General features: G+C 40.0%; 2 protein-coding genes across 2 annotated transcripts; one reads left to right on the forward strand and one right to left on the reverse strand.

The window, feature by feature from the left end:
- Window positions 1–9,631: 9,631 nt before the first annotated feature.
- MRPS22 (mitochondrial ribosomal protein S22) lies at window positions 9,632–28,855 on the forward strand. The gene is made up of 8 exons (XM_007188037.2): window positions 9,632–9,818; window positions 16,591–16,754; window positions 17,825–17,989; window positions 19,826–19,969; window positions 20,282–20,365; window positions 21,630–21,775; window positions 27,613–27,721; window positions 28,726–28,855. The coding sequence occupies exons 1-8, from the start codon at window positions 9,647–9,649 to the stop codon at window positions 28,819–28,821; spliced, it is 1,080 nt and encodes a 359-aa protein (XP_007188099.1). The 5' UTR covers window positions 9,632–9,646; the 3' UTR covers window positions 28,822–28,855.
- Window positions 28,856–29,461: 606 nt separating this feature from the next.
- On the reverse strand, window positions 29,462–58,467 carry COPB2 (COPI coat complex subunit beta 2). The gene is made up of 22 exons (XM_007188038.3): window positions 58,350–58,467; window positions 54,074–54,211; window positions 50,451–50,537; window positions 50,122–50,248; window positions 49,105–49,253; window positions 47,103–47,249; window positions 46,314–46,413; window positions 45,523–45,665; window positions 45,089–45,288; window positions 43,663–43,773; window positions 40,527–40,615; window positions 40,330–40,436; window positions 39,119–39,262; window positions 38,343–38,473; window positions 37,865–38,072; window positions 33,964–34,074; window positions 32,661–32,875; window positions 30,829–30,921; window positions 30,560–30,740; window positions 30,305–30,373; window positions 30,081–30,152; window positions 29,462–29,827 (listed from the first exon to the last, which is right to left on the reverse strand). The coding sequence occupies exons 1-22, from the start codon at window positions 58,350–58,352 to the stop codon at window positions 29,732–29,734; spliced, it is 2,721 nt and encodes a 906-aa protein (XP_007188100.1). The 5' UTR covers window positions 58,353–58,467; the 3' UTR covers window positions 29,462–29,731.
- Window positions 58,468–72,089: the final 13,622 nt, after the last annotated feature.

Raw genomic sequence — 72,089 nt, forward strand, 5'->3', positions numbered from 1 at the left:
GCCACCAGGGAGGCCCTGAACATTAGCTTTTTAAAAAATGTATCAAGATTGTTTATCATTGGTAACAAATGCAAAATGTTAGTAACTGGGGTGGAGGTCAGGAGAGAGGGTATATGGGAACTCTCTGTAATTTCTGCTCAGTTTTTTTGTAAACCTAAAACTGCTCTAAAAACTAAAGTATTAAAAATGTAAAGGGTAATTGACTGTTTAAACAAAAATAGTAACCACCCAGTCTGGGGTCTAGAATATATGTATGTAAAATATATGTATATATGTCGATATATATGTGAAAGGTATGATAAAATAGCATAAATACTGGAGGGGAAAAAAACAGAAGTATACTATGGTGTATAATATCACACCAAATGTGTTATAGATATATACTATCCTAAAATAATTACTAAGATAAGAATACAATAAGCCAACAAAGGACATAAAGTGGGTCATGAACAAAAAACAAACACTTTGGGAAAAAGCAGAAAATTAGGGAAAAGAGATCATGAACAGTCTGGACAAATAAAACCTAAACAGGTTTCTGGCTTAGCATGTAAGGAGCTTAGAAGTCATCACTCTATCCTAACAATTAAATGGGTGAACAAACTGAAAATCAGCAGATCTTCTTAGGTCTGTCAGAGAAGTGAGGTCACAGGGCAAACTGCTACTCCCAAATTGGAGAGACAGATAGGTGGATACATAGAATCACAACTTCTGCAGGAACCAGCCCAGAGGTGGGAAAACTTGAACTGTAATTGACAAATTGCTGGAGGCTCAGTGTGGACCAGTATGAAGGTTAAAAACACTTAGGGATATGTCTGACAAAAGATATGATCTGTACGTTGGAAGCTACAAAACATTGCTGAGAGAAAGTAAATAAGATCTACATAAATGGAGAGATAAACCTTGTTCATAGATGAGAAGACTCAATATTTTTAAGATCTAAATTCTCTCCAAATTGATTTATTGGAGAGAATAGGTTTAATTTGACCTGAGATCTTAGGTTTGATCTGAGATATGATATAATCTCAATCAGAATTCCAGGAAGAATTTTTATAGAAATTGAATACCTGATTCTAAATTTTATATGGAAATGCAAAGGACATAAAATAGCCAAAACAACTTTGAAAGAAAAGAGAACAAAATTAGAGAACTAACACTACAAGATTTATCATAAAACCACAGTAACAATCAGCATAGTATTGACATAAAGATATAAAAGTAGATCAACACAATAGAACAGTTTCCAGAAATAGACCCACACATATACAGACAACTGATTTTTGAAAAAGTTGCAAAGACAATTCAGTACAGAAAGGGCAGTCTTTTTTTTTTTTTAATTTTATTTATTTATTTTTCTCTGTGTTGGGTCTTCGTTGCTGTGAGTGGACTTTCTCTAGTTGCGGTGAGCAGGAGCTACTCTTCACGGTGGTGCGCGGGCCTCTCATTGTGGTGGCTTCTCTTGTTGCAGAGCACGGGCTCTAGGAGCGTGGGCTTCAGTAGTTGTGGTGCATGGGCTCAGTAGTTGTGGCCTGCAGGCTCAGTAGTTGTGGCCTGTGGACTCTAGAGCACAGGCTCAGTAGTTGTGGCACACGGGCTTAGTTGCTCTGCGGCATGTGGGATCTTCCCAGACCAGGGCTCGAACCCGTGTCCCCTGCATTGGCAGGTGGACCCCCAAGCACTGCGCCACCAGGGAAGCCCCAAGGACAGTCTTTTAAACAATGATTCTGGAACAATTGGCATATATATGCAAAAATATACTTCAATCCATACCTCATTTTATATATATATATTTTTTTAATTTTTTATTATTTTTTTTTTTTTTGGCCATGCCACATGGCTTGTGGGATTTTAGTTCCCCTACCAGGGATTGAACCCGGACCCCCTGCAGTGGAAGCATAGAGTCCTAACCACTGGACCTCCAGGGAATTCCTTATATTTAAAAAATTAACTCAAAATGACCATAGACGTAAATGTGAAATATAAAACTATGAACCTTCTAGAAGAAAACATAGGAGAAAACCTTTGTGACCTTGGATTAGGCAAAGCATGACCCATAAAAGAACACAGTGATAAATTTAAAATTTCTCTTTAAAAGATATTGTTAAGATGATACAAAGGTAAGCCACAAAGTGGGGGAAAATATTTGCAAATATTTTAATAGAGGACTTGTATCCAGTATATATAAGAATTCCTGAAATTCAATAATAAGAAAACAAATAACTCAACTTTAAAAATAGGCTTAAGACTTGAACAGACAACTAACCAAAGAAGATACATGAATGGCAAATATGCACATTACCATACACACACTACTCTACATAAGATAGATAACCAACAAGGAGCTACTGTATAGCACTCCTCAATATTCTGTGATAACCTGTATGAGAAAAGAATCTGAAAAAGAATGAATATATGTATATGTATAACTGAATCACTTTGTTGTACACCTGAAACTAACACAACATTGTAAATCAACTATATTCCAATAACATTTTACAAAGAGAAATTATGCTCAACATCATTAGTCATTAGGTCATGCAAATTAAAAACCACAATGAGGGCTTCCCTGGTGGCGCAGTGGTTGAGAATCTGCCTGCCGATGCAGGGGACACGGGTTCGAGCCCTGGTCTGGGAAGATCCCACATGCCGCGGAGCAACTAGGCCTGTGAGCCACAGCTACTGAGCCTGCGCGTCTGGAGCCTGTGCTCCGCAACAAGAGAGGCCGCGATAGTGAGAGGCCCGCGCACCGCGATGAATAGTGGCCCCCGCTCGCCACAACTAGAGAAAGCCCTCGCACAGAAACGAAGACCCAACACACCCAAAAATCAATCAATTAATAAATAAATTTATATATTAAAAAAAACCACAATGAGATACCACAACACACCTATGAAAAATGGCTAAAATTAAAAAGACTGATCATATCAAGTGTTGGGAGGATTCTGAGGAAACAGAACTCTCATACACTGCTGGTAAAGATGTAAAATGGTGCAATTACTTTAGAAAACAGTTTGGGAGTTTCTTAAAAAGTTAAATATACACTTGTCGTATGATTCAACCATCCCACCCCTAGATATTTTCCCAAGAGAAATGAAAACATACATTCAAGCTTGTACACAAATGTTCATAGGAGTTTTATTTGTAATAGTCAAAGGCTGGAAACAACCCAAAAGTCCCTCAACAGGTGAATGGATAACAAATTGTGGTACATCCATATAATGGAACATTATTCAGCAATAAAAAAGAATAAACTGACATGACAACATGGATGAAGCTTAAAATAATTATGCTTAGTGAAAAAGCCCCCCAAAATTCATGCTTATGATTATAATCTGAAGATTATAGAACTCTAGAAAATGCACACCAGTCTGCAGGGAAAGAAAGCATGGTTGCCTGGGGGGAGGGGTTCTGCAGGAAGAGTGGGAGGAAGGGATGGGGTGATGGACATGCTCATTATCTTGATTGTGGTGATGGTTATATGGTGTGTACATAGGTTAAAACTTACCAAATCATATGCTTTATATATGTGTAGTTTACTGTATGCCAATTATACCTGAATGAGCCTGTTTGTTTATTTATTAAAAACAACAAGACAACTGCACTGGAAATTGTTAACATCAGGGATATGTGTATTCTCTTCTCATATGTTCCATGGAGGCTATGCCAGGCCTGGGTGTGCAGAAAGTGGCCAAGAACCATTTGATTACTTTCATCTCTACAAGAGGTACCAGCACAGAAAGAAAACTCATTGAGCAGGGATGGTTGTTCATGTCATTTAGTTGATGGGGATATTATTATTCACTGATGTAGCCAAAGTCACAGTGGGTGAGGGGTATTGGTGTGGTCACCCATTTCTCTGGACTTCTAGTTCAAGTTAGTTCATTTCCATCTGAAATGTTTGCAGCCCTGGATGGGTTTTAAAGAGACAGAACGAATGTCACACAGCCAGGGAACAAAATAAGATGAGACAAGAAGGATGATGATGGTGGTGATGAGAGTCATAGTAATAATATTATCTACCACTTGCTGGGCACTGACCATGTGCCAGGGCAGTATCTACTTCATGGCTGTTAACCCTCACCCTGGTCCTATGAGAAAGGTGGTATCATCCCGTCTTGGAGAGGAGGAAGCCAAGGTGGTGAGTAGCAAGGGCTCATATAGCTAATAAATTGTATAGTTAGAATTTGAACCCATATCTGTCTGATTCCAAAGCTCTTACCATTAAACCGCCCCATTCCCAGGCCAGCATAGATGTGTGAACACATGCATGTCCATCTGTGCATACACAGGACCACACACACATACACACACACATTCAACACACATACACATGTGTGCACATATACACACACATTTGAATACACATGCACATTCACACCAATTGACCACCCATACATACACATATGCACAAACACATGTCCCCTGGAGACAAACAAACATGCACATAAACATTTGTGTGACGCACACAGCCAAACACACACTGCATGTGTACCTACACACAGACACACACTTAGGGCATCCTAAGAACATACATGCTGCCCTTTCTGGCTTCCCATTAGTAGTGGCCAGTGCATCCCACCGCCAGCTTCTCCCAGCCCAGGCCCCAGGAATCTTCAGGACAATGCAGTCCTGAGTCTAAAGTGAAATAATGCTCAGGCCCCTGATCTGGGAACTACATGCAAGTCAGGGCAGTCAGATGCATCACATTTTCTCATGAAAGAAATTTCTGATGGGCTTTTTAACCTTTGAAAATACCAGCTCTCAGCCCGAAAGACTTCCTGAGTCCAGATCAAACTGAAAACTAACCTTGTGACAGACCACCCGGTTCTGAGCTGATGGGAATTACTTTCAACCCAGGCCAGCATGTCCCTCAGACAAAATGTTCCACATACCAAACCTGACAGCAGCCAGCTCTGGGGAGTAGGGGAGCCAAGTGTCAGCTATCATAGATCATGTCCACAGTGGCTGTGACATGGGATGATTGCTCTGGGCCTGCATCACAGTGGGGGCATCCGGGATGGCAGGAAGGAGCCGGCCCAAGTGCCTTGGACATTTATGTCCCTGTGCTATAGGGCAGAGAGTCTGCCTGTCATCACAGACAGATGTAGCCTTGGCCTTGGGCAGTTATTTTCTGTTTTGAGTGTTCAGTTTGGGGTAGAATTGTAGTTCAGTAGGTGTTGTCAGAAGAAAAGAGACAGAGTGTCATGTGGAAAATTGGGGATAAGCTGATAATTCCAGGGTTGGAAGAACTGACTCATCCACCCCACCATCTCGTGGTAGATTACAGTCTCCCTGCCTGCTCTCTTTTGGGCCACATTCTGGGCTCAGAAGACAGACTGTATTATTTTCACAAGTCTCAGTGTTTTTCCTACCCCATGAAACACGAGTGAAACAGAGCTTTTCCATCGTAACAGCTGCCAGGGACCACAGAGTTTAGCCTCGTCTCTGCTTTGAATAAATTGGGTGGCCTTGGTCAAAACCCTTAATTCCAGAGCCTCTGCTTATATATAGAAGGTGGGACTATCAGTGCCTGCCTTGTCTACTTCACCAATCTGCCATGAGGACACACAGGGCTAATGAGAAGACTGTGCTCCGAGTGAGCGGGAAGGAATGCCCTGCAGTGCTACAGACCGTCCCACTACTCGGTGGGCTGCTTGGATTCAAGTTCTAGCATCACAGCCACGTGCACAGCCCTGAGCAGCTACTTCAGAATTCTCACTCCTGCAGCTCCCAACACAACCCTACCTTTTCTCAGTCAATGACTTTGCTTTCCATTGCTCAGAGAAGAGAGAGGCCAAGAGGCAGGAAGGCCCTCTGATTCTCTACTCAAAACCTATGCACACTCTACCCATCTTTAACTCCCTGCCTGCTGGTTCAGAGGCCCCTTCCCATCAATGGCCAGCGTCCCCACTTAGAATCTTATTTCCTGATACTTCCTTGGGGACCTCCCCTCATCACGTATCCCTTCTCACTTTACTCTTTCTCTTGCTACTGGTCCCTTCTCAGCTCACAACGGGGCTTTGACCAAGGAACTTATGTCTGTAGGAACCTGTTGGGGATTTGGACCGTGAACAGGAATAGGGGAGAAACACTCTGGGTGAGGACAAAAATGGGGCAGGTGTGGCCCTTGGGAAAGGCTTCAAAGATAAGGTTTTGAAGACTCTATGGAAGTTGCAAGGGTGTTGCTGAAAATTGCAAGGGTTCTTAGATTGTCCAGGCTGTCACCCTTCTCCCTCAGTCCCTGTTCTTTCCATCTCCGTCCCTCTCCCTGACATCTATCCTCATACACTCATCTTGAAGAATTAAAATCCTAGTCCCTTTAGGGAAATAATGAAAAGTTCAGACTTTGTAAAATCGCTGACAGTTGAGTAATTGAAACATCACTTTTGTTTTACAAATAATAGGACTCATTCTTGCTGCACAGAGCTAGGCATCCTTCTCCCAGATTTGACCTGATGAATCGTACCAGTAGATGCAGCCAAGTTGTCTTGGAACTGTCAGTTGGAGGACCAGCTCTCTCCATTTCCCAGGGGTAAATAGAACCCCACCCAGGCCAATCAGCTGCTTTCACCAGAACTTGAATTTGATGGCAAGCCTGTAAAGTCATCCCTCAGAATCCGTGGAGGACTGGTTCTAGGACTTCCTTAAATACCCAAATACAAGGATGCTCAAATCCCTTACATAAAATGGCATAGTATTTGCTTATTACCTACACACATTCTCACTTACACTTTAAATCATCTCTAGATTACTTATAATACCCAATATAATGTAAATGCTATATTAATAGTTGTAAATACAATGTAAATGCTTCGTAAATATTTGCTGGCACATGGCAAATTCAAGTTTTGCTTTTTGGAACTTTCTGGAATTTTGTTTCTTTGAATATTTTCAATCCACAGTTTGAACCCATGGATGCAGAAGTCGTGGATGTGGGGACTTCCCTGGTGTCACAGTGGTTGAGAATCCGCCTGCCAATGCAGGGGACACGGATTCGAGCCCTGGTCCGGGAGGATCCCACGTGCTGCGGAGCAACTAAGCCCGTGAGCCACAATTACTGAGCCTGCGCTCTAGAGCCCGCGATCCACAACTACTGAAGCCCGCGCACCTAGAGCCCGTGCTCCGCAACAAGAGAAGCCACCCAATGAGAAGCCCACACAGTGCAGCGAAGAGTAGCCCCCGCTCGTCACAACTAGAGAAAAGCCCGCATGCAGCAACGAAGACCCAACGCAGCCAAAAAAAAAAAAAGTCGTGGATGTGTAATGTGTGGATTCAAAGGACCAACTGTAGTTGGAACCACGTCATTCTGACAGCAGCCTCCTGGAGAGATTTCTCTTCAGTTCTTGCCTGGAGCTTCCATCCTTCAAGTCCTTCTTGAGGCTTGGCTGTTCGGCTTTCCCTTTCACTCTGTGAGACAGTAAGCATCCTTCCCATCACTTCCATCTCTGTTTTATAGGAAAGATTTCAGTCACTTGTAACCAGAGAATCTTAACTGATAAGCATATACCTCTGTAAAGCTCTCCCTCTGAAGATCTTCAGAAAGCCACCGACTTGGCTACCACATGACCTTCTTGCACCCCCTTTGGAAACACCAGGCATTAGATCCTGAAAGTACTTTATCCTCAGAGTCTGCAAGATAAGTACTATCATCATACCCATTTTTCAGGTGAGAGACTGAGGCTCCGAAAGATGTGGTCATCTGCCAAGGATTAAAGCTGGGACCAGGAAACTTGGTCATCCCATTAGTAAAATTTAGTGTAGCCCAAGAAAAGGAGGTTAACAGATGGAAAGTGGGAGCGTCTCTGGCCAAGATAGCACCTCCCTCCATCTCTCTCTCAGACCTCCTACTCTGCCATTTCTGCTTCTGCTGCATTTTCCTGCCTTTCTCTGTAGACTGGCTTTCTCTGCTCACTCATTAGTGAGCATATTGCTGAAAAAGGCTGCTCCAAACCTAACTCTAAATAGTTACTCACTTCAAGCTTCTACCATCAACTGTAGTTTCTGTGTTTCTTAGTTTGAAATATTGAGATAAAATCTGCTTGGTACCTGGACAGCTGGGGTCAGCTGAAAAATGTCTACCCTCCTGAAAAGATATTTATTTCCTAATCCCTGGAACCTGTGAATGTTATATGGAAACAAGGTCTTTGTAGAAGTGTTAAGGATTTGAAGATGGAGAAATTACCCTGGTTTATCTGGGTGGGCCCTAAATGCAATCATATGTATAACCTTACAGAGTGAGGCAAACAGAGATTGGGCACAGACAGAAGAGAAGGTGATATGAAGCAGAGACTGGAGTGATGCAGCCGTCAACCAAGGAATGTTTGCAGTCACAAGAATCTGGAAGAGACAGATTCTCCCCTACAGCCTCTGAAGGGAGCGCAGCTCTGTCTGCTAATACTTTGACCTCAGTCCAGTACTACTGATTTTAGATTACTGGCATCCAGAACTGCGGGAGAATAAATTTCTGTTGTTTAAAGTAACCAAATTTGTTATGATTTGCTACAGAAGCTACAGGGAACTAATACAGCAGCCAATGGATTCACTTCTCCTGCGTTAGGTGTCCACTCATTGTCCAATCAGTTATATCCAGGGGGATGTTAAATGAACAACCACAGAGGCCTGTCCTCTGGGAAAGTAGTTGGTATATTCTCAGAGAAAGGACATGGCTGGGAGACACTTGCATGCATCCCACTACCACTCCCTGACACCTTTTATCCTATAGGTGTGAGAGGAAGTGTTGGGACACACTGGGCAGCAGTCATGCCTGAATGCAGCACCAAGCCTAGGGCTCTCTCCTTCCCTGCCTGAATAGGGAATGAGTTCATAAACAGAGCTCTTACTGGGCAGTGGGTGAGGTGAGGTTAGAAGATGAGTCTATCTGTCTAGCTAATTCAAACAATCGTTTACTTAACACCCTTCTTTAGCCAGGTGTTGGGATAAGTTAGTACAGGCACCAACCTATAGTCTGGGGGAGGGCAAAACCTGCACATCCTGGACAGCTGGGAAGAACATAACGGGATCCTTTCATTGTTCAGTTAGTCATTTATTCAACAAATGTTTGCTGTGTACATATGTACCGGGCTAGGTGATATTATAATACAGTATATAAAGTCATCGTCTTCATGGCATGAGAAAAATAAGCAAGCAGATAAATGAGCAAAATAATTGAGCACAAATTGAGAAAAGAGCTACAGAAGAGACTTAAGATTCCAAGACAGCAAACCGTGCGTGAGTTGATGGGGAATGGTGGTGGCAATCAGAGCTTGGAATCAGGTGTTATTTGGCGGGGTTAGTGGAGTGGGGGCCCGTCAGAAGTTTGAACGGAGAAGTCGAATAGGCAGTTGGAGTTAAACCTGGGGCTGGGAGAAAAGGTTTGGGCAGGAAATTTGTTATTGAGAGCCATGGAAACGAAGGAAAGGTCTAGGAAAAAGAGCACATAAACACCTTCTAGTTGTGAACAAGCGGTTTACAAGAAACAATCTATTGCTTCATAAGCAGAAATTTATTGTTTTATAAATAGAAATTGCGTAGCTTCCTGCTGCCTCCTCCCTCCTCCCTCTTCCAGACTACATTTCCCAGAATGCCGTAAGAACCGCGCGAGACCCGGAATCGCTCTCAGCCGCTTCCGGCGTAAGTGGCCCGGATAAGTATGGCGACTCTCAGATCGTCTGTGTCGCTGTTCACCTTGCAGGCAGGTTCTCGGGTCACCTGGCGGGTCTGTTTCCGGGCCCGCCCTCGGCCCCGGCCCGGTTCCCTGTTCCAGCCTTTGCCCGGGGTCTGCGGGGCGGGAACGCCATGCCGTGGGCTCGGCTCCGAGGCGGGTAAGTGACCTGCCGGGCGTCCGCTTGGGCGTTCTCCTGGGAGATCGAGAGCCTGCTTCAGGCTGGCGAGACCCACGCGGGGGCCCCAGCTCTTCCCGCAGCGCGACCTTAGACCCAGGCGGCTCTCTCCTGTACCCGCGGGGTCTGTCGTCTACCGCGTTTGTTCATTCGTTCCTTCACTTCAGCGTCAGTGCCTGGGCTCCCCTCTTTGTAAAGCACAGAGCTAGGTTTAGGGGATACGGTGGACTAAGACTGACATGGGTTTTGCCCTGAGCGAGCTCGCGGCCCAGTGGGGAATGGCAGTGCAGTGTGACCCGGACTGTGATAGGGGACGCAGAGAAGAGTGGCACTCAAACTAGCTTGAAAAGGCAAGGAAGGATTCCTGGAAAATATGGCCAGAGCTGAGACCTGGTTAATCGTGCCAGGGAGAAAACAAGAAGCATTCCACGCGGAGGAAACAGCATAAGCAAAATCCAGAAATGAGACTGAACACAGGTAGTTTGGGAACCCACTTTGGAGGTAGGATTGATGAGGCTGGTTATGACTTTGGATGTCAAAGGAGAAATCAGTGTTACTTCTCAAGTTTCTGGCTTGAGCAGTTGAGTGGAGAGTAGTCCCCTTTACACCGAGACAGAGAAGATTAGTTACAGGGCAGTTTTTTAGAGGGGAATGAGAGGAGGAGAAACTGGGGAGAAGAAGCAAGAGTAGATGAGGTGAGGAGATGGGAAGGGAAGCAAAGTTAAACGTCTGTTTTGGACGCATTATATTTGAGGTGCCTTTGAGATTCAAGTGGAGGTGTCGGGTATGCAAGTTACATAAAAATTGAGAAGCACTGGAGTAAAAATGTTAACCGAAGCTGGCGGAATGGGAGGGATTGTCTGAGGGGAGAGTAGTGCTGAGCACTATGGTGTGCCGGGCACTGTAAGAGACCCTGGGTGCCAGAGACCAGTACAAAACAGGACTGTGGCCTTGGGAGAACACAGAGTCTAGTGGGGACACAGTGCAGTAAGCAGATGACCTGAACTTTTTTCCTAAATGCTGTTGAAAGCCATTGGTGAGTTTTAAGTATGGGAGTGATCTTGATTACATTGTTAAGGTAAAAGTTTTTTTCCAGTTTTATTGAGATATATTTGATATACAGCAGTGTGTAACTTTAAAGTGTACAACATAATTTGATTTACATATATCGTGAAATCGTTACCACAGTAAGTTAACGTCCATCTTCTCACAGAGATACAAAAAAAGAAATAAAAAGGTTTTTTTTTTCTTATGATGAGAATTTTTAGGATTTACTCACAACTTTCATGTATACCATACAGCATTCCTAGAATTTATCTTATAACTGAAAGTTTATACCTTTGACCATCTTCATCTTAGAACCGCCCCGCCCCCCCCAGCACCTTGCGCTTCACCGACCCCCCCCCCCCCCACCTCCAGCCTAACCTGGTCTCTTTTTCTATGAGTTTTTGTTGTCGTTGTTTAGATTCCACATATAAATGAGATCGTATAGTATTTGTCTTTCTCTGCCTGACTTACTTATCTTAGTGTAATGCCCTCAAGGTCCATTCATGTTGTCACAAATGGCAGGATTTCCTCCTTTTTTGTGGCTGAAAAATGTGTGTGTGTGTGTGTGTGTATTATTTTACATATTAAATTTTAAACTTCTCTGACAGCCATGATTTTCTACTAGGACGTGATCTTTGGGATGCTTTTCTTCTCACTAATAATATTCTTTCTTAGTAACTGTAAAAACAGGATGCTATAAGGAGTGCCTACTCTAACAGAACCATCTTTTACATGTTTTTAAACTATCTTTCTGGAAAAATTCAGAAGTATCTGTAACAAAATTATATGTTATTCACTATATTTTACATACACGTGTGTATGTGTATGTGTTTATGTGTATATAAAGATGTGAGATATATAAACATATCTCTTGTGTACACATAAACATATACGTATGTATGTAAATATGTATACATATATATGTAAAATACGAATGAGTGGGTATATATCTCACATCTTTATCCATTCGTTTATCAATCGGTACTTAGGTTGTTTCTATGTCTTGGCTGTTGTAAATAATACTGCTATTAACATGGGGATGCAGGTATCTCTTCAACATAGTGTTTTTATTTCCTTCAGATATATTCCCAGAAGTGGAATTGCTGGGCCATATGGTAGTTCTTTTTTTTTTTTAGGAACCTCCATACTGTTTCCATAGTGGCTGTACCAGTTTACATTCCCACCAACAGTGCACAGGGGTTCCTTTTTTCTCCACATCCACACCAGCATTTGTTATCTCTTGTCTTTTTGATGATAGCCATTCTAACAAGTATGAGATGATATCTCATTGTGGTTTTAATTTGCATTTCTTTAATGACTAGTGATGTTGAGTACTTTACATGTACCTTTCATACATCTTCTTTGGAGAAATGTCTGTTCAGGTCCTTTGCCCATTTTTTAGCTGGATTATTTGGTTTTTTGACATTGAGTTGTATGAATTCTTTATATATTTTGGATATTAATTCCTCATCAGATATATGGTTTTCAAATATTTTTTTGCATTTTGTACATTGTCTTTTCATTTGTTGGTTGTTTCTTTTGCTGTGCAGCAGCTTTTTAGTTTGATGTAGTCCCACTTGTTTATTTTTAATCTTGCTGCTTGTGCTTTAGGTGTCGTATACAAAAAATCACTGCCAAGACCAATGTCGAGAAGCTGTTTTCCTGTGTTTTCTTCTGGGAGTTTTATGGTTTCTGGTCTTACATTTAAGTCTGTAATTCACTTCGAGTTAATTTTTGTGAATGGTGTAAGCTAGGGGTCTAGTTTCATTCTTTTACATGTGAATATCCAGTTTTCCCAGCACCGTTTATTGAAGAGACTGTCTTTTCTCCTTTGAGTATTCTTGGTTCCTTTGTCAAATATTAGTTGGCTCTATATGCATGAGTTCATTTATGCGCTCTCAATTCTGTTCCCTTGGTCTATGTGTCTGTTTTTATGCCAATACCGTACTGTTCTGATTGTATAGCGGGAAATCAGGAAGGGTGACGCCTCCTGCTTTGCTGTTCTTTCTCAGGATTACTTTGGCTATTCAGGGTCTCTTGTGGCTCCATACAAACTTTAGGCTTGCTTTTTCTGCCTCTGTAAAAAGACGCCACTGGACCCTCGATAGGGATCGCGTTGAATCTGTAGATGGCGTTGGGTGGTATGGACATTGTAACAATATTAATTCTTCGAATCCATGAACACAGGATACCTTTCCATTTATGTGTGTCTTCTTTGATTTCTTTTCAGCAGTGTTTTGTGGTTTTCAGTATAGCAATCTTTCACCTCCTTGGTTAAATTTATAACTAAATATTGTATTGTTTTTGATGCTTTCTTTTTCAGATAATTTGTTGTTAGTGTACAGAAATGGTATTGGTTTTTGTATATTGATTTTGTGTCTTGCAACTTTACTGAATTTGTTGATTAGATCTAACAGTTTATTGATGGAGTCTTTAGGATATTTTTATAGATAAAATCATGTCATCTGCAAATAGAGACAGTTTCCTTTTCAATTCTGTTGCATTTTATTTCTTTTTCTTGTCTGAGTACTCTGGCTAGAACTTCCAGTACTGTGTTGAATAGGAGTGATGAGATTGGACAGCCCTGTCTTGTTCCTGATCTTGGAGGAGAGGCTTTCAGCCTTTCACCATTGAGTAGATTGTGAGCTGTGGGTTTGTCACATATGGCCTTTATTATGTTGATGTGTGATCCTTTTGTACCTAATTTGTTAGAAGTTTTAATCATGAATTTTGTCAAATGCTTTTTCTGCATCTGTCAAAGTAATCATGTTTTTTTCCTTTCATTCTATGAATATTGATTGATTGACCTGAGTATGTTGAATCGTCTTTGCAGCCCAAGAAATAAATCCCATTTGATCATGGTGAATGCTGAATCAGTTTGCTAGTATTTTATTGAGAATGTTTGGCCTGTAGTTATTTATTTATTTATTTATTTATTTATTTATTTATTTATTTATTGTTGGGTCTTTGTTGCTGTGCGCGGGCTTTCTCTAGTTGCAGCGAGCAGGGGCTACTTTTCGTTGTGGTGCGCGGGCTTCTCATTGTGGTGGCTTCTCTTGTTGCGGAGCCTGAGCTCTAGGCTCATGAGCTTCAGTAGTTGCAGCATGTGGGCTCGGTAGTCGCAATGCGCAGGCCCTGGAGCACAGGCTCAGTAGTTGTGGTGCACGGGCTTAGTTGCTTCGTGACTTGTGGGATCTTCCTGGACCAGGGCTCGAACCCACATCCCCTGCATTGGCAGGCGGATTCTTAACCACTGCACCACCAGGGAAGTCCTGGCCTGTAGTTTTCTGTTAGTATCCTTTATTGGCTTTGGTATCAGGTTAATGCTGGCCTCATAAAATGAGTTTGGGAGTGTTCCTTCCTCTTCGATTTTTTGGAAGAGTTTGAGAAGGATGGGCATTAATTCTTTAAATGTTTGGTAAAATTCATCTGTGAAGCCATCTGGTCCTGGGCTTTTCTTCATTGGGAGAATTTTTTATTACTGATTCAGTCTTCTTACTAGTAATTGGTCTGTTTTGATTTTCTATTTCTTCCTGATTTAGTCTTGGTAGATTGTATGTTTCTAAGAATTTTTCCATTTCTTCTAGGTTGTCCAGTTTGTTGGCATATAGTTGTTCATACCTCTTAGGATCCTTTGAAATTCTGTACTATCAGTTGTAATGTGTTTTTCAGTTAAAATTTTGTTAGTTTGGGTCCTCTTTTTTCCTTGGTCTAGCTAAAGGTTTGTCAATTATGCTTATCTTTTCAATGAACCGACTCTTTGTTAATCATTTTTGTTGTTTGAATTAACATTTTTAAGAGATGACTCTGATTGTTCTGTGGAGAACGGTCGGAATGGAGGCAGGGGGATAGGTTAGGAGGCTAAGGCAAGAGATAGGATGGCCTTGACTAGAGTAGTGGCAGTGGGAAATGGAGGATTAAAGACTGATTTATGAGGTGTAACAGGCAGTATGTTTTGTGTCAGTATCCTCTTTTGTAAAATGGGGATAATCATAGTATTTGTGGGGTTATTAGGAGGATTAAATGTGCCAAGTATGTAAAGTAGTTGGTACCGGCACATAATAAATATCTAACAAGTGTCAGCTGTTAACATTACTCCTGCTGTTGGCTAGATGTGGAGGGTAAAGGAGAAGTCAAGAATGACTGTAGGGGGCTTCCCTGGTGGCGCATTGGTTGAGAATCTGCCTGCTAATGCAGGGGACACGGGTTCGAGCCCCGGTCTGGGAAGATCCCACATGCCGCGGAGCAACTGGGCCCGTGAGCCACAACTACTGAGCCTGCGCGTCTGGAGCCTGTGCTCCGCAACAAGAGAGGCCGCGATAGTGAGAGGCCCGCGCACCGCGATGAAGAGTGGCCCCCCGCTTGCCACAACTAGAGAAAGCCCTCGCACAGAAACGAAGACCCAACACAGCCATAAATAAATAAATAAATAAATAAATAAAATTTAAAATAAAAGTACCCCTGAAACTTTTATATAGGTGGGTTGACATGTGAAGGACATAAGAAATGAATCTAATTCGGTGTAAAAATAAAAAAAAAAAAAAGAATGACTGTAGGCTTCTGGCCCACGTGACCTGTTGGATGGTGCTAAGGATAATAGGAAAAGCAGGTTTGTGACAGGAGAGAAGTTATGGGTTCTGCTTTGGCAGTATTGAACTGCATGTGAGATATCCATTGGGTAGTTGGATGGAAGATGATCTTGGCTGGAGATTCAGATTTTAGAGTCTCCAGCATATAGAAGTAATTATAGGAGATTAGGAGATCATCCATCAAGAATGTGGGAAGGGAGAAAAGAAGAATATAGTTCAGAATCCTGAGAGACACCAGGACACCAGCATTTATAGGACTAGCAGAGGAAGAGGTGATTGGGAAGGAATGGCTTTTTTTTTCCTAATGGAAATGGAGGTTGGGCAAAGGGATAGTCAAGCTGCATAAGGCAGAGCTGAGATCTGAGTCTCCTCCTCTTCTGTCCAGCTTTCTTCCATGATGCCACATGACCTCTTCAGTATCATGTCCAGTGACCCAGGCCTCTTTTTCCTAGCTGGATCCCCTCAGCCTAGAATTTCCTTCCTTTTTTTCTCTGCTCTATTCAGGCCCCTGGGAGGCCTTTTTTGACCCTACCATGCCCTTCTCTGCTCCCAGGCTATGTTTAGTTTCTGCCTCTGTAATCACACAACCCCCTGTACCTTCCTTGTATGTAGCACTTGCTCTAAGGAGTGTAATGGAAGAGTGGAATTGATCTAGGCTCTAGCATCAGATAAACTTTGGTTTAAATCCTGGCTCTATCATTTAATAGCTAGTTGTCTTTAGGAAGACTCCAATATCCGATATCCTCATCTACAAAACTGGGATATCAGTATTTTGTGGGTTGTTGTAAGCATTCCTGAAAATGTATGTAATGCGTGGCATATAGGAGACAACTCTGTAGATGGTAGTAACCATGATTGTTATTAATGTTGCATTAGCTACTTTTTTCATGTTGCTTTCTTCACTAGACTTTGAGTGCCTTTTTGGCAGAAACTGTATCTGTATCATAGTGAATGCTCAGTAATTTTAAATGAATGAATGAAGGAATCTTGTAGGTATTAGTATTATGCATACTGAGGTAGACCTTGTGTTAATAATTTTTTTGGTTGACGTTTCCATTTAGAGGTCTTGTTGGTTTGTCATTTTTGACATCTTATTTACTAAAAATTCATTTTAACAGAATCTGGTAGCTCAAAGATCAAGAAACCTACCTTTATGGATGAGGAAGTCCAAAGCATACTCATCAAGATGACAGGCTTAGATTTGCGGAAGATTTTTAAGCCAGCTATACAACAAGTGAAGCCACCAACTTATAAGCTAATGACCCAAGCACAGTTGGAAGAGGTATGTGAATGTAAGAATATTGGTATAATACCTTTCTTTAAAGGATTAAACAAGATTTCCAGGACCCCTTCAGATGTTGGTAGCTGCTCTTCCACAGGTGCTAGTGAGGGGGGTTGCAGGCACAGAACCGAGAAAAGAGATGTGAGCAGGCAGGCAGAGAGGAGCAGGGGTATGGCCGGAATTAGGCAGACTGGGCATGTGGGTCAGGCCTGGCTGTGCAGCAGAGCCGCCTGTGCTCCAGAACCAGCTTGATCAGCCTCCCTTTGTGCTGCCTGTTCCAGCTTCCTTCCTACAGGAACATTTGTTGTGAGTACTTTGAGGCTGAGGCTTTGGTGAGATTATGAGATCCTTCTGAACAGCATCCAGCTCCAGCCAAGGGTCCTCCTGGAGTCGTGGGTATTGAGTGCTCTGTGGAAAATGCTTTGATGTATGAATATGTGAAGAGCAATAGCTCTTCTTTCTAATTCAAAAATAATTAAGAGTCATAGCAAAAAATTCAAATACCCAATAGCACATCACACGAAGGGCCCCTTTCACCTCTCAGAGGTGACCACCGCTAATAGTATGGCATGGGGCGGTGTGCTCAGTGGTTAAGGGCATGGGCTCTGGAGTTAAGTGGCCTGGGTTCAAATCCTAGTGCTGCAGCTTCTTAGCAATTTACTTAACATTTGTGTGCCTCTATTTTCTCTCTCTTAACAGTAGCCCTTAGCTCATAAGGTAGTTGTGGGCATTAAATGAGCCAAATATAATACAAAATATTGAAACACATAGTAAGCACCCAGTAAGTGAAACCCTTTGGCCTATTTCAGGCAGCTTTTGTGGCCTGGCTCTGTCTTAGAGCGTCCCTTTGCTGTTTTGAGAATGGTTAAGCCTGTAGCTAGTGCTCTCAGCCACACCGCAGAGGCGAAGACCAGGGCCCAGGAGCCCAAGTTTGGCTTTTTACTCACTTATTCATGGCTACAGCTTCTTCTCTTTGCAGTCTAGCATTTTTCATTAGTATCTGCTTTTGTCAGGTGATCCTTTTGGTCTGTAACCTTGCGGCTTTCCCAAGAAATATTTTATTTCATTAGGCTACAAGACAGGCAGTCGAGGCGGCTAAAGTCCGATTAAAAATGCCACCAGTTCTGGAAGAGCGAGCACCAATAAATGACGTGTTAGCTGAAGATAAGATTTTGGAAGGAACAGAAACAGCCAAATACGTGTTTACTGATATATCATATAGCATACCACACCGGGTAAGTATATGTCTAATTGCAAAATGATTTTTATTTGAAATACTGTGTAGAGATGGGCCTGAGGGACGAGGGTCAACATCGTGTGACCCAGCTGTCTCTGAATCTTCCAAACCAGAATTTCTGTGACTGAGTGAGACCTGGCAGATACAGCATAAAGAAGAAAAATGCAAACCAGCACCACATCATCATGTCACCATTTCCTTACAGATTATGGACACAGTATTTCCAGATTGACTGCAGAAAAAGAGACAGGTGTGCTGAGACAGAACAAGACAGAAACCTACCCTCAAACCACAAATAGGAAAATATCTTCAAGGCAATAGGAGAAGGGAGATTCTTTCTGCTCAAGTTAGACTGATTTCCTTAGCTGAAGCTTTTTAAGGTGGAAATTCTTGCTGATGCCCAAAAAACTCAGACTTCCTGAAGGATTTTCACTGTTCAGAATTTGCAGTAAAAATGGCAGGCTTCCCCAGATAATTTTCAGGCACCACTTCATCTGTTGTAGTTTTTACTGTCTAGCTCCTCTTCCTCTGATTGCCAGTTCCAAAAGAACACTCTGGCACTTATAAAATATATTAGTTGTTGTTTGAGCCTTTTCAAGTAAAGAGTAAAAGAGTAATTTACAGTTCAGCCCACAAAATGCAGTAGAATATTGCATAGTGATAGGGCTGGGAGAAGGGCCACCCTGTACTAATCTTTTTATCATGTGATTTTGGTTAGAAGACATGATTTGAGCAATGTCCATGTCTGTACATCAATCACCTGTATATCTGACATAATGAACAGGGATCAGAGTTTCATTTTTAATTAGAATTTTTGCTTTTATGTTTGAAGTGCTGTGCAGGCTGGCTGTGGGAGCGTTCTATAACCTGAGAGGGAGAAAGGAACTTGGAATTCAAATTACCAAAATCCTTTTGAGGAATAACTGTGTTACTTTGCCATCTGCTATTTTTTTTTCTATTTGCAGTGCTTGATGAAAGTTTTAATTATATTATCCTCAGAACTCATTCAGAGACTCTTACATCTCTGAAGAGTTGAGAGTCAGTACCATCTGGTTAATTTAAACATTAATCAGATGTGTCTCATTTATCTGCTATGTGCAAAGCTCTGTGTAAGTCACTCTGGGTGTTGCAAAGAATTGTAATCCACAGTTCCTGACCTTTTCCAGTTCTGTAACAATATTAACAATATCTGAGAGGTGTGAAGAATCCTGCACGTGATAAATTGCCAGTTGGGTGTACACACAGTGGGTGGAATTCAGTGGAGGAAGCAGTCCTGTGGCCTGGGATTTGGCAGGCGGACCAGCCAGTCTCTGAGACTTTTGTCTCCAGTGTGAGGCATCACAGAGGTGTGGAATTAAGACTCCACACCTTTGGGTTTGTTCCTTCAATCCCTGGGACTTTAAACATAAATCATAAAGTAGTAAAGTCTGTCTGTGTGAGACTTTAGGATGGGGAAATGAAATAATTCAGAAAGGTTTTATAGCACTTCTTTCTTCTGAAATGGATTTAGATGAATCTCAGGTCACCTTTTTTTAGTTGAACCGTTTTATGTATTGAACCCACTTGAGGGCTATAGATCACATTTAGTACATACTTTCATTTAGGTTTCTGATTATCAGAGGCACGGCAGTGATTGGTGAAGGGAGTATCAAATCTCACCAGGTCTTTGAGGCTTACGATTATCATTGAAATCATACAGATGATTGCATTTTATGTTTCCTGGTTGCATTTTATATTGTTGATTGCAAGTTATTCTTATAATGGTGCTTAGTGGGACACTGGAACTAAAAATAAGTCCTCACGAACTCATCCTTGATTATGTTTTCTATTTCAGGAGCGTTTTATTGTCGTCAGAGAACCAAGTGGCACACTACGCAAAGCCTCTTGGGAAGAAAGGGACCGGATGATTCAAATTTATTTCCCAAAAGAAGGTCGTAGAATTTTAACACCAGTAATTTTCAAGGAAGAAAATCTTCAGGTAAGGTGATTTTTGTTTCATAGAGGTAGTGCTGATGGTTTCTTTGTTGAACGGTTGGCTCTGGTGCTGCTGGGCATTTTGCTTTGATAAACAGACATTTCTAATGATAAGGAGGGTTATTTATCTTGTAATTGGCTTAGCTAGGATTTGAATCCAGGTGGGACAGTTCCGAAGCCTGTGTTGTTTCTGCATCCCTCTTGCTGGGCACAGATGTGGCCTGTGTGTGGATGGGCAGGCCCAGCATGGCGTCAGGACAGGTGTTGCACGCTCATGTTCTTCTCAGCTAATTCCAACTCTGCTGTGTTGGTTTAGACCATGTACAGCCAGGACCGGCATGTTGATGTCCTCAATCTCTGCGTTGCCCAGTTTGAGCCAGATTCTGCTGAATATATCAAAGTGAGTATATTTTACAGTTTCTAAAGTATGGGCTTAAGTATGATTACGAGTATGATTTTTTAATCCAGCACAATGAGTTAGGTTATAAGCTTTGATACAGGGGGAAGAGAAGGGAAATGCCTGAACACCTGTCAAGTGCCTGATGTACACCAGATAGATATTTTCATCCTCACAACAACCCTTGACTGAAGGATGAGAGAACTTAAGCTTGGAGAGTTAAGTAACTTGTTGAAAGTTGCATAGCTAGTCAGTGGCAGAGATAAGACCCAAACCTGACGGCAAAGACTATTCTTTTTTCAGTTTGTCACACAGGAAACAGTTGTTCACTGAAATTTGCCAAAATGCAGTGTATGTATCTTACAGTTCAGTTTAATAATCATGTAGTACGTGCCACGTATAAGGTCTTATTGTGGAGGTATAGGTTATGGCATGAACTAGGATAGGGAGCCCTGTCGAAGTCCAGAATGATTGTGGGGAAGAGTGCTCGTTAAGCACACAGAGAATTACCACTGTAGGTCTAAGATGTTAGGTGCTGAGAGAAGGTTACAACGTGCTCTCAGGCGTCACAGGGTTCTTGAAGAGGGTTCTAGAAGGGCAGGGAACATTATGGCTGGTGGAGTTGGGTGAGGAGAGGTGTTTCAGGTAGAGGGGAAAGTATGAACAACAGGCAGGAAACAAAGTATACTTGAGAAATGGCCAGTCATCTGGTTTGCTTGTACATGCAGTGTATATGTAGGGGAGTGGTTCAAGATTAAGCTAGAAAGGTAGATGGGGCCATATCACAGGTGACCTCAGATGCTAGGCTGACGAATCTGGACTTCAGTCAGCAGCCTTTTGAACACAAGAATGCCCTCATCAAAGTCCTCATTTAGGAAGATCACTGTAAAAGAACTGAAGGAACATTAGTTAATAAGTTGGAATGGGGTAGTTGATTGGATAGGGGAAAAAGGGAGTGGCGGCCCATTATTTCCAGTGGTCCATATATATATATGTAATAGGAGCTTCATAAATAGTGCGAGGCTGCTGAAGAGTAATTGATCTGGCTATAAATATTTGGCAGACTTGTTCCAGGCCCTATATACTTCTACAGTGGAGGGCTGGTCTAAATCATATCTTCTGGTTAGTGATAGTGGAGGCCGGTATAAGTAGACCTCGTTTACTGATACTTTCTTGGGCAGCTCACATGCTAGTAGATGTATACTGGTAATGCTGCTCACTTCTATTTATTTTCATATTTCTGAAAAGTTGCATTTTATGTGGATAGATTCATCATCAGACCTACGAAGATATAGATAAATATGGAAAGTATGACCTTTTACGTTCAACAAGACACTTCGGTGGAATGGCTTGGTATTTTGTAAATAAGAAAAAGATTGATGGTTTACTGATTGACCAGATTCAGAGAGATTTGTAAGTATGATCTTAGTAAGTAAAGAAATTCTTATTACCATTAAACTTGTATTTAATGTTATTTTTCCAGTGATAACAATGTACTGTCCAGTGATAGATTTCACTTACCGCAGTTTATTTATGGGTTTGTTTTTCCAGTATAACCCAGTTTTCTCAGTCTTTGCTTCTGTGTTCTGTAAACAGGGCTGGATTCTTTGAAAGAGTAAATGGCTTTGGATCTGTACTGTATACCCTGGATATTGACTTATCCCTGGCCTTACTGGTGCTCCCGGATACCAGTGAACTTTCCATATACTCAAGGGGGATTAAATAGGAAATGTAAAGAAGTAGACATAAACTCTGATGGGTGCTTTTCAGTAAAAGTCATCATTTAATTTATGAAAATACTCTTGGCTTTTGATCCTCCTTGTTTTTGCAAGATTTTTAAGGCATTAAAAAGGTTACAGGTTTTTTTCAAAGTTGCATGAAACAAAGAATGTCTGTTGTATTTTAGCATGCAAGTGGTGTGCACCCAGGCTTCTAGCTAAAATAATACTTTACAACTTGTGATGAACTGAGGAGAAGATTGTTTTCGAGTATCTTTCCATTGGTTGAGTTAGAGAAAGGCCAAAATAACAAGGAAAAGAAACCAACATGGCTGTAGTAAGAAAGTCACCAGAGAGCTTAGTGATTATTGCCATCTTGAATGTAAGGAGTTTTGACTCAGACTATCCTCCGCGTAATCTGAACCGTTCACACAAAGGTAGGGCATTTGGAACTAGAAGGTTCCATATTGTCTAAGAAATACAGCCCATATGGAAACAGTGTCATTTCTCTTAGAAACATCATTCCTAATGGTAAGTGATTTCCAGGCTAGCCCTCTTCTCCGGTGTATGTAGTGTAATACAATTCAGAGGGCAAAAATATACCTTCATCCCACATAAGCAGGAGGCTGCTGGTGGTCATGAGGATGCTCAAAAATGACTTGCCTTTAGGTGCATTAGCAGTGACATCTCCTGTGAATGAATTTTCTTATAAAGCTTCTCAAATGTCAATATTCTGAAATTATTTTATTATAAAAAGAATTTAACATTTTTTATAAGAAGTTAGAGCAACACAGAAATGTACTTCTGGACTTCCCTGGTGGCGCAGTGGTTAAGAATCCGCCTGCCAATGCAGGGGACACGGGTTCTATCCCTGGTCCAGGAAGATCCCACATGCCGAGGAGCAACTAAGCCCGTGCGTCACAAACCTGCGCTCTAGAGCCCGTAAGCCACAACTACTGAGCCCGCATGCCACAACTACTGAAGCCCACGCGCCTGGAGCCCTGTGCTCTGCAACGAGAAGCCACCGCAGTAAGCCCGCGCACCGCTGTGAAGAGTAGCCCCTGCTCACCCCAACTAGAGAAAGCCCATGCGCAGCAATGAAGACCCAATGCAGCCAAAAAGAAAGAAATTAAAAAAAAAAAAATTCTTTGAAAATTAAAGTTCTTTATCGAGGAGTACTAATAAGTAATATTATAGTAATACTCATCACACGTACGCTTTACCTCTGAAGCAGTTGATTCGCATACTGGGAGGGAATTTTGAGTTCCCTGAATTTCCTGATCTGCATAAGTAAAACTTCCTATGGGAATGCTGAACAGGACAGTTTGCTGCAAATCCCAGGCTAAACAGTAGAGGGTGCATGTCCTCAGTGAATGGAGCCCAGGCCAGAATTGAGATTCTGCACATTTCAAACTGAAGTTCCACTGTTGGTTTTGAATTGAGATGCCTTTAAAATCTTTACATGTAAATTTATTTTTTTTTAATTTCAAATATGGGCTGGGTGTGAAGCTAAATTATTCTGTGAGACACAGGCATTTTACCGTAGCATGAACGTAAAGAAGCCCTAAGCATGACTAAGATATAGAAACCCATTTAAGCCCTTTATGGGTTCACATGGTTATGCTCTAAAGAGAATTACTGTTATCTTTTGTTGTCACGTTTATTGGACTATTAGATTACAACAAACACAACAGATTTATACTGAACATTTAAAAAATATTTTTCCTCTGGAAAGTTTTAGTTTCTGACCTCTGGCTTCTCAGTTCTACCAAGAGATGGCCTTTAGGGTGGATGGGCCTTGGAATGAGCCCAGAGCATCTCTCAGAGGTCACCATGTCTTAAGAAATTCTTTACCCCACTCTAGAACGGTTTTTTTTGTTTTCCTTTAACATCTTTATTGGAGTATAATTGCTTTACAATGTTGTGTTTGTTAGTTTCTGCTGTATAACAAAGTGAATCAGCTATATGCGTACATATATCCCTATATCCCCTCCCTGTGACATCAGCCTCCCACCCTCCTTATCCCACCCCTCTAAGGTGGTTGCAAAGCACCCAGCTGATCTCCCTGTGCTATGCAGCTGCTTCCCACTAGCTAGCTATTTTACATTTGGTAGTGTATATATGTCCATGCCACTCTCTCACTTCATCCCAGCTTAACCTTCCCCTTCCCCGTGTCCTCACAAGTCCATTCTCCACGTCTGTGTCTTTATTCCTGTCCTGCCCCTAGGTTCTTGAGAACCATTTTTTTTTTTTTTTAGATTCCATATACATACGTGTTAGCATACAGTATTTGTTTTTCTCTTTCTGACTTATTTCACTCTGTATGACTGACTCTAAGTCCGTCCACCTAACTACAAATAACTCAATTTCGTTTCTTTTTATGGCTAATATTACATTGTATATATGTGCCACATCTTCTTTATCCATTTGTCTGTCGATGGACACTTAGATTGCTTCCATGTCCTGGCTATTGTAAATAGAGCTGTGATGAACATTGTGGTACATGACTTCTATTGAATTATGGTTTTCTCAGGGTATATGCCCAGTAGTGGGATTGCTGGGTCATATGGTAGTTCTATTTTTAGTTTTTTAAGGCACCTCCATACTGTTCTCCATAGTGGCTGTATCAATTTACATTCCCACCAACAGTGCAAGAGGGTTCCCTTTTCTCAACACCTTCTCCTGCATTTATTGTTTGTAGGTTTTTTGATGCTGGCCATTCTGACCGGTGTGAGGTGATAGCTCATTGTAGTTTTGATTTGCATTTCTCTAATGATTAGTGACGTTGAGCATCTTTTCATGTCTGTTGAAATCTGTATATCTTCTTTGGAGAAATGCATATGTAGGTCTTCTGCCCATTTTTGGATTGGGTTGTTTGTTGTTTTGATATTGAGGTGCATGAGCTTCTTGTATATTTTGGAGATTAATCCTTTGTCAGTTGCTTCATTTGCAAATATTTTCTCCCATTCTGAGAGTTGTCTTTTCATCTTGTTTATGGTTTCCTTTGCTGTGCAAAAGCTTTTAAGTTTAATTAGGTCCCATTCATTTATTTTTGTTTGAATTTCCATTTCTCTAGGAGGTGGGTCAAAAAAGATGTTGCTTTATGTCAGAATGTTCTGCCTATGTTTTCCTCTAAGAGTTTTATAGTGTCTGGACTTACTTTTAGGTCTTTAATCCATTTTGAGTTTATTTTTGTATACGGTGTTAGGGAGTGTTCTAATTTCATTCTTCTACATGTAGCTGTCCAGTTTTCCCAGCACCACTTACTGAAGAGGCTGTCTTCTCCATTGTATATTCTTGCCTCCTTTATCAAAGATAAGGTGACCATATGTGCGTGGGTTTATCTCTGGGCTTTCTATCCTGTTCCATTGATCTATATTTCTGTTTTTGTGCCAGTACCATACTGTCTTGATTACTGTAGCTTTGTAGTAGTCTAAAGTCCGGGAGCCTGATTCCTCTAGCTCCATTTTTCTTTCTCAAGATTGCTTTGGCTATTCTGGGTCTTTTGTGTTTCCATACAAATTGTGAAATTTTTTGTTCTAGTTCTGTGAAAAATGCCAGTGGTAGTTTGATAGGGATTGCATTGAATCTGTAGATTGCTTTGGGTAGTATAGTCATTTTCACAATGTTGATTCTTCCAATCCAAGAACATGGTATATCTCTCCATCTGTTTGTATCATCTTTAATTTCTTTCATCAGTGTCTTACAGTTTTCTGCATACAGGTCTTTTGTCTCCTTAGGTAGGTTTCTATTTTATTCTTTCTGTTGCAGTGGTAAATGGGAGTGTTTCCTTAATTTCTCTCAGATTTTTCATCATTAGCATATAGGAATGCAAGAGATTTCTGTGCATTAATTTTGTATCCTGCTACTCTACCAAACTCCTTGATTAGCTCTAGTAGTTTTCTGGTAGCATCTTTAGGATTCTCTATGTATAGTATCATATATCATCTGCAAACAGTGACAGTTTTACTTTTCTGATTTGGATTCCTTTTCTTTCTTTTTCTTCTCTGACTGCTGTGGCTAAAACTTCCAACCTATGTTTAATAATAGTGGTGAGAGTGGGCAACCTTGTCTTGTTCCTGATCTTAGAGGAAATGGTTTCATTTTCTCACCACTGAGAAAGATGTTGGCTGTGGGTTTGTCATATATGGCCTTTATTATGTTGAGGTAGGTTTCCTCTATGCCTACTTTCTGGAGAGTTTTTATCATAAATGGGTGTTGAATTTTATCAAAAGCTTTTTCTGCATCTATTGAGATTATCATATGGTTTTTACCCTTCAGTTTGTTAATATGGTGTATCACTTTGATTGATATGCGTATATTGAAGAATCCTTGCATTCCTGGTATACACCCCACTTGATCATGGTGTATGATCCTTTTAATGTGCTGTTGGATCTGTTTGCTAGTATTTTGTTGAGGATTTTTGCATTTGTGTTCATCAGAGATAATTGGCCTGTAGTTTTCTTTTTTTGTGACATCTTTGTCTGGTCTTGGTATTGGGGTGATGGTGGCCTCATAGAATGAGTTTGGGAGTGTTCCTCCCTCTGCTATATTTTGGAAGAGTTTGAGAAGGATAGGTGTTAGCTCTTCTCTAAATGTTTGATAGAATTCGCCTGTGAAGCCATTAGAAGGGTTATTTTTGTATACCCTCTCAGCTTTGAGGTGGCAAACGGTAGGAAGGTATTGACTATGTGAGAGCACAGAGATTAGTTTGGGGAAGGCTAGGTAAGTTTTAAGGTTGATAAAAATTGTTTATAGGTTTCACAAAAGATAAGTACAAACTGTGAGAATTGAGCTTTTGTTATGGCTTCATCTTGTGTGACACTAGATAGGTTGCTGAGGTAGAACCTGACTTTCCTTTTGTTTGGTATGTATAATTTCAAATTTGCTTCCCTAGGATGCTGATTTTTAACTGATGGGTTCCTGTGAATACAGGAGGCCTAGGAGTCTTTCCTTGGATTGCTAAAATGCCTCATACAGAGGCATCTGTCCGCTAATTCAGTCTCAATGAAAATTCGTTAGCAGATGTCACTGCTAATGCACCTAAAAGCAAGTGGCATTGAGCAATCCCCATGACCACCAGCCTCTGGCTTATGTAGGATGAAGGTACAGTCACACCATCTGAGTTGGATTATGTTATCTGCTGATGACGTGGGCTGGCTTGGAAATCATCTACTATTAGAATGCTGTTTCTACAAGAAATGATGTTCTGCTTCCAAAAAGGATACAGGCACATTTAGAATATATCCACTGTCATAAATTGGGCCCTGCCTGTATTGACTCCTGCCCTACCTAGCTCAGAGTTGGTATGAAGCCTAGATTAGCCAGTATTCCTGAAAGTGCCTTTGAAAATATGAAACTGAAGGCCGTAAAAAATTTTTTCTGGCCCAAGGAAAGTTTGAAATGTAATTTAAAGTGTGGCACATTTTATAGGACTGTGAAGCAAAAGAAGGAAAACAGTACAAACAAAAATTAAAAATTAAAAAAGAAGAAAACAATAAACCCTTTTAACAGTAAACCCTTTCCCTCTAGAGTCGATGATGCCACCAGCTTGGTCCAGCTCTATCACATCCTCCATCCAGATGGCCAGTCAGCTCAAGAGGCCAAAGAGCAGGCTGCTGAGGGATTACATTTAGTTAAGGTAAAGGGACTTTTTTCACATTAGCTACTGTGTGGTGACTTGAGTTGGAAGGAAGTTTTAAGTGGATCATATTTAATGGTAACTAAACAGATTTGTGGCTTTGAACCAGAGTGATCAGAGCTCCCATATTTCTTTAGCCTGGACAGTAGAAACAGAGCTGCTGCTAGAGTCCAAGAAGTTCAGACAGTGGGGCAGTAGCCCCCTTGTTTTTTGCAGTACTGGCAACTAAGTGGTCAGGTTGCCAGCAGGGCGTGGTGGAGGACCACTGGGTAGTACACGTCCCCAGTGCAGCTTCCTGTCCTCCAGTTCGGTCACATTCCTGTTCAGGTGTCCAGAAGCTGGGAGGGTAGTGCTTGTATAATACCAAGCCTTAGTTGCACTATCATTTTGGAATTGCATACCTCTCAAAACTATGGGCTAACATAGATGTCTCTGTAAATGTTGAGAGATGATTTTTTTCAGGAAGGAAGACCATTGTATAATTTTCATCTCTAGATTCTAATGCTCAGGATAGACATGTATTTGTGGATCTGGCTTCTATCCCAGTATTACTTCATGCATACTTCAAAGCAGTTATAAAGCTTACTAAGGATAAAAACAACGAGTGATGATGCCATCATAGGTGGGGTAGAAAAAAAACCATTCTTTCTTTAAAGTGAAAAATCAGTTTACTAACTCTCATCCTCCAGATTTCTCTTGAACCTAATGGTTTTTATTTTGATCCAGCAATGTCAGGTTTCTTAATTTTTTTCTGAAAGATAGCATCCATATTTGGATACCCCTGGTGTTTAGAATTAGTATTGCTTTAACTGTGATACTGTTTTCTGTCCATGTAGTATGCTTATTGTTTGGTAATCAGAAAAATACTGGAAATGTGGAAGGCTTTTTAAACTGGGACTTTCCTTTGCTACTACAGAAATGTTTGTTTGTTAGTGATGTCTCAAAACTAAAAACTTTATCAATAGTATATGCTCTATTATTTTCAAACTTTTTTTTTTAAACAGGTCTTTGCAGAAACAGAAGCACAGAAAGGAGCATATATAGAATTAACACTGCAAGCTTATCAAGAAGCATTCATTAGCAATTCTGCAGCTTCCTAAGATATTTTTTAAATAAATTTCATTTTACTAAATACTGGCTAGTTTTCTCTGTTAATACTGAGCGGTTTAAAAATGTCAAAATTGGGAGTTCCCTATAAAATTACTTCTTTTGTTTTTTAAATTCCAAATAGTGCCTCTATTAGAAATACAAAGAAAAACTTGTTACTTGGCTCACTTTCCTAGGCTACGAGGGGATAACTGAGAAGTACATCTTAGTGCCTGGTTATGAATTTTTCTAATCATGTCAGATGAGTACAGTGTAACAAGAAAGGAAAAAAAAAAGTACTATGCCTCTCTCTGCGTTACCAAATGGGCCAGTCGGTAATTTAACTAGAGCCCAGCTTAATGAGGTCAGAGGAGCTGGGGTTTCAGACCCTGATTCCAGAAACGGGTACCCACCAGACAGTCAGGGCAAGGCATAAGAAAGCTACATAGAGAGGAATAACGCCGTGAGGTCAAGGAAAATGGTTTAGCACAGATATTCAGTTCTAAGAAAAATTTGATTGATGGTATTTGAAAATAGTTATTCAAAGAAAAGAGAATGTGGGCTGATCCCTAGCTGAGGTGTAGTTTTGGCTCAGCCTTCTAAAACTAGAATCCTGTTTTCATTATGCAGAAAGGAAACTTTGAAGTATCTTCATTAATTCAAAAGATTTTATGAGGTATGGTCTTAATGACAGTATGAAAAAAATCAAAGCCCACAGCAGTCTTACTTAACAAGGAAACATTGTGATTTAGATGCTGCACATAAACTCCTCTGAAGATGAGGGCATTGTGCTCCCAGTGGGCCACAGCATCTACATATAAAAATCTAAGGAGTTTCTCAGAGTCCAAAGCACTGTGGTCAGGGTGACGATCAATACCTGTCCATAATAATGATCTGTTTAGTTGAGTAAATGGGAAACATTATTCAGTCATCCAAAATATCTTCATCCAGGTTGATATCTGTTGTGTCAATATCTTCTAATTCCAAATTATCCAAATCTACTTCCAGTTCAAGTAAACTCTGCAAAGAAAAGGAAGAGGGTGAGTTATATAGTACTGTGTTAAAGCAAAGTTATTAAAGAAAAGTTATCTGTGATTCATGATGCAAAGGGAACTAAAACAACAGTCAAAAGGGGGCATCTTCTCATTTCAAAACCCCTGCTCTGAAACTGATTACATCACTTAAAATGCAGAGGCCTGCACATCCTGCAGACGTTCGCGGGGAGGGAGGGTGAGGCTGGGGTCCAATAGGAAGTTGGGTATGATGTCCGTACCTTTTCCTCTTTGTTGTCTGTGGCGGGGGCCACAATAACAGGAGTAGGAGAAGCAGGTTTCCCATCAAGTTCCTGAAAACCCAAGTAGAAACACACATAAAAACAAAGGAATCTGTTCAGGAATTTGAAATTTTTCCCGAAGGGAAGGCAGATCAGGATTAGGAAGTGGGAAATAGTACTTAAAATCAACAAATCTCAACCAAACTTTCTCATGTCTGACTGACCTGCTGAGATGCAGCTCTTGAGGGCTGCAAGCCTTTTGCCTCTTCCATAACATTTCTTTCTTCATTTGGCTATCAGAGAATAAAGCAATGATGAAATGAAATATTCTGAAAGCATAATTCATCTATAAACTTGGCCTAAATCCCAGATACTAGCTCTTAATCGAACCATAATGTATGTGGTGCAGTTCAAAACCTTAAGTCGTGAATGCCTTTCCACCCCGTAGTCACACGGGATGAGGCACCCCAGGCACTCACCGTGACAAGTGGGTATTGTTTGGCCGGCCACAGGTCAGCATGTGTTTCCTTCACCCATTCTTCTACAACGAAGGCTTCTTTTAATCCAGGAAAAAGGTTTTCATATTCTGTTGGATCAGCAAGGGATTCTGCTGCTTTCTGATTGACTTTTGAGAGATTTTCTCTCCAGAGTTTCACCACCCTATTACAGATATCATAGAACCATTGGGAGACTGTTAAGGGCTCTGTTTTTATCTCAAACATTTCTTCCTAAAATGAAAAGTCTGTACCTTGAAACCTGACTGGGTAAGTAAGTCCGTGCCAGGAAGGCAGCTTCTGGCAGTCGTCCAGTTCTAATCAAGAGCTCCAGGCAAGCTTCAAGCCTAAAGATTAAAAAGGAGAGGCACTGTTACCAAGAATAAACGCGATAATAATGGCACTTACCACATTAAAGAAATGTGGGTTTCGTGCTGGCAAGTCAGCACTCCCTCTCCAACTCTCACACATACACCTCTTTTCTGTCACTGAGCCACTAACTTGCCATCACCAGTGTGTTACATAACGGACTCCAGGAGTGTGAGAGATTTTTCAATCTCCTTAACTTCCCTAAGAAGAATCTAAAGGGGCTTTTTAAAACAAGGTAGCTTAGATGAGCACATTTAAGGGCTTCAGAATATGAAGAGCAGAAACTCGGTTTCACAAGTATAGTTTTGAGGGCAGCATCTCTAACACGGACTATGCTGGACAATCCAGTGGTGCCCAGTAGGAAAATATCCAGGTGTCCATTTTCTTTTTTTAATTTTAACTTTTTCCTGGGTAAGTTTGATAAAGTGGATAACGTGCTTTAGAACTCAGAATTTTTTGGATTTTAAAAAGGTAATAAATACCTTTTGGATTTTAGAAAGTACATATACATTACATAATACCCTCAGCATCAGAGTCACAAACATCAGTATTCTGCTATAACACATGAATACTAAATGCAATAAAAACAAACCAAGTGGCATAAAAGCAACTAATAATAATACTTAAGCGTTTAGGCCAGGTTTTGCCACCAAATAGTCTCAGAATGTTTTTGGGTTTTTGAGTTATTGATAAGAAACAGTGGACCTATTCTTACAGGTATATAAATTTACGCATACATATGTTATAAAACACACATTCAAAGTTTTTATGATTAAGTGTGAGGTTTAAAAAGTATGTAGGGCAAAGTTAATGAATACTTTTGTGTTTTATTTCATATGGTCAACTAATGAAATGATCTGATACACACTAACTGCTAGACTTTTTAATACATGACATTTTTATGCTTTATAGTTGAAATCAAATCTAAAAGTAACTGGCATCCTCATCCACCTTATTTTTGTTGTAAGCAGATCAGAATTATTCAACTTCGGTAAAATCACCTGCCGCTCAGGTACCAAATGAAACAAGCAGCCCAACAGCCTCCTGCCTTCATTAAATAAAATACCTTAGCCACTAAGTGGCAGGGCTGTTGAGAAAGGGGTTAACATTTCTCCCAGTTGAGCCTCCCTGAGCAGCTCACTTTGCTCAGACATTTATTTTTTTTTTTTTTAATTTTTTTTTAATTTTTATTTATTTATTTATTTTTAATTTATGGCTATGTTGGGTCTTCGTTTCTGTGCGAGGGCTTTCACTAGTTGTGGCAAGTGGGGGCCACTCTTCATCGCTGTGCGCGGGCCTCTCTCGCGCGCGGCCTCTCCCGTTGCGGAGCACAGGCTCCAGACGCGCAGGCTCAGTAATTGTGGCTCACGGGCCCAGCCGCTCCGCAGCATGTGGGATCCTCCCAGACCAGGGCTCGAACCCGTGTTCCCTGCATTAGCAGGCAGATTCTCAACCACTGCGCCACCAGGGAAGCCCTGCTCAGACATTTAGACCAAACGTGGTAAGAGCATCCTTTGCTGAAGAGCATCCTTTGAGTTCTTCCAAAGCAGCACTGTCCTCCTGCTGCTCCCATCAGCAGCACCGCTTGGCCAGGCATCAGCACTCGCTCCAGGGCTCCTTCTTCATGTTCCTCTCCAAAGACCACCCTTGAAGTCAGTGCAGAAGTCAGTACTTTATTACTGTGCCCACCTCTTTTAGACCTCGGGTTAATACTTACTTGCCCTGTAAAAAGTAGCTCATGAATGCCACATTATTCTTGCCGTCTCTCTCCGCACCCTCTGCTAGCTTGTTCACCATAGTAGCATTTCCAGAGGCAGTGGCCAAAAGCAACAGACCCCCATAATCCTGTGCATGGTGCAGGCACTCCTGGGCTAGGCCAAACTGGCATTTACTAATGGCAAGTTCAGCAAGTTGTTTCCACTTCTGTTCTGACTGTAAGAAAAGAGATTCCACATTAAAATATCTTTTAAATAAACATTTGAATTTCCAACATCAACATTATTCTGTTAGTCTGAATATCATTGTACTAACAATTTTATATTTTCTATAATTATAAAATACATATTTTATGTATACTGAGCTGTGCTTTTTCTATAATTATAAAATACATATTTTATGTATACTGAGCTGTGCTTGTTAAGTAGGTTCTATCTAAATAAGAACGGAATGACAAAATGTATAATGAGGAAATTGAAATTATTCACATACATAAAATTAATTCAAACACAAATCAAATTTAATGCTGCATGTGAATAATCATCAGCCCATTATATTTTTATTTTGTAATTACATAGTGAAACTAAAACTAACGAGTTTTAAGGTAATTAGACTATTTTAAGGAACGATTTAATACCACTTTTTGAAAGCAGAAAAAACTTTTTATGTCCTTAAATATTTAATAATAAATATTATTTCTGTCATTTGTAGCTTCTCAGAAATCAAATAAAATGCTGCTCATTTGGATGATCTTAACATAGCTAAAATTTATTTAGTACATCTGAAATGAATTTACCAGTAAATGCTAGACTTAAACCACAACTGGGAGCCCTCAATATACAAAATATACAACGATCCATAAAAATGTCATTAAACTGTCTCAAAATGTCAGAACCCTTCTTTAAAACCAACGTCTTCCTCACTAGTTTGGGATATTGGCAAATTACTGCTGTGTCTGCATTCTTTTAGAGTTCCAGACTCCTTTATCTACTATCTTCGAGCTTTCCTTCTCTTCCAAAACAGATCTCATGTAAGATTAAAAAAAACCACTTTTTTTTAAGTTAGAATGCTAAGAATATATATTAATAAGAATATAATAATACATATCTCCAATATAATCCATTTAATTTATGCAAAGATAAACGTAATTCATTTTTTAAGAAGACCAAAGAAAGGCAACAACCTCGCCAAAATGAGTCACTAATTTGCATTTCAGAAAACTTTAAAACACAACTTATAGTAGACACATATAAGTACCTACTGACCCTTTCATCAGTTACAAAAAATCATAAATTAGTACATACCTCTGCTTCCACTGCTAATTGGTATGCAATTTTTAGTTCTCCAAGCTGAAGAGCAAGTTCAAAGCGATGCTCAGGGTCTGTGGATACCGTAAGAGCTTGCTGCTTGAAGCCCTAAACAGATAAAATATGTGTGTTTATGTACAGAAAAACCTGTGTGTGTGTAGTCTACATATACAGTGCACACACGTGGCAAACAATCCATTGCTCTCTCAAACTAAATACACTGCTGACATTGGAAGCCCCATTACTTAAATCAAACAAAGTAACAAATAAAAAATACTCTTCAATTAGAAGACAGAAAAATTAAGGAGCTGTTAAATTAACTGGTAAAAAACAGGGCAGACAAAATTCAGTCACACAACGTCTACTGTTTTCTAAGCAGTGGAAGCTGACCAATGCTTGATAAACTCAAGTAAAACAACAACCACTAAAATTTAGAAATGTAAAAGTAAACAAATGTCAAAAAGAAAAGGATTTTGGAAAGTTGACTGAACAAGAGCCACTTCAAAAAGAGAAAGACAGGCACAGTGGTGTAAACCTAGCTGTCCGTAATCTCCTGAGCTGGGCCTCAGAGATCTAGTCCAGTGCCTCAGAGGAAAGGAAGTCGAATGTAAAACCTTCCAATTTTCTATCATCTGCAGGTCATTTAGCAAACATTTTCCTTTCAGGTCCTGATACTGATCTGGTGTCTTTACCTATGCCTTTACTGTTGGTCGCATGTCCATTTTACTCATCAGCAAGTATTCCAGAGCACGTAAGTCTAAAACTGCCTTCCCATGCTCCAATCATCAGCAACAAGCTTTTAAACCAACTACCGTAATTACTATATTAGCTTCTCCCTCAAGACAAACAGGGCTGATGGGGTCTGCCCTATGGGCAAGTTCTTCAGCTCCAGGGATGTGGTATATGAGACAAAAAGCTCAGGCTGCAGAAGACTTCCTCAGACCGAGAGTGAATGCTCTGTTAGGGGGTGGTCAGGATGGAGAAGCTGGACAGCTGTCTGAGTTCTGTCTGGGTAGATATTCAGCATTGCTGTATCACTGTGTTTAAAATAACTTCCCAGACTATACAAGCTGCCCCTCCCTCCATTTCTCCCAGGAGTACAATGTAACAAGGCATTCTGAATAATCTGCATTACTCCCTTTCTTCCCTAGCACTGCTGTAGACAATATAAAATCCAAGAGTGGAGGATGGAAGATCTATAGAACTAGTCGGATACAGGTGAGGGCAAAGCAGATGAAATGAGGTGGGCTATATACACTTACTTTTGCTTTCCTGCAAATCCCCACTGAAATGACACTTAGGGGGTTCTTTTTTAAAAGCATAACTCCCAAGGACACACAGAAAGGCAGCAGAGACATTAGTAACAATTTTGGAAGCTCGAAAGCTGGTGGAGAAGTACAAACATTCAAGTTAAAACACTAGAGAAGACTAATCCCTAAATCAGGAGTGAAGACAGCATAGAAACAACCTGATTCACACCTCAGAATCCCCAGAGGTGTCTCGTGAAGGGTAGTGTTAAAACCAGCAAATAAACAAAACTGCCTGAAAGTCTACATAAGAAGCAGTTAGATACCCCAAGTCCCCACTCCTCTCCCCGCCCCGACCTCTCGACACACACAGAAGACAGGAATCTTGTTCTTTGGAGAGGGTAAACTAGAGGGTCTCCAGTCCGAGGGATCCCTGCACACCCAGAAGGAGTGCTGAGTGGCAAAAGGAAAACAGGAGATTGTAAGAATGGATGTTGAGACTAAATATTTGAAATACTAAATACTGAGACACCAAGCCATACTCTGCTCAGCCCACAGAAGGATGGTGATTGGGGAGCTTCTCTGTAAACTAACCAGCCAAAGGGGTAAGACTTAAAAATACTAAAATGTCAATGAGGGCCATATGCCAGCCTGAACAGTGCCTGGTACAATATTAAGTGCTCATTAAATTCACTAATTGAATAAATGAAGTGTCATTAAATTCATTAGAGGAAGATACTGACATTGATTGAGGCTCCCCAAACAAAAGGCCTAGCCACATCACATATTTTTAGTCCAGCCAATAAATTCACCCATAAACTCAGATCTTTTGACCTGCTTCTTAGACCTCCACTCTTAAATGAGTGCCCAAAGATCATGAGATACCTGAGGAAAATCTTTAAAAGGAAAGACAGAGATCAAAATGAACCAATAACAGCAATCTGAAGAAAGCATACCACATAAGGGGAAAAGAAAACTCAACAACAAAAACCATCATTCATACCCTTACAGAGGGTATGAAGAGAAACTTTGATCCATAAACAAGATTTAGAAAGTCCAAGAATAACAAAATGAGAAAACCAGTGCAAGAGGTCCAACATCTGAATAACAGTTGCACAGAGAGAATACAGAAAACAAAGGAAGGAAATCAACAGAGAAATTATTCAAGAAAATCTCTCAAAAATGAAGGAATGAAGTTTCCAATTAAGAGAGCTCATCTAATACCCAGAAGAATGAACGATAACTGACCCCTACACAAAGGCCCACCATCATGATAACATCACAGAACAACAGGGACAAGATCCAAAAAACTTCCAAAGAGAAAAAAACAGATCAGGTACCAAGAATCAGGCATATAAATGGCTTTAGACCTCAACAACTAGAAGCTAGAAGGCAGAAGGCAAAATAGAATTTCCTCTTCAATATTCTGAGAGAAAATCATTCTCCAACCTAGAATTCTATATCCAGTTAAATGGCCAGATATGTTTTAAGGTAGAACAATGGCACTTTCAGATAATCGAGGCCACAAAAAAATTTACCTGCTATTAATAAATAACCCTTTTCTCAGGAAACTACTGAAGGACATACCCCAGCAAAAGGAGGGAGTAAACCAGGAAAGAAGATAGGGAATATAGGAAACAACAGATCCAACTCAAGAGAGCCAAAGGGAAGCCCCAACACGATGGTGAGGGGATATCCATGATGAGGGCAGAAACCACTTCAGCCTGAAGCAGACTGAACATACGGAAAGGAGATTTCAAGGAAATCTGGAGAACCACTGGAGTAGGGAGAATAACCCGAAGTACATAGAAAAATAAGCAAAGTTTAAAAAAACAGAAACAATTATTAACTCCAGGGAAAACAACTGCAAGAAGAGAAAGCTATTGCTATAATATATCACATGGCTCAGCTGTGAACAGTGTTTACACAGCCACAGTAATATAAACAATGAATACCAATTTAATCAAAATTTTGATGTAACTATATTGGGAGGTTAAGGAATAGGAAAGTGGCATTATGTGGTAGAAGCAGGGGGAGTGAAAGAAAGATAAATTCCTCATCTTGTATAGAGTGGAAAGTCCCAAGAAATGCCTAAAGCTGAGAAATAGCAATATAAGCATGTTAGATATGTGGAAATAAATGCCAACAGAGTCAGCTAAAAGAATTACAAGTGATTACCGCTAGGCAGTAGAAATGAGAGAGAGAAGGGAGGGCTGTTTTCTTCCTAAGCCTTGCAAAACGTTGTACTTTGTGCACATATAACTTTGAATATATACTAAAAATTGCTACATTAAGGAAAAGGCTTATCAGTAACGGTAAATTTTATGTATATTTTACAAAGAGAGAGAGAGAGAAGCCAGCTAGGATAGAGAAAAATGCAGCATAGAAATGAAAATACTGATAGAACGGAAAAGAAGTCTACAAAAAGGGAAGACTAATAATCACCTCCAACATTTAAAGGGGATGCGAAGGGCAATGAGAAAGGAGAAGGAGTGTAACAAGTGACTTAAATTTACAAGAGAAATTCCATTGCCATAAGGAAATCAGTGGTAGTTAAGAAATAAAGTTCTTCAAATTCGTATTAACATTCTTTCAAACTGCTGGTTTTCAAAAACACACACAAAACAAACAACCCACCCCCACCCCCTTACCTGCTTTTCCAAAAAGTGAGCAACTCTGGTCCTCTGCTCTTTCGGAATGGTCGGAAGGACCTTATCAGCCATGCTGAAGTCTCTCCGCATGACAGCTGTCTGGTATTCCAGCACTGAAACCAGCAGGGAGTAGCTAACAATGTTGAGTTCCTTATCCCCCAGATAAAGCCTGTTGTCTTTAGGAATATAGCCCAGGAGATACATCGTCCTGTAAGAGAAACGGAAACTAATTTAGAACTAAGCCCAAATCAGTACATACACACACTCTCTCTCTCTTGCAGTCACTCACTCACTCTGCCTCTTGCTCAAAATCTTTCCATTTGATTGATGCAATTTTGGTTAGCAATTGCCACCTATTAAAACACTGAAAAATCAGGCCTATCATTGTTAAAAGCCAGCAATTGGTTTTGTTTATGTTTAAAAAGTATGCTTTTAAATTTAGGATGCTAAAGACAAAAGCAAAACGATACTCAGCTACCTGTCCAAGTGGGCAATGGTGACTATTTCTCCTCCGACATAATAATTTAATCTGTTCACAGAACTTGTGTAAATGAAGCAGTCGCCTACCCACAGCCCTGTTTTCACAATTTCCTGAATCTCACCAAGAACCTGCAGGAAAAAATAAAGTCTATTATTATCTTATTCAGCAATAGGAATCCTGTCAATGACAAAAAACTGAATATAATTAGGGGTGATACGTAGAATAAGAAATGCAAAGAAAGAATCCTATTTCAAGAAAGAAAATCTTTCCTTGGAATTTCTACTTTCTTCACTTAAGAACAGATTCCTGGATGAGTATCTGTACTGTAAAATCTCACTGTTGCGTCAAAGCTGTAATCTAAGAATGTGCTGATCTATACTCCTAACATACATGAGACTGGCATAATAAGTATTTCAAAAAGTCTTCCAAGACACCTCCACAATGGATGATTTATCTTTACATTTGAGAGCTCATTTTAAATAACTCTGGCTAAACTGTATTAAGACCAAAACACCTTCTAATTTCCTTATTGAAAGATAATCAAAGTTAGTCTAAAGGTTTCCTAAAAACAAAGCACAAATTTCTTTTGAACAAATACTTTCAGACCCTGATCTCTGAGCCAAGATTTTAATTTTCACATTTTACCGTAACTCCTTAAATGCTTATTAGTTTCCCCAAACCTATTTTATAGTAAAATGTTACAATGAGTGAAGTTCTGCTCTAAGAATATAAATCATTTAAAAACAAAGCTAAAGTTGTGCTGATGCAATTACTTCAAAGCCATCTTCAACGCCATCTTCAGTAACTCCCTCATGTGTTTCCTGTGCAGCCAAAACTTTTTCCGACAGATATTTAAGGATAAAAAATGACTCTTCAGTGGCAATACAGACTAGCTCTCCAGAGTCAGACCAGAAAATCTGCAACATGACAAACAAAAACACAGATAAATGATTTCGGATTTCTTAGTGGGTATGACAAACTGCATACACTTTGTTTCCTACAAGATTTATCCTCCTACATTAAGATACTAAGTATACACTTAACAATTTTGTCATGTATATATACACATATTTGGGAGGGTGGACAGGGCACTACTGTTCTATTTACAGAAATGGAAAGACCTAAGGGAGGCAGCAAGGAGCGCTGGCAGTAAGTGCCAGGGGTGCTGAGATTCAGAGGAGCACTAGCCTATTCCCTATTGCTCTAGAACAGTGTTTCTCACTTTTTTTTTTTTCCCATTATGACCCCCACCCCAAACCTTTTTTAGGCATTTTTTTCCCAATCACCTTCCCCTGAAGTTTTAATATCACAGATACTATATGTCTATACATATATTAATACATAAACATATACATACGGTACACAAACACATAATGTGTATAAACATATGTGCATCTATGCTTTATAGATAAAGAGAGTACAGTTTGTCATCAATTGGTTTCAGGAACCAATTTCTTCCCCCTAGGGGACGACGTCCCCCTGCTGAGAATGCATGCTCTAGAAAACAGAACCAGGACCCTGGGGAGGTGGATTTGTCTCCACAGATAATTTCCTGACAGTTAAAGCTGTCAAAGAAGCAGGCAGATCTAAAGGCTGAAAACTTTGTCACTGGAGAACGGCTACCTAAATTTTAAACAGCCATTATCAGGTAAAGTACGAAAAGGCTTTCTGAACTGAGTGGGAGACCTGCAGGCCCTTCCAGGTCAAGAACTCCCTGGCTACTTATCTTCAAAGCATTAAAGCCATTTAAAATATGAACAGCACTTGGCATTTGTATAACTTTTTATACTTTTCAAAAAGCCCAACATCTACTGCCTCACTCAAATACCACGACTCTCCTTTTCTAAGCAATCCTGAGGTACATGGCACTGTGTCCAGCACAGTGGAACAGGGACAGCAGGGTACAAGGATGTTTCTTGGCCTCAGGGACTCAGAGCTTGTCACAAAGATGTACACTCCAAAAACAGCAATGGAGGGAGCTCACGTGTTTGGGCTGAATTTCAATTCTGCGTATGAGTTCTGTATTGTCCCAGTCATAGAAAGCTAAGCCATTTACAGATCTGACTCCCAGTAAGAAGCCTCCATAGATACCTAAAAAGAACAAAAAAAATTTTAGATCTTTAGATGTTTTTGAGCCATTATAAAGCTTCTAAAATTGTATCATATATAAACAGCACTCACTTTCAGCTCCAAAATCTGGTTTAAATGATTTTTTTTCCTTAAAGTTCTTAAATATCTTTACAACACTGTTGCTCTCTCTTATTGCATATCTGGGGGGGAAAAAAAGGAAAGCAAACATAGCATATTATGTATATACTAAACTGCAATTCCACCAAATGTTACAAATATCTTCAAATATATTTGAGTAGTGAATTATGCAAAAATATAAAATTAATAGTTGAAAATTCACTAATATATTTTTTCCTGAGAGATCAGTGAACTGCTTACAGTTGGACAAATAATGAATGGGTTTCACAAGGTCTATTACACAAATTACTAGGGCTTACAAACTATTTTAGAAACTGAAAAGATCCAAATGTTCCTCAATAGGTGAATAACTAAACCAACTGTGGTCTGTTCATAAAATGGAATACTACTCTGCAAAAAAGGGAACCAATTACCCATCCATGCAACGACATGGATAAATCTCAAAAACATTATGCTGAGCAAAACAAGCCAGACCTAAGAGTGCATACCACACAACTCCACTGACATGAAACCCTAAAGAAGACAAATCTAATCTACTGGGGAGTAGGGGCTGGGTGCTGACTGTTAAGGGACACAAGGGGATTGTTTTTGAGATGATAGAAATGTTCTATATATCTTGACTGTGCTGGTGGTTACAGATTATATCCATTTGTCCAAATTCACTGAAATATACACGTAAAACAGTGAATTTTATTTCGTATAAATTATACCTCAATAAAAGTAACTTAAAAAATAAAAACTTTTATTATATGTGGCTCATTAGTCAGCCATGTTTGGCAACAACTTAATAAATCATATATACTCAGGCCTCTGCCTTGAAAAGGGGCTGTGGTTGGATACTCGGGAGTATATGAGGAAGTGATCTGACAAGTGCTTTGCTCAAGACAGGAAAGATGCTGAACAGGGTCTGGGCTGGATAAAGCTGAAAAGAGGAAACTATCAAAACGGAGGGAGAGGTATGTTGAGAGAGGTAAGGCGACTCATGAACCATAATTTTGCTTAAGATGGTAACAAAGTACCTTTTAGTATATGGAACTGTGCATGAATGAGTTTATTTAGGAAATTTATGAAAAGATCTTACCTCTCAGTGACCTTTTTGTTAAAAAATAAAAAGCATGCATCTTACTATGCAACACTGAGGCTTAAATTACCCACTGCTGGCAGAAGAGGCAACACAAAAATATGGGGAAAACAAAACTAAGAAAACTGTAAAGATGTAATTCAGTGTCTGAAAAAAACGTAAGCCCCGAAGTTTATTACATGCACCAAACAGGAATCAAAATGGAACCGGTCAGTGACTATAATAATTGAGACGTAAATTTTTCCTGTTTTTAATGAGACTATTTTATGAACATTTTGAATTCAGACAGAATTTGTTTTGTTAAGAATGGGACGTGAGTAAAGAAATACTTTTATTTGAATTATGCAGCTAAATGTGGTTTTCCCCCTTTTTTCCACTTTATTTAGAGATGTATAAAATTTGAGGATGCTTAAAGTTTATGCAAGGAATGAACAGACTTAATTAGGTATAAGTTCCTAAAAGGCATTCTGTAAGCCCATTACAGTTTTGAGGAAACAGGTTCCTCTGTGTTGTTCTGTTTCATTTTCAAATTAGGATCCCAAGTCCTTGATTTGGATTCTCAAGGAGGGTGATGATATATTTAAATAAAATTAAATGGATCCTAAGATTGTAAAATAATAATAATAATAATAGGAGGTAACATTACAGAAAATGAGTTTTTTTTTAAACATCTTTATTGGAGTATAATTGCTTTACAATGTTGTGTTAGTTTCTGCTTTATAACAAAGGGAATCAGCTATATGCATACGTATATCTCCCTATCCCCTCCCTCTTGCATTTCCCTCCCACCCTCCTTATCCCACCCCTTTAGGTGGTTGCAAAGCACCGAGATGATCTCCCTGTGCTATGCAGCTGCTTCCCACTAGCTAACTATTTTACATTTGGTAGTGTAAGTCCATGCCACTGTCTCACTTCATCCCAGCTTACCCTTCCCCCTCCCCGTGTCCTCAAGTCCACTCTCTATATCTGCGTCTTTATTCCTGTCCTGCCCCTAGGTTCATCAGAACCTTTTTTTTTTTTTTTAAAGATTCCATATATATGTGTTAGCATATGGTATTTGTTTTTCTCTTTCTGACTTACTTCACTCTGTATGACAGACTCTAGGTCCATCCACTACAAATAACTCAATTTCATTTCTTTTTCTGGCTGAGTAATATTCCATTGTATATATGTGCCACATCTTCTTCATCCATTCATCTGTCGATGGACACTTAGGTTGCTTCCATGTCCTGGCTATTGTAAACAGACCTGCAATGGCAGGGCAGGAATAAAGACGCAGACGCAGAGAACTGACTTGAGGACACGGTGGGGAGGGGAAGCTGGGATGAAGTGAGTGAGTAGCACTGACATATATACACTACCAAATGTAAAATGGATGGCTAGTGGGAAGCTGCTGCATAGCACAGGGATTCAGTTTGATGCTTTGTGACCACCTAGAGGGGTGGGACAGGGAGGGTGAGAGGGAGGCTCAAGAGGGAGGGGATATGGAGATATATGTATACATATAGCTGATTCACCTTGTTGTACAGTAGAAACCAACACACATTGTAAATCAGTTATACTCCCATAAAGGTATTAAAAAAAAAAAGATTCATTGAGGTTTTCATCAAGATTACATCAGAATCTAGCATCTCTCCTCAGTAGCTCAGAAAAGGGCAGCAGCAGTTCAGGATGCCAGGTCCTGGGGAGGGCCTGCCACGGTCTTGATTTGAGGGCCTACTTTGCCTTCAGCCCATAAATACCAGGCCCTGCCATGGGCTCCACCAAGGAAATAGGTGCGGGTCCCCGGTTTAATGTGATTATTATATCAGATTGAGTGAGCCAGCTCAATACTGAACACAGAAAAGGCAGAGGCAGCTCAGGCTGCATAGCTGCCCCTGACCAATCTTCCAGCACAGCTCTGGTGAGAACTGTTCTTTAACATGGTGAAGCACAGCCTACACTGAGCCTTGCAAACCTCTTTAATACAGCTGCACAAACACCCATTGGCAATCAGGGCAAGCTGGATATGACACAGCCAAAACTTACTCTGAAGAATCGTGGGCCCACGCAAACTCCTGGGCAGACCCAAAGCTCTTGTTTCTCAGTGCCATTGCTGTGTAGATGATATATTCGCCATCACCACACACCACAACAAACCTAGAAATTACAGAACCCAGGGAGGGAAGTACAGAGGACCAATGACATGTAAAAGTTAAGAAACAACGATTCATCTTTATGGTAAAATATTTCTAATAACAAACGTTATTTCAGTTGACTGTTACAAATGAACCTATTATCTTTTAAAGTTATATATTTCTCTGAATACGGAGCTAGACATAAATATTCCACCCAACAAATCAAAAGCAGATTATGAAGAGGGGGTTACTGCTGAAAATGTTACTGCAGTGGCCTCTCTTATAAACAAAGGGTCAGGAAGATGAGAGGGTGGAGGCACACAGGGGAAGATTCCCCTAATCTGACGAGCATTTGTTGAGCACCAAGATGCCTGGCAGTTTGCTCATTACATTTACACCATAGGAAGGCACTATCTTGTTGCAAGGCTGTCTTCATTTTAAAGCTGATCATTCAAATGAATAAAGATATCTTACCCCAGTTTTTAATGACTGTTAAATTTATCAAAATAAACAGGATATTTTAACATTTAAATATAAGAAAAAAAGAATGTCGCATAGTCAAAATTTTCTCAATAGACATATTGGCTGTTATTAGATGGCCAAAGGTGAAGTGTAAAACTTAAGCAAGAAACGTTTTATGATATTAAGGGGAAAAAATGCAATGCGTTCTTAATCTTCATAAAATTTTATTATAAGTAATTATGGATACCATTTACTGAACTAGGCAGCATACTTGGTTTATATACTCTGTCTTTTTTAATACTCAGGACAGCATTATAAAATGCCCAGATCTATTGTAAAATAATTTTTTAAACTCACAGGTTTAAACTTATTGACTAGAAACTCTCCTCTCACAAGATGTTCAGTGCTTTACAAATCTTAAGGGAGAAACAGAGCTGATGATTCAAATTACAGAGAAGAAGCAGAATTATTAGCAGTCCCAAAATTTTTTCAAAAGACAAAGACCTCACAACTCTTCTTCTTAAGAGCAATGAGTCAGCAAGTATTTAGAGAGCACCCACTAAGTCTCAGGATAAGACATGATTCTAGGCCTTGAAGGAGCGTAAGGACATATACCAACACATTTGAAATAAAGAGTCAACACAAAACTATTCAACTGTTCAAAACTGCGTGGTGGGATAAGGCCAGGAAGGCAACTATGCTTCACGTTGCATGCCAACCCCATCAGCTGGCATGGCTGCCTGCTGCTGTGCTGAGGATTGTGAGGCCACGGCAAAAGCTCAATGAGGAATGCCCACCAAAGGGCAGGGGTGGGATATGCTGTGGATATGCAAACATACACAGAAGCCCAGAGAGAGAGTTTGGTGGTGGCTTACCGCCCATTAGGATTGTGCTGGATAGTCTGAGGGTATATTTCACAACTGCCCATATCCTTCACTGCCAGTGGCAATCTTTCTCCATCTTTAATTTCAGCATCTCCCATTGCTTTCAGGTTGGCCTGCTGGACTTCTGAATGTTTGGCCCAAATTATCTTTCCATTGGCATCCATGGACATGGCAGGTTCCTCCCGACCAAGCTGGAGGAATGACAAATGACTCTTAGCAACGAAAAGGAAAACAAACTAAAACCACGACAAAATAAACATTTTCTATTTTCATTTAATGGAGGGCTCCTTTCTTCCACTTTAAATCTCCGGTGCTTAATCTCTTGAGCTTAATGACAGAAGTGGCAGTTTAACAAAACTGGTGACTTGGAAGATAACTGCTTCCCCTATGTCCATCTATTCAGAGACAGTGTAATGAGAGATTACCTTCACAATGATGCTCCCCTCATCATAGCCCAAAGCAACGTTGTTGGACCCTCGCAGGCTGGCCACACACCATACCCTCTCCATGCCATAATTCAATGTGCTCTCAAGGCGATAGGTGCTTGAATGCCAAATACGCACGGTTCCTGAAAAGAACCATGTGAATATGCCCTTTTGATTTGAACATCCAAGAATGAACTGTCAGGTGAACCAGCCACATGGAAGTCTTTATATTCAAACAGAACACACTTCCTGGCAGCTTAATTTCTTGATCTATAGTCTGTGATTTTATATAGCAACATTAATAAATAATAGAAAATTTATAAGAAACTAAAACTAAGAAATGTGATCTTAAGTGTGAAATAATGACAGGATTCCTGGGTGCAGTGCCCACTATGTGCCAGATGCTTTCTATACGTGATTTCTTCACATCCTTTCACTGTAATCCTATGAGGCAGATATATCTATTCCCATTTCATAATGTACCCAAACCACACATCTATGAAGTGGCTGAGGCTGAATTTGACCCCGGAGTTTTAGACTCCAAAGCACAGGCTTTTTCAGCTTTTCTCTAGCACTTCTGGGTGTCCTCTTATTTAAGTAACAGAGTCAAAACACATTAGAATGATGCTGATAATAATGTCCCTTTACTCTTTTATAGCTTAAGTAGTCTACTCTAATAAAAATATCAAAATCCTTTGAAACTTCCAATGAAAATGCAGGGCACTAGCCAGCTTAAATATCCACTTAGTAATGATATTAAACACAGGAATAAATATTCATTTCTAACTTACCATCTTCTGAACCTGTGATGATAATTGGCAGCTCAGGATGAAAACTGGCACAAGACACATTTTGGGCGTGTCCCTCCAGTGTCTGTACACATGTTTTATTCTGTAATCAGTACACAGAAAACACTTTTATTAGTGGCAAACAATAACTCATCCTTAATTTTCCCAGTGCACAGATACATAATAAATAAGAGTGGTTATGACATCTAAACAGTATTCAATAGAGATTTCTGAAATAGAACCATCTTACCGTGTACACATTTTCTCTAATTATTTGATAGTACAGGCAAATGTAAACGTAACTATCACATTTAAAGAAGAAAACACAACACACCCCCGAAAGATGTGGTCTTCATCTAAGTATCATTCCCTCAAATTCCTAGGATAATGTCTTTAATATTTTTATCCTGTATTTAAACACAAATTTGAGTATCTCAGTACAACTGGTTTCTAGGCCTCATTTTATTAACTGTTTATTGAAATTTTGATGTGAGAAACAAAAAAATAAAAATTTAACATACTCTTGGAGATAAAAAGTGTAGTAACATACCTAGGTTTACAAGAGTCTTTGTGGCAAAATGATTGTACCGTGGTGATGTCCTGACATTTATTCATTTGTCTGCTAGTTTTCAAATATAAATGAAAGTCTGAGACCACAGTTTAGGTGCAAATTCTGATGGCTTAAGTTATTATGCTATAAACAGAGTTCAACAACCCAAGTTTTAACTGTCCTGGAAGAAACAGTAAGAAGCATATCTAACCTATGGCAAGTAAGCTATGAAAAACCTGTACCTGATAGTCCCATATCTTCACAAGACGGTCATCTGCACCTGAAATGAGGTACGGTTTGTCGCCCCCACTGTAGTAATCAATGCAGTTCACGCCTTTTTCATGTCCCTCCAGAGTGAAGTTTGGTGACGAGGAGCCCAGCTGCCACACCTTCAGAGAGCAACAGCATCTGCCAGTCAACATGGGGCCTTGCTTCTCAGAAGGCCGCTCCACCACACCTGACAGGTCATATAAGTGCCAAAGCCAGGAGAGGCGCTCAAGGATGCTCATTTTTTCACCCACTTGTTTTTGTTTTTTCTCACTTTCCTTGAATTTCCAGGGGGCAGAATCACTATAGCATTCTCTGAAAAATGCCAATTTCCAGGCTTTATCCCTAGAGATTATGATTCAGTGGATCTACAATGAAGCCCAGGAATCTAGATTTTTTTAACAGACACCCCAGGTGTCTTGACTTTGAGAAACACTGCTTTAAGGGCAGGAAATGACTTCACGAGAGATTTAATATAAAGCTAATGAAAGTGGACTTAGTAGGACGTATTAAAAGGAGAAAACTACTGCTTAGTCGAAAAATTAAAAGTATGGAAAAGTAGTCAAATATTACTACAGCACTGGTATTGAGCTTTACCTTTACAAATATTTATTTTGTATGCCTACTACGTGGGAGGCCCTGTGGGGAGTATAAAGATGTGTAAACAAACTTTACTAGAGCCAAAGATAAGACAATTTTTGTCTTCAAGATATACCTAATTTAGTGAAGAAAGTTTAAAACTAATTTCAAAGTTTCAACCTATGTCAAAAGCAAGGACAATCCAGTGAAAGGAAAAAAAATAAAGTAAGCCGAAGTCCTAAGATATTCAACATATAGCATTTAATAATAAATTGTCAGACAAACAGCATATAACATTTTATAAAAGTTAAAGGAAAACTAATAAAAATGTTATATAGATGTAAGCCTATACATGCAAGCAAAAGTTTATATAATGTATATTTTAAATCTACGCATATAGAAATATTTTAAATATTACAGTGGGAAAAGGAATGTATTTACACTCACTGCAACATGTATTAAGCATCTAGTATAGGTAAGGCACTGTGCTGCCTGCTAACGTGTGTCTGTTTGGGGGAGGGGGTAACACACAGTTCCTGCCCCAAACATCAACATTTCAGGGATAAAAACTTCCGGAGACACGTTCATTATTATTCAACATGAAGGCCATAATAGAGGCAAAAAGTGATGGAAGGAACGGGATGAAAATGACTGGCTCTGTCTAGAGGTGAAATGAATGTCTGAAGAGAGCTTCTCAGAGTAAATAACTGTGCTAATAAGCCTTGAAAGATGAGTAATTCTCCAGAGGAAAAGAAATCAAAATGGCAGAATAAAGAATACTGCAGGCAGAAGGACCAGCTGAATTAGGTAAGGTTCTGTGAACATTCAGGGCTTCTCTAGAAAATGGTGAGTAGACCAGGGTTACTGGAGATATCGCATAACATTAGCTAAGGCTAGTCTTGGAAACCCTTGTATTCCACACCAAGGCATTTGGACTTTATCCTTAGACTGGGAACTGACAAGATGGAATCCATGTTTTAGAAAGATAACTGGAAGCAGTATGGAGAAATGAAGTAAGAAAAAGAATGGAGGCAGATGACATTTAAATATAAAACAGATTAATAATCAGCAGAAGTCAACAACAAATATACTAAAGGAGAGGAAACAGTGACCTAGAGAAGATACAGGCATTTTCTTATTCTGGGTGTGCAGAGCTTACACCATATTGCTTCCACATGGAAAAACACTCCTTCATTAAGAGCACTGAGCTGCCACACTGTTTTTCTCAACAGAATATGCCCTTCTGGATCAAAAGGAGAAGTCCTATTTTGCTTCAAAATGAACTTTTGAGAGAAACTTCTCAGACAGGAATAACTTTCTGGGCAGCCAGTAGTAAAATACCTGACACAACTATATTTCACCAACAATCATAACTGACACCAACAGTGGACATCCTACCTTGATAGTCCTGTCCAAAGAAGCGCTGGCGAACTGATTGTTATCTTTGGGGTTGATCACAATCTGCATAACATAATGGGTGTGTCCTTCAAACACTTGTGAGCAAGACCATTTTTTATCCCAGTCCCAGAGTTTAATAAGCATGTCATCTAGACCAAAAGAAAGTCTCCAGTTAGTTGCAATTTCTATTTCTTTCATTCAGAACTAAGGTGCAGTCTCTGTGCCTTTTAAGGCAGCAAACCTAACACAAATCATATATTCCATGACTTAAAGAAACAGAATCGGAATTGAACAGATTTTTCAAAATGCTTATTTATTCTAAGAATAAATTTAACTCTCTAAAGAGTGGAGATGAAAGAGAGATTACTAATAGCAAATATATAAATTTCATGGAAAAAAATTTAAGACAGACTCAATGGGCTTTACAGAATGATGAAAGAGTAACAAGTTTGATTAGAGTCTAAGTATGAATGAATAATGATGGCAATGACTATTTCAGAAATAAGCATTTCTCTTTTAATACAAGATTGGTTAAAAAAAAAAAGTTTTGAGTTACTTCTCAATCTCTAAATTAAAAATGTTTCAAAGAGCTATTACCAGTTCAGTGCAACTGGTTTTAAATGCCTTCCAAAAGCTCCACTGTTTTATACATAATACCAAGGAGCAAACTAGTCTGAGTATAAAGATAAAATTGACTAGGGTATATGGCAATCTGCCAAAAACTCACTCAATCAGCATGTAAATTAGCTTTCTGTTCAGCAGACGTTTCAGCATCTAGACCTTCAGGTCTTCCCTGACGGGAATTGGAGCAACTGCTATACAAATCCTAAGTAGAGCTGATACTCATTAAAATACAAAAGTAAGCAGCACTGATAGCACGTTAATGGATTTAAATAGTTTAAAGGCTGCTTGGAATTAGAACTCTGCTTGTAACAGCAGTAAAAGAATTGCATGTCTCACTGAATGAAAATGAATTACTCAAAGAGACTCACATGACCAAAAGGGGTCATCTCTTACCGCTGCTAGTTAGAATGAAAGGCTGGGTTGGATGAACAGCAATACAGCGAATGTAGTCTGAATGAGCTTCAAACATATGAACTCTCTCCAGAGTGTTGTAGTTGAACACTCTAATCTGCATGTCATCCTAGAAATGGAAAGTTTAACACCATTGTTACTATTATGAAGTAAATTGCACAAAAAAGTATATTATAGGCTCAGGGTATAAAGCCCAGGTTCCAAAACAATGCACTAATTAACAAAACAAAGCAAGAGTCAAAGCTCTTCGACTTGCCGCCAAAGCACCCGACAGGTTCAGAGATAGGTTAGAAGTGCAAGGAATTACTTACCGCCCCTGTCACAGCCCAATTCTTCCTCGCAACAAACTTGGCAGCTCGAACAGGAAGATCACATACTTCAAATGTTTTCACCAGTGTCTTAAAAATTTCACAAGAATATACACTTTGAGTCATGAGATAACTGAAAAATCTATCCTGTTATATTTAAAACATCCGATTTTTTAGATCACTACTAATCACAAAATGTTCTCAGGCTAAAATATAAAAGTGCAACAGTCAAATGAAAAAAATAGACCAAAGATCTTTTCTTTAACAGATTCAAAGTGCAAGTACTTATAAATGATAAAAGAAAGCAAATGTCAAGAAGATGAAGTTCCCCATCCTCTGTGCTCCAGCCCTTCCCTACTTCTCTAGCTTCATCCTTGGCTACTCCCAGTGCCTTACCTTTGCTCATGTTCCCTCCGCCTGAAAACCCACCCAGAGGACCTTATACTCCACTTTCACAACATAGCACCTTCAGAATTACGTGTGTATTGTCAATCTTTCCTGCTAAGCCCCCTGAGGGCAGGAATCTTGTTCACCACTGTATACCTAGAGCCTAGAACAGCGGCTGAAAAACAATGAATGTGTAATAAGTATTTGTTGAATGAATTAGTCCCTAGTTTTCTTCTTTTAAAAATTAAACCCATAAACTCATAAAATAAACTTATAAACAAGATATAATTCTTTTGTACACTTCAGCAATATGCTTCCATACAGATGCCATTTCCTTTTAGTGAAGTACGAGCACACAGTGATTTAGATGTCCCTTAAAGCTGCTCAGAAAAGAATTATATACACAGGATAAAGGTGGAAAACTAGGAGACCCTGCTAGAAAGAGCAGGGATGAATGCATCTCTTTGTCCTCCCACTTTGAAGCCTTGTTCTTTAAAATTCTGCAAATCACACTATCACTTTTCAATTTCTCTCTCTGTACGAGAGAATAATGAAAAGAGCATATTCTGATTGATTAACCATGTGCACCAAATTTAAAAATAGGGACTGGTTCATAAGAACTGTTGAGCCCACTCTGGCTTCCTGAGCAAGACTTCAAAGATTCTTCAGTCAAAGGCTGAATAAGTGGGGACATAAGCTCCAACCTGCACAACCACTACCAGCTGACAGTGATACAGACACTGCAAACAGGTAGAACATGCAACCTATAAGATGACAGACAAATCCACGAAAGCTCGTGAGGAGCCAACAAATTCAGGGATCTGCTGAGCAATAAAAAATAAAGCAGCTACAGAACTAACAGTCATGTTTCAGGTCCACGTTAAGTGCTGTGGCTGATACAAATGACCTAAGGGATGGTCTTCCCATTCCATAAGCTAAACAAGCTAAACAGGAGGAAACGCTACACACTCAACATGTAAACCACCAGCGAAATGTAAGAAAATAAAGAAACACTTGTATGGTGCCTTATAGGTCTCGTACACAATTTTATCAATTTGATTTAATCCTTCTGACAATCCTGCGAAGTAAAGAAGGCAACATATCATCTTCATTTAGGTAAGTAAACCGAGCCTCAACGTGGTTCAAAGGCTTGCCCACATCATTTAATTAGCAGGGAAACTATGCAGCAGTTCCCCACTAGCTAACTATTTTACATTTGGTAGTGTATATATGTCCATGCTACTCTCTCACTTCGTCCAGCTTACCCTTCCCCCTCCCCATGTCCTTAATCCATTCTCCATATCTGTGTCTTTATTCCTGCCCTGCCACTAGGTTCATCAGTACCAATTTTTTAGCTTCCATATATATATGCGTTAGCATACGGTATTTGTTTTTCTCTTTCTGACTTACTTCACTCTATACGACAGACTCTAGGTCCATCCACCTCACTACAGATAACTCAGTTTCATTCCTTTTCATGACTGAGAAATATTCCATTGTATATATAACATACTGATTTTTTAACTGCTGCACCCATCACCTCAAAGAGTATAATATCTCCTTATTTGAAATTCAAGTACATTTGAATTTACTTCCAAAAACCATTTTGGCTCTTTCAAGAATTTTGCTCTCAATACACGAGTGGCAAGTAACTTCTGTTGGTGATAAAAAGAGGAGGAAAAGCAGGGAGAACCAAAAACAGGTCAACCATTCAACAAAAACTTACTGAGTATCTACTATGAGCCTGTCTGCCAGGTACCCACTTGGAATAACAATGGGAATTAACACTAGGATAATCCCTGTCCTCAGAGAACCTCCATTTTTGAAGGAAAGAAGGAAATTAAACAAAAAATTACCAATGAGATTAATTATGAAAGGGGAAGTAGATGGCCCTGCAGAAGGGCACAGAAGGGTACAAAAAGAAAAACGAAGCAAAGTAGATGACCCAGATAAAGCAGAGTTATGTTACAGTAAAGCCTGGAGAACGATAAGGAAAGTACACCCGGGCTTTAGAGCACAACTATAGTGAAATGACAGAGCTGAGAAATGGTTAAATGGAGCTGACAGAGGGGACTCCAGGGAGCATTAGGAAGCACGGTGTGGGTGGAGCAGGTACCAGTATATCTGCTAAGCATAAAATCTGAAAGGTTTTAAACACATGGAGAGAGTAGATCCTCCCCCCCACCCCACCCACACAAAAGCAGTTAACAAGCATACTCTCCGCATCAAGGCAAAAGGAATTCACAAGATAAAGATCTGAAGTCACAGGACAGAAATTCTGAATTAGTGATATACTGTTAAAAGGAAAGTTTATTATTCACTAGTTCAACAAATAATTAATGAGCACTTACTGTGTGTCAGGTAATGTCATAGGCACTGGGATACAGCAGAGAACAAAGTGTTAATGTGAATAAAATGTCACTGGTGGGACTTGGCTGAGTGTGTAGTCCTTACTGTTTCATTAGAGTGATATAAACTGTAAGGGTGTTTTTAGGTTTACTCCTGAACTTGGTTCCCCAAGGCCTATTTTTGCCATCTTAAGTCCCTCAAATGTGAATTTTATCTGGATTTTAAGAACTTAATCTTGGATGTTGGGGATAATTACTGTATAAATAGACTCAAAACTGTATGGTATGTTCTGTACTTTAAAAGAAAAAGATTAAGGATGGCCAACAAAGACCGGAAAAGGTAAGGCAAACTAAGCTGACCTATTATTTACTCAGATGAAAGCATTTAAGGCAGATAATCTGTAAAAGGCACATTCTCATGTGTAATGAAAAGCTGACTACAAATCTCTCTCTGATATAATCTATAATTTGTATGGCTGACTGAAAGTTACCTGCATCGTGCATTACAGTGAGCACTTGGGGAAAATTTAATAAAAGTAAAAATCCCATTAAGATTGTTAGAATACTCACTGAATGGAAAATTAAGTACCATTAAATACTTTCGTCTAGAGCAAGTGATCTTATATTGGTGTCAGTTTCCTTAATTTCAAAGTAGAGCTAATACTACCTATCTCAGAACTTAACACTTAAATATTGGATATAATGAGCCCAGAACAGTTTCTCCCACAAGCTCTACCCTCATAAATGTTAGTTTATCTTTATTAAAAATACTTTGTACCAATTTATTTAAGAAAGCAGTACGCATATACTACTAAACTCTGTTATATTTCTTCTCTTTCATTATAAACAGATTAAGATAGTATTTCTAATAAAGTCTTTAAAAATTCCTACCTGTGTTTCATGATTCCAAACGCACACACTACCATTGTAAAGACTCGCCAACATCCACGGCTCTGTAGGATGCAAATCCACACTCTTAACTCGATCAGATCGAGCAGTTAGCTTTCTCTTGATATCGAGTCGCAGAGGCTAAGGACAAACATAAAAAACAAACAAACATTAAATTGCTATGCCAAATAAAACATGCCTGAGATCTTACCTAAAAACAGTGCATTAACATGTTACAATTCAGTTGTTACTGTGCTTAAATTACAGACACAGTTTGAAGTCTAAAGCACCTATTCACTCATATATACAAAAAATATGAGTATTTAAAAATTTTTAATTTGTAGCAGCACTTGTCAAACTTTTTGGTCTTAGGACACCTTTACAGTCTTAATTTTTGAGGACACTAAAAAGCTTCTTTTTAGGTAGATTATATTTATTAATATTTACCATGTTAAAAATTAACACTGAGACGTTAAAATATTTGTGTATTAATTCATTTTCAAAAATGAACTAAACCCATTACATATTAACGTAAGTAAGATATTGTTATGAAAACTAACTATAGTTTCAAAAGAAATTTAGTGAGAAGAGTAGCAATGTTTCACATTTTTGCAAAACTCTAAATTCTGACTTAATAGAAGACAGTTGTTTTCACATATCTGCTTCAGCCGTCAATATGTTGTGATATATTGTTTTGGTTGATGTATATGAAAAAAAACCCAAAAAAACAAAACACAAAAACCTGGCTCACAGATACTGAGAACAGATTGGTAACTCCCAGAGGTGGAGTGTGGAAGGGGGAGAAATGGGTGAAGGGGGTCAAAGGGTACAAACTTCCAGTTATAAAATAAGTAGGTCATGGAGATGTAACGTACAGCACAGTAGTTAATAATACAGTGTTGCATATTTGACAGTTGCTAAGAGAGTAGATCATAAACGTTTTCATTGCAAGAAAAAACACATTTTTGTAACTATGTATGGTGACAGGTGTTTAGACTTATTGTGGTGATTGTTTCACAATATACACAAATATCAAATCATTATATTGGACACCTAAAACTAATATAATGTCATATGTCAATTATATCTCAATTATTTTTTTAAAAAATTGAGTTCTTCAGAGAAAAGTATTAGATTTATTTTGGCAATATTATTAGTAAATGCTAGGCAATGTAATGTGGGATCAGTAGGGGTTATATCCATGTCCATGAAGGGCTTTGGAGCCAAATGGGAATGTTTATAATGTTTTAATGTATTTAAGTTACAAGAACCAAACTGAAATTACAATTTTAAACCGAAGCTAAAATACTTTCTCGAGTCATAAAATACTAATAGTTTAAAACAGCCTTTTTCAACCTGGATTCCTCATCTAAACCACAGAAAGACAATGATCTGAATAACTACTTTCTCAATTCTCCCAAGGATACCTTTCTAGGAGAAAAGTTAATTCATTATATACAATGATGGCTTAGGGCAGTAGTCTTAATTCTCTCTTGGAAGCAGATCTGAAGAAGATTGATTTAAAATGTTTCTCCTTCAACAGGTTTTACACACAACCTAAAAGTTTATTTGGCAAGTTGAGTTATCATCAAATTTTTATTTTTGTGATCTTCCGTGATGATCATGAATGGGACAGAAATTTAATGTTACGTTTCTACACAAATGAAGACTGCTAGATAATTTCCGCAGAGGTAATTTCCTGAGACAAAGCAAACACCTCACAAGGCTTTTATTCATCGTTTTGGATCTCTATCAAATCTGGGTCACTGACTGCTTCGAACCTTGTTCTGACTTCTATACAGGCCTCCCTCACTTTTGGCAACAACTTATACCTCTTACTTTCCTTTAAAAGATCCGAGTTCTCTGGCTCTTCTCTACAATAGCCACAAAAATGTTTCCACCATGGAGATGCTTCTCCATCTCAAACTTGCTACTTTCAAACCATCATCTTCACATACCTTGCTGAAGCAGGACCTCTTTCTTCACCCATTTCTGAATTTTGTCCCATTAATTATCATCACAAATGTTAACTCTTTTTTTCTGGTCTCTTCAGAGTCAGCAAACATGATGTGTCTATTACATGCCAGGAACCACGGTGGAGGCTTTTTCCTCTAGTAAATGAGGAAACTGTACACTTATAAACTCTGTATATTTTACCATTAAAAATGTTTTAAATGCTTTATTACTGAGTAAAAGTGATGCTTCAGGAAGGTGGTCCAGGGGACTGAGCAACCCCAGTATAACTCTACGTACCCCCAATGCACAATCTCAGTTTAAAAAGCACAGTCAAGAGCTCCTGCTGTATTTCTCCCAAGATTTTAGTGCCTACTTTGAATGAGACATTGTACTAGGCACCGTGGAATACCAAAATGAGTAAGGTACTCATACTGCAGCCTTAACTCTAAAATGTCTCCTTATATCTCCCAAAAGCTGGATGCATTTAGGACTCAGCTTAAATGCTACTGCCACTACTATGATCTTTCAGATTACCCTACCAGAAGTATCCTTTCCTATGGGATCCTACAGGTTTTAATTTTAACATTTAACATTTGTGCACATGTCTGTTTTTGCTTTCTAGAGTAGATGCTCCTTAAGGGCAGGGTCACTGCTTATTCATGTGTTTATCTCCACAGCATCTTATATATTCGGGTATAGGGGTTTAAGTACAGACAGTATAATCGAGGTCTAAAGAAGGATGACGGACTCAAACTTCAGTTCCACTACTCATTTCAAACGTACAACAGTGGGTAAGTTTACTTAACTTTTCTCAGGTTTGAGAAATGTAAAACCATTGACTATTATCTACCGTTAGTATAATGGGAATTAAATTCAGTGTTAAACAGTTAGTACAGTGCCTGGCCTATTGTAACCACTCCATAAGCATTTATAACTCACTCTCCCGGCTGTTGTGAGAATTAGGAGGCAAATGTTTAGCAAAATCCATGGCACATAGTGAACACTCTATGGTAAATGAGTGAAAAAATAAATTCACATTTTGTAGTTATATAAAAGATTTTAAATGTGTTAAAGAATGAAATATGTAATTATAAAAATACTCTTAAACATTGCAAAAGAAAATTAAATTAGGCAGATGCAAGGGCTGTTTCCAAAAATGTCCAGTGCACAGCACACTCCAGAGTGGGTCGTTGGTAATACGAGGTGGCATAATTAAGTGACTTGAGTATTGTTCAGAGGCTCTTAACCTGGGGACCCAAGAAAGTTCATGGATGAGGATTGGGGGGGGGACGGTATCTGTGAGTGAACCTACTAAAATTTTAATGCAATGCCGTGTTTCTCTATGCACTTTTCTGGAAGTATCCATAATGTTCACAAGTTTCCCCAGGGAATCAACTTCTGTTGTAGTTAAAACTCTGCAGCAATGAGCCTTAAACTAACTTGATTTTAAGTTTTTATTTATTTTTTTCCTTTAACTGCAAGGTGAGGAACTTGGACCTATTAATCCCTACGGTCTTCAAGCTCCAAAATCCTTGAACCTGTGCTTCCTAACAAGTGAAAAAAAATTGGAAAATGTTTAAATACAAAATATTGAATTTCTTACATCTTTTTGGAAAGAAATTCTCACACTATCGTACTGTTTTTCTTACTATTATAACTCTTTTTGTGCAAAAGTATTTTAGAGCATATTTGGGGGTGATAATAAAAAATGCTGTCATGACTGTCATTCTTATCAGCCGCTATATTTGCAAATGCAGAAAAGCACGCCAACCAGTTTTATAAACAACTCCCCAACTCTTCGTTTCTCCCTAGAAACTTAAGCTGGGGTCCCAAAGCATCTGAAATTCCACTCTTGACTATGCATTTATTTACTTTTTTGGGGGGAGGGGGACTTGCCTGTTTAAGTTCGTAGTTTGCGGTCAGCACATACTATACCAGAACAAGCCCAACACGAGTGCAAAATCAGCTGTCGCCGTTTTAAAGGCACAATGAGGCAGTTTCGTCAAAGCCTTCTACGGAGTTCAACGTTTTCGGTCTCTTCTATTTCCCTACACCAAGGATCCCGCTGCAGACCGCAGGACCTCTGGCAAACGCCGTAAGCACCGGAGGAGTCAGGGACCCCTCAATTCCAGGGACTGCCTCCTCAAACCACCCACCGCCTCTTCCCTCCCAGAGTTCAAACTGGACCAGGACCCCGCAAGGCCTGAGGCGGCGGCCCCAGCGGGAGCCCAGGCCGCTGCTGACTACGGTCCTCAGGCCAGGAGCCCCAGGAATTGGCCTTGGCCGCAGGGGCCCCACTCCCTCCTGCAGGGCCTGGACCTACCATGGCTCCGTTGGTCCGAGCCCGGGCGCCTTCACTCGCTGCAGACGAAGCAGTCCGGGAGAGACCCACCGACTCGCTGACCGGCCGACTGCTTGACGTGGAACTTCCGGGAGGAGTTCTCGCGATAGAACTAGAGGCCAGGGCCCGAGCGCCTGCGCAAACGCGGCGCAGGGCTGACGTTTTCCAAGCCCCGCCCCAATTTCCAAGGCAACAAGGCCTCCTAAATGGCCTCGAGCCCACCTGGCGCTGCTGGGGAAGGGGGGGTGTGGCCTCCACTACCCGCTGCAGTGTCCTGGGGCTGCTGAGCGTGTACGAGAATCAGAAAACCGCGAGTTAAATGAGATGAGAAAAAGCGAAATGCTTCATCCGAATGCTAACGTCCGTTGAAACTCCCCTATAGTGGAGTTGTGTCGCAGGGGCTGAGAAGCGCTGTGAGGCTTCCTCTGATTCTGGCTCTGAGGAGAGGGCGGGGAAGAGAAGGGAAGGCGAAGCTAGGCTCTAAGCCCACTGTACCCTGGTGGGCCTGAGAACGAGGCCCAGAGAGTCCTCTCCGGGGCCTGCTCGGGGCCCTGATTGAGGCTGGAAAGATGTAGGCCGGTTTCTGGGCTGAGCTTCAGGCATCGGTGGTCGGAGGGCTGCGAAGAGCCTTCAGCTCTGGAGCTCCCCAGGAGATGGGAGTATCCGACCCTGCAGGATCTCCTTCTATTGAGCGTCCACCGCGTTGTTCATTCATTTATAACTATTTATTGATCTTCGGCTGTGTGCCAGAATACTTTCCTCTCAAATCTTCACATCGAATCTGAATTATCTCCATTTTACTGATAAAGAAACTAAGGCTCAAAGAAGTTAAGGGTCCCCGCCAAGGCCACACAGTCAATGGTAGAGTCAGGATTTGATACCAGACTGATAAGTCCTCCAAGTCCTGTGCTCTTTCTATTACACCAAAGTATATCTTCATTAAGGTAGTTGAACTCCAGAATAAGGACCTGAGCCATAGTGGTTACAAAGTAGAGTGCTAGAGCTTTCGCCTACCCGCACCCTCTTCCCGCCTTTTTATTTTTATTTTTTAATTTTGTTTATTTTTGGCTGCGTTGGGTCTTCGTTGCTGCCCGCGGGCTTTCTCTAGTTGCGGCGAGCGGGGGCTACTCTTCGTTGCGATGCACGGGCTTCTCACTGTGGCGGCTTCTCTTGTTGTGGAGCACGGGCTGTAGGCATGCGGGCTTCAGTAGTTGTGGCATGCAGGCTCAGTAGTTGTGGCACACGGGCTTAGTTGCTCCGCAGCATGTGGGATCTTCCCGGACCAGGGCTCGAACCTGTGTCCCCTGCATTGGCAGGCGGATCCTTAATCACTGCGCCACCAGGGAAATCCCTTCCCGCTTTTTAAAATAAATTTATTTTAAAATTTTATTTTATTTTTTAAACACTGTGGGCCAAGTAACACTTGCCCTTTTGCTACATATAAACGTGTATCTCAGGCCTGAGAGTAGCCTTGGGGATTTTTTAGACCTCTAGATTATCAGAAAGGAAGAAAAAAAAGAAGTGTGTGAGTGTGTGTGTGTGTGTGTGTGTGTGTGTGTGGAAAGTAATATTCAGAGGGAGACATATGTACTCTGCATCAGGTAATTTGCCTTTAGCAGGAGCTTTGTCGCCAATGTGACCTCTTTGTGGGTCTTAGTTTTCCTCATCTTAAAAAAAAAAAATCTTTGTACACCGCTAGGCACCCAAGATGCTGAGCCCTGAAGTATCACACTCACTTTGACTATATATTTTCTCATTTTTTCCCATGGCAGTTAACCAACATTAAGTTCTGGAGTTGTGCATTATAAATTCATTCTTCTTTCAGATATTACATAATGAATTTGTACTGTATCCAAAGCACTATATTAGGTGCTGCCTGAAGATTATACCTATAAAACTTCAGTCTTGGATTTGGGTTGAAAGAAATTTCACTTTAAAGAAATAAGATTCTCAAATATGAACTAATACATAAAATAACATTAAATATATGTGTGTATATTTCTGTGTGTTCAACTGTGGGTTTAAAATAAAATCTTTTGTTTACTCTTCAGTTTAGAGAAGACTAGAAGGTAGAAAAATAACTCTGGGAAAGAAAAGAAATATGGACAAACTTAGCAAATTGGGAAAGGGTTTCCCAAGAGTTTGAGTGCAATTGATCAACAGATCTTAAAGTCTTACCTGGTCAGTTTCTAGGATGACTGTTTCAACCCTGCCTTTTTGCTGCTGCTGGGAGAATTCCAAGTGGAAGTTCAGCCAGCAGTGTCTCTGTCAGTACTCTACATACACCCTTCCCTCCCTATTCTATTCCCACCCTTTCATGAAAAGTTGAGGAAGTGAAAATAATTCCTTGAGGAAAAGTCTAGTTGGTATTTTTAAAATATATACATGTCGGGGGCTTCCCTGGTGGCGCAGGGGTTGAGAATCTGCTTGCCAATGCAGGGGACACGGGTTCGAGCCCTGGTCTGGGAAGATCCCACATGCCGCGGAGCAACTAGGCCCGTGAGCCACAATTACTGAGCCTGCGCGTCTGGAGCCTGTGCTCCGCAACAAGAGAGGCCGCGATAGTGAGAGGTCCGCGCACCGCGATGAAGAGTGGCCCCCGCTCGCCGCAACTAGAGGAAGCCCTCGCACAGAAACGAAGACCCAATACAGCCAAAAATTAATTAATTAATTAATTAATTAATTAATTAATTTTAAAAAAATATATATATATACATGTCTCATCACTTAGCAAAGCGGTGAGTAGGAGAATGAATAAGAACCTAGTTTCTCCCTTCAAAAGGGTTACAATTTATAAGAAGTACCACTAAAATACTCGGGATAAAATATCCAGCTGGGGAGATAATTTTCATAAAGGAGGCAGAATTTGAGGTGGACCTTTGGACCACAAAAATCCAGTTTGTTTGGAAAATGGTATTCATTTAGAATGGCAGTGAGGGAGAAGGCTGGAAAGGAAGGATGGGGCTAAAATCTGAAAAGTTACTTAAATAGGGAGGAATTGGGCTTTGATTCAGTAAGCACTTGGGAACAATTAAACCAGAAAAAAAAAACGTGTTCATATATGCACTCTATAAGATTTATCTTTTGTTGATGCATATGAAGAAATGGATTGGAACAGTGAGATACTGTACAAGTTTGGAGGAAGTGGGTGTGGAAATAATAATATTGAATAGATTTCATTGAGTGCCCAATTTTGTACCCAGCATTGAAATATGCACTTTGCATACTGCAATTCATATAGTAATACTGAAAGATAGCCATTATTTTCTTCAACTTAGAGATGAAACACTGAGGCCCAAATGAGTTGAGTAATATGCTCCATGCCACACTGCTCAAGAGTTGGTGACTTACTTGAGATCTGAACCCAAGTTTATCTCCAAAATGAGTGCTCTTTTTACTGGACTTTGAGTTCTTCCTTTCTCACTAAGAAGCTAGAATCAACAGGGTACACAAATAATTTGCATTTGTTTTGTGAGTTAGGGAATTGGGAGGCATCCTAATGCTCATGTTTTGAAAATAGTGAACCCAGAGGAATATCTTTAATTAGAGGAAGAAGTGGAGCCAGTAAATGACACAGTAAAGGAACAATTAGAATAAGACAGCAAGGAAAACTGTATGCCACAGAAGGGAAGGGAGGTAGAATGTAATAGGGTGACTAGCAGTCTAGATGGCTTTAGAGAACTTAAGAAAACTTGGTATTTGGAGAAAAAAAAACCAAACTATTGTCAGTGAATTAGATTATTACGAGGACCCTAGTAGCCTTAAAAATATTTTTTTTTTCATTTGAGTAATGCTAGGGGAAGCAGGTTTGCAAGGGATTAAGAAAGGATTGGATGATAAAGAAGTGGAAGTGGTGGGTATAAACTATTTTACCAAAAGTTTGGTCATGAAAAGACAAAAGTTGATGTCTCACTGAAAGTGGATTGATTGTTCCTATATTTGGGGTATAGTTGACGTTAATTACTTCATGATGACACTCCACATGGATGCATGCAACTAAATGGACCTTTACAGTATGAGTTAGGAACTAGCCAGACAAACGTCAAGAGGGTATATGTAGGGCATTTTAAGTGGAGAGACTTGAGAGTTCGATTTTTCCAGAGAACTAGAAGTAGTTTGGCATGCTTGGACCAGAGAGTAAGAAGAGGGAGGAGTGAGAAATGGGACTAGAAAGATAGATGACGCTCAGATCCTTGAAAGCCCATGATTGCCAGTTTAAGAAGTCTGGACTTTACCCTGAAGGATCTAGGGAAGCACTGAAGAATGTTAAGTAGGGTAATCTTCATGCTCTATTACTGATTCATCATTGCATGTCAGTTACTTTTCCTATTAAAGGAAATGTTAAGGTTCTCAGCTGGATTTCTGCATGAAGTGAATGAAAGTGGGAGTCTTGACCACATAATCACATACTAACCAGCAGGAGACTGAATTGAATTGGAGAACCACTGAGTTGTCTTCCAAGAAGAATGAAGCTTAATAAGGTTGCCTGACAGAGGCAAAGCTTTGACGGATTGCAAAAGCACTGATCAACTACAATGTGCTGTACACGTTGTATGATTACCTTCTCAGAATTTAAAATCTGTTAAATTTACTCCGTGTGAGTTTGACGTGGGATTTGGGATAGAGGGAATGTTCACTTTTGTTTACTTGAAAGTGTAAATATCCAGATTGTTAGTCATGTTTTTGACACGAGTATACTTTTACCTTCTTAAAAATGGCATTCACTCTATGTCTTTTTAATAAACGTATTTAGAGGAGGCAGGGTTTAAAGTGAGCTTTGAATGAATGAAGGCAGTGATTTCATAGGTAGGAATTGCTAGACATTGTAAATATGGCAGCAGAGTTTTGGGACTTGGTCATTTAGTGACCTCCATAATGGTCCACACCCTGGACATTCTATATCCAGTTCTTCACATGTGGAGTGCTAAGACAACCTGTGGTTAAGTCATGTCCAGCAGGTTCTGGAGACTTCTTTGACTCAGGGTTGTCTTGTGGAATTAACTCTCTGGGTCTCAGTTTCATTACTTACAAAATAATGTTGGAAAAATGAACTCTAAGGTCCCTTTCTACTCCAAGTTTCTTTAGAATTTTGAGTCTGTGATTCTATATTCTTGTCAAATGAAATGGGCAACGGGAGTGGCTGCAGGATATATTAGACTTTTTTTACTTCATTCATGTGCCAGTGAAGTAGTTCTTCCTGCATATTTTACAGTATGCATTGCTCTTTTTCTCAGGAAGCCACCTTAAATCAGCAAATGTTTGTTGAGGCTTTATTATGCTTGAAACAATGCTGTATAAACTTGAGGGTCCTGGGGCTCAGGGCAAGGAGCCTGGTGGGTGTGAGGGGACCAGGAGCAGAGGCCCAAGTGTGCATGGTATGCAGAGGTCCTGGGGGGACATTCTCTGACAACCAATGCTTAACTGTCTTTCCAGAGAAAAGACTTTACAAAGTTTTATATAAGCAAATTGAGAGGTTTAGAGCAATTATGTTTCCTTAAGAATTATGTGCTTGTAAATGATAGTGCTACATATAAATAAATGAATAATAATGACAAATAGCCTGGATATCTGGCATATAGCAGTTACCTTTAAATTAATTGAAAAAAATTTAATGTAAAAGTGAAATATCTGGAGTGACAAGGCACTGCACAGTATAATTTTGATCAAATTGCCTTATTCCACTGTCTTCTAAAGAGTTTGTCAGCTCAAGTTGATCTAAGGGCATGACTGAATTTGAATTCAAATGTAGTTCAAGCTCCAAGTTTTAAAAATGAAGTCCTTGAGCTCTGAACTCATGATATGCTTTTGTACCTGAAGATGATAATCCAAATTATATTGAGCTGTGCTGCTACAGGACTTTTCATTTGATGTCAAAGGAACTTCATATTGATAATGCTTGATCCATTCATTAAAATCCAAATATAGGAAGAAGAAAGTGTTTTCTTTGCTAAATACGGCCATACTTTGGTGCATCTAACATTGACAATGAATACAGATATAACTTTATCCTGAAAAGATTTATATATAAAGTGAATGTTAATTGGATCATATATATATATATATCCATTCATACATACATACAGACATACATATATAGGTAAAGTCAATATCTGAGGGAGGTAGAAAAAGATTACAGGTGCTTTTGGTTATATTTTCTAACTTTTCTATTATAAACATATACTGTAATAAAGAAAATAAATTACTTAATGCAAATATAAAATGTAGCAAAGGATCTTGTCACTTAAAGGAAGCTTAGTTTGAATCTGACTATAAAGCAAAGATATACCTCTTACTTTCTGCATAAATCTCGATTTTCATTTTATAAAGCCCATTTGAGGTGCAATAAAATGGTATAGTCATATCCAGGAGTGAACAGCTGCCAAGGTAGAATATGCAATCCCTGTCTGAGGGTTTTGAGAAAGGATTTTTTTGGTAAGGTGTGCTCCTGGTAAAACTAGACAAGAAAGCAGCTTTGTTGAAAGGTTTAAAGTTGCAAGGGAGAAAGGTGAGGCAGTGATCAAGGAGCAGGGGAAGGATGAGACCCGCTAAGGAGACTGGTGGAAGGGCTGGAAGGGCTCATGTTCAGCAGGTATGTATTTGTATGTCAACAAATATATTAATATACCAGTTATTAGATAGCTGCTACCTTGAATGTCTCCACCATCCTAGCTGAAGCTGATCAGGTCTCTCCCCTGGGTTTCTCCCTATTGTGGCCACGAAAGGGATAACAATTTACACTGCAATAGGCCCCCAGGCCCCTGATCTTGTGCAACAACCAGCATCTAGTCTGATATTAGGCAACTCTTCTGATTGATGAGTGCTGGTGCCTGAGTATTGTTAAGTATTTTGAGCGTCAACACTGCCTGTAAGGTAAGGATAATGAACAGGTCCTTGATGCATCTATTTGAGGAAAAATGAAAGGAGAAAGCAGGTATTTTACACTGACGAGCTGTCTTCACGGTAGGGCAAATTATAAAATAAGCCTAGGTGGTCTTTGGCAGCCACTTCCAACCTCTCAGGTACCCTCTTCTCCCTTTCCCACCAACTCTGTGTGCGGTTACAAGGACTTATTCTATGACTTTCTCAAATGTCGGACTGATAAACTCATCACCTAGCCCATCCCTTTAAAGTGCAATCAATCAACATGGGTTTTTCAAGCCTCTCTCAGAGTGTCCAGAATTTTATAGGGGACCACACTGTAGGAAAGGGGACCAAATTCATTTTTGAATGGTATTTTTTTTGTGGTTGTGTATAGAATTCTAGGTTAGCACTAATTTTCTTTGAGCACATTAAAGCTGTATCAGTCTACCCTTTTCTGACTTGCTGTTAAAAGTCCTTGTCAGTTCCTCCTTTGATGATAATTTTTTTCTCTGGTTGCTTTAAGATTTTCTCTATGTCTTGGTTTTCTGAAGTTTCATTACGAGTTGTTGAGGCATGGGTTTTATTTTATTCTGCTTGGGATCCACTGAGTGTCTTAAATCTGTGAATAGGTATCTCTCATCAGTTCTGAAAAATTCTCAACCCCTATCCTCTTTTCCCTCTTTTGTCTCTTCCTGGCATGCCAAAGTTAGAACTTTGTACCGCATTCTCCACATCTTCTACACACTTCTGTGTATTTTTTCCATTTTCTTCTCTCAGTCCTGCATGCTGTATAAGGTCTTCTGCCCCACCTTCCAGTTCATTATTTCTCCCTCATAGTGTCAGTATGTTGCAAATGTGATTGAGTTTTAAGTTTCAATTACTATCTTTATTTTTAGTTTGGTTCTTTTTTTCAGATAGAGTGTGTAACTTTTCATAGTCTCCTTACAGTTATTTTCAAGGTTGTCATTTCCATAAACATGGAAACCTGGGTTTTTAAACCTGGCACTAACAGCAGAAGTCTCTACGGGTATATTTCTTCTGTCTGTCGTTTTGTTGGTTCTTGTTCCCTTTATGCTTAGTTATATTTGATTTGATAACTGATCACTGTCTTTAAATTATTTTGGGGGGTACTCTGAAGCCTAGTTTGAATGTGTCCCCCTCCAGAGAGGCTTTATTTTGGTTTTGCCAGGCACCTGATAACAATTTAGATCTCTTCACACCAAATTCATGGCTTAAACGCCTCTGGCCCACCCAGGCTAAGTGTACCCACAGTACATATCCACAACAGGGTATTCTGTGGCTACAAATTCTTGAAGACTTTTTGTCCCTTTTCTTTTTAATTCTTTTGCCTTGCTTATTGCCATGGCAGGCTTTCCTGCAGTCCCTTGATGTTGAGGGGTAGGGAAGGCAGATTTAGATCTGGTTTAGCCTCAATCTGTGTGTGTATTAATTTGGGGAAATTATAAGACTTATGTCCTATAAGACACAGTTTCTGTGGGTTCCAGGCCTTGACTTGTGGCCATCTAGCCCCTTGTGGCCACAGCAGTAATGACAGATGATCTTAGGGGTTTTGATCATCCAATAGTCTTCCTGCCATTTCTATAGCAGGCTTTCATCCAGATATTGAACTGGAAGTTCTTTATTGTGTTTTCAAATCTTTGATTATTTTAAGGTAGTGGTATTTATTTAAATCTATTTTAGCAGTATTTTTTGCTGTTGTTTTCAGCAAGAGTTTTGATCTGAGTAAACCAGCTTGCTATTAACAGAAACCAGAAGTCTCGAGAGAGTTTATAATTGGGTCTTAATGAAGGCATTTTGAGCATGAAAAACAAAAACGATGAGAAATTATCCCTATTTAGAATGGAGGAAAGAGATCTAGGCTGAAATGGCAAGGAGCATACGCCAACACTATGCTTTTAAAGGAGATGAGACAGAACCCTTCACAGTGCTCCTAAAAACTGACCCCATCTACGGGTGACGTGGCAGGAAAACATTTTGACATATTTGACAAGAATTTTCCCCATGTTCCTTCATGTGCCTATTTTCTGCCAGCATCTCTCAGCCTTGACTCTCCAAAACCTCTTTTCAATCATCTGTCTCAGGTTCCCCCTCCATTCTTTCTACCACTGCTGCCTCTCTCACCTGGGTCAGAATATGAGGGAAAGGTTCACAGCAGTCACTAGCATTCCCAGATTACAGCAGAATATTCTCCCAAGGGGAAAAAGGTATATATACATGTACTTTTCATACAGTTTCAAAATTTCATGGAAACCGTGTAAAAAATCCAAGCACCAAGCCTATGATGCAGACAACGCAATCAAATTCAATAAACATTTCCTGATGACCTGTTATGTGCTAGGAATCATGCAGAGTCCTAGATCTAGATAAAAAAGACACCATTCCTATCCTAAAGGTGCTTGAGCTTACTGTGATAATATAATAAAAACATTGTCCACACAAACATATCCAGGGTGAGTACTCTTTAAAGGACTTTATACAATTATTTTGCCTGCTTAAAAAAGACGCCAAAACCCAGGAAGATTAGATGCACAATAAATTCCAATTACAGCAGAAAGAGTAGGGGGCTAGCTACAGATTTTAGTGGCTTGTAGCCACATGGCTAAACAAGTAAAGAATGAAGGACACAGCGCAGTGGTCACACTGTAGGAATCAGCAGTGCTTACACAAGAGGCCCCTCCCCCTGTACCCTGGACATGGAAGTCCTTGTTCCCATAGGCAGCTGGGACCAATGGCAGTGGTAAGAGGGCATCCATGGGACACAAATGAGAAATGCAAGGTGTACACAGCCCCTAAGAGCCCTGGAAAAGGAGGAACATCAATCCTGTATTTGATATTAGGGGAGAAGGAAGAACGACTAGAAATTTAGCTACATCTTCCAACAGTCAAGATTACAGTGAAGAGGGCTCTTAATGCAGCTTTAGAACATTTTCAGATCAAATATGTTCCTTCTGTCTTATTCTCTACCATTTTCTTTGCAATTTGCTGAAAGGCTAATGTGTACAACAAAACCCTGAGTAGGATTCACCAGTGAGTTAAGACAGAGTGAGTTCCTTAGTCTGTGACTGCATAGTGAAATTGCATCATTCACTTAAATTTATACAAATTCAGCTATTTGATCTCAGAAATAAAGAAATAATTTAAATAATATTAGCAGTACCTCTCTCCTCTTGGAATGAACACAAACCAGAAGTGAATCTGCCTTTTCTTCCAAACACCTCAGTTCCTTTGTACCGCCCATGATGAGAACCTGTTCCCTCACTGGATGAGAGTCTGGGGTTTAAAAACAGGTGATTTTCCTATCATTTGTCCTTAAATGCAATCCATCTGTGTCCTCTAGTACTTAACAGTAATCAAAGTGGAAAATGGCTATGTTGGATTTATGGAAAGGCCATATGTCAGTCTCCAGCATGGCTCCTTTCTAAGGATGTGTTTAAGGGTTATTTTGTCATGATTTTGTATAGTATGCTAAATGTGGAATCCAAACCTTGCTGGTGTGACTCTAAGTGCAAAACATCTCCTTTTTTTTTTTTTTGAGAAAGAGCAATTTAGACAACTAACTAGCACATTTAGGTTGCTAAAAGGATAGTTTGCCATGAAGAATTTAGTTTGTTTCAATTCAATGGCTTTTTATAGAAGACCTACTGTGTGCAAGGCATTGTTAGGTGCTGCTGGGGATTTGGTGAAGATTCCTGGTATTCAATAGTTTTAACTGCCTGTATTGAGCTTCACCGAGAAGGTGAAAACCAAAGACAAAAGGAGGAGGGTGGGATACCATCTGCCTTGGGAAATTGAGGAAGGCTTCTGGGAGGAGGAGACACTTAAGAATAGTCCAGATTTCAGCTGATGGCTAGTAACAACAGTTGGCCATCTGCCACAGAGTTTGGCGCTTCATCCAGCAATCCTGAAAATATCTCCATTTTGTAGATGAGAAATCTGGTGGTTGCAAAAGTTAAATAACTTGCTCCAGGTCACAGTATGTGAAAGAGCTGGGCCTCAAATCCAGATGAGTCTTGTAAGGTAACAGCCCTACCTATTATAAGGATAAGGTTAACCAGGTCCCAGAACACTCAATAACAAACGAGCACTTGGTAAATGTTAGTTCCCTTCCCATCTTTCTATATTGTGTCCCTTTACAGCATCTAGCTCAGAAGTAAATGTTTAAGAAAAGGACCAAGAAAAAATGGGCTGGAGGATGGGGTTGAGGTGTGTAGGGCAGGAAACTGGTACAAATCACTGGGGCCTGGCAGGCTGGAAGAGGACCCAGTGCAAATCCCATGTAAGGGTTTCTAGCTGGTCTTCTATTGCTAAGGAGTTGAAAATAAGATCTCCACGAGGACACCTAAACCTACTATCTATAAATATTTGTTGACTGATTTCCAGAAGAAATACACACACACACACACACACACACACACACACACACACACGCTCATATATGGTATATATCTAATACACCATATCTATTTATCGATCTATCTATCTGGATATCATGTGAGGGTAGCTATTTTTATTTTTTTCTAACTCATCTACAGTGAGCATTATTGTTTGGCTGCTCAGTATGTCCTTCCCATGCGGGGGATTTCTCCATCCCCTGGCAGCTTGGACTTAAGCATGGCCATGTGGCCTCAGTACAAACTGTAAGGTGTTCCTGTCCGAGCTGAATCTTGAGAGACTGGTCAGCTGGTGATAATTCACAGTGGAATCCAACAGTATAGAGGGCATGTCCAGGGTGAAAAGCCGCAGTAGCACCAATGGACAGGATGCAGGACCATTATGCCTATGCAGTGCCCATGGCACTATGCTGCGTGCACAGATCCTGGGTGGAGTCATGGGTGGGCCTTGTTCCCCAGCAAATATGCATCTGATACATACCTAGAGTTAGTGTCTGTTGTTTTCAATCAAGAGCCCTGCGTAGTACAGTATCCAATAACCCGCCCACAAACAAAAGATGGTATGGTCCTCTCAACTGTAGTTTTGAAACCTGAAAGAAAGCCCCAGATGTCACGTTGACTTTAACAATAGCCAAAGCAAGTTTGGGGTAGCAAGTAGCCATTCCAAATTAGCCCTGGGTTTGGTTATCATTTATGGAAATTATGCTCTTTTCTCTCTTAGGTATATGGGTGGTAAGAAAACAGTCTGAATCAATCATCAAACCAGGCCTGACCCTTGGCTCTGTGTGGCTCAGCTGATTTCCTGGTTGGTTTCTTATTTTATCAGAAGCCAGGTCAGACTGTCCAGGTGGAATGTTCATAAAAACCAAAGCCTTAGTGTGAACATTTTCTTTTAGGTCAGAGTAATTTACAGTCTGTCCAGAGAAGCTTTTAGAGATGTAGAATGTGATGTTGAATGTGACTGTAATCCACAAGGCACTCTCATTACCCTTCCCTCCTATTAGAAACTGATTCTGGCATGGTTCCTTCAGGTGGAGACTCTGTCAGAAATTGCTGTTTCTTTTTTCACACATTGGGGTTCCCCCAACCAAAGTATTAAAGCCTCTCTAACGTTCGTTTAGGAAAGGTTAAATACAGTTATCACCAACATTTGGAGTCTTGTATCTGCCTGCTATTTCTACTGTGATTTTCTCCTTGGACAATTAGCAATCATGTAGAGTGGAAGAGCTTTTCCTCAAATCCTGGGCTTGACTATTCTCTATGCCAAGTGACCCTGAAGGAAAACATAGCCAAACAAGGCACTTAGCCCTGGCCATGGTTTACAGCATGTGTCTCCTTTTCTCCCTACCCCTGTGGATCTTCCTTGCACTTTAGGAACAGGTGACACTGTCACTAAACTATTTGTGACAACTTGCAGCTTGACTCTCGACAGGTCCAGAGAACACACTGGCCCCTTTCAATAGATGTGTTGAAGCTGACAAAGAGGGCAGTCAATTCATCTTTGTATACGGCTATTAGAGTTCCTATAACTTTCAGGGTAGGGTAATGTGATTGTTAATTTTATGTGTCAACTTAACAGGATCATGGGTGCCCAGCTATTTAACTAAACATTATCTTGGGGGGAGGGGGTGTCTGCGGGGGTGTTTCCAGATGAAATTAGCATTTGAGTTGGACTGAGTAAAGCAGATGGCCCTCCCCAGTGTGGGGCAAAAAAGTGGAGGAAGGGAGAATTTGCTCTCTGCCTGTTTGAGCTGGGACATCAATCTTCTCCTGCTTTTGGACTGAGACTTAGACCTTTGGCTTCCCTGGTTCTCAGACCTTTGGACTCAGATTGAATTACACCACTGTCTTACCTGAGTCTCCAGCTTGCAGATGGCAGATCACAGGACTTCTAAACCTCCATAATTGTATTCCTCATAATAAATTTCATTTTATGTATATATATACACACACATGTATTCGTTCTGTTTCATGAAGAACCCTAATACAGGTGGTGTCTCTTAATAGTGCCCGTAGTGCTCACTTCCTGATATCATGTTTTTTAACCTGCTTAAATTCATGCCCTCTTTGGTTAAATATAAAAATTCTCCCATACCATATATTGGTCATTACATCTTTCACAGATTCCCGGATGTGAAGAAGATGTTAAGTTTAATTTTCTTTAAACCTATCATTTATTTTAAAGCTTCCCAAATATGGAAGCATATTGAATATGCCTTTTAGAAATGAAGTAGATTCCCTGGAGATTTGGGTCAGCTAGCATAGGGAGAGGCCCCTGGTTAACAGTTATGGATTATGGTAAACCTGCAGGGTGGTGGATCCAACAGCCATTCTCAACCTTCTCCTTATAGCCATCCACTTGAAGCAGTGACTAGATTTTCCAGATTTCCTTGCAGTGAGGAATGGCCATGTTACATAGTTATTGTACCAGTGATATGCAAGTAGAAGT

The sequence above is a fragment of the Balaenoptera acutorostrata genome, chromosome 4 (assembly GCF_949987535.1).
Source record: "Balaenoptera acutorostrata chromosome 4, mBalAcu1.1, whole genome shotgun sequence".
In the NCBI taxonomy this organism is placed as follows: Eukaryota; Metazoa; Chordata; class Mammalia; order Artiodactyla; family Balaenopteridae; genus Balaenoptera; species Balaenoptera acutorostrata.

Coding starts and splice junctions, on each gene's coding strand:
- MRPS22 (XM_007188037.2), top strand. CDS start 9,647: ATGGCGACTCTCAGATCGTCTGTGTCGCTGTTCACCTTGCAGGCAGGT. Junction 9,819..16,590: donor TGGGCTCGGCTCCGAGGCGG/GTAAGTGACCTG, acceptor TCATTTTAACAG/AATCTGGTAGCTCAAAGATC. Junction 27,722..28,725: donor AGGGATTACATTTAGTTAAG/GTAAAGGGACTT, acceptor TTTTTTAAACAG/GTCTTTGCAGAAACAGAAGC.
- COPB2 (XM_007188038.3), bottom strand. Junction 30,741..30,828: donor TTACCCAGTCAGGTTTCAAG/GTACAGACTTTT, acceptor TATCTGTAATAG/GGTGGTGAAACTCTGGAGAG. Junction 30,374..30,559: donor AACAATACCCACTTGTCACG/GTGAGTGCCTGG, acceptor ATTCTCTGATAG/CCAAATGAAGAAAGAAATGT.